Source organism: Periophthalmus magnuspinnatus, chromosome 15, assembly GCF_009829125.3.
Source record: "Periophthalmus magnuspinnatus isolate fPerMag1 chromosome 15, fPerMag1.2.pri, whole genome shotgun sequence".
NCBI classification, from domain to species: domain Eukaryota; kingdom Metazoa; phylum Chordata; class Actinopteri; order Gobiiformes; family Gobiidae; genus Periophthalmus; species Periophthalmus magnuspinnatus.
This window is the reverse complement of record NC_047140.1, coordinates 12,922,153-12,994,241: the sequence shown is the minus strand read 5'-3', so window position 1 is coordinate 12,994,241 and position 72,089 is coordinate 12,922,153. Positions and strand designations below refer to the sequence as shown.

The 72,089-nt window shown below is 42.2% G+C and overlaps 1 protein-coding gene across 3 annotated transcripts; it reads right to left on the bottom strand.

Annotated features, from left to right (window-relative positions):
* Nucleotides 1-32,107: 32,107 nt before the first annotated feature.
* Nucleotides 32,108-70,758, bottom strand: LOC117382515 (B-cell lymphoma/leukemia 11A-like). Of its 3 annotated transcripts, none has more exons than XM_055227071.1 (4): nucleotides 70,484-70,758; nucleotides 61,211-61,765; nucleotides 51,169-51,177; nucleotides 32,108-34,323 (listed from the first exon to the last, which is right to left on the bottom strand). In XM_055227071.1, exons 1-4 carry the CDS (start codon nucleotides 70,536-70,538, stop codon nucleotides 32,108-32,110), a joined length of 2,835 nt encoding a protein of 944 aa, XP_055083046.1. In that variant the 5' UTR covers nucleotides 70,539-70,758. The 3 variants fall into 3 exon arrangements, with proteins under 3 accessions (XP_055083046.1, XP_033835606.1, XP_055083047.1); XM_033979715.2 differs by lacking the exon at nucleotides 51,169-51,177 and having other exon boundaries at nucleotides 61,283-61,600; nucleotides 61,667-61,765; XM_055227072.1 differs by lacking the exon at nucleotides 51,169-51,177 and having other exon boundaries at nucleotides 61,283-61,765.
* Between the last annotated feature and the right edge of the window lie 1,331 nt (nucleotides 70,759-72,089).

The window sequence follows — 72,089 nt, the reverse complement described above, 5'->3', positions numbered from 1 at the left end:
TGTGGGCTACCTGCTGTTCCTCATGGAGATGTTATTGCCTGACAATTTTCCACTGTCTGGCTTTAAACATATGTCTTGTGTTTATTCAATTATATTTTATTAATACAATGAAGGCTCCTAACTGGGAACAGGGTGACCTCTCCACAGATCTGACCACTAACTGAAACTGGTTTCGTCACCTGCTTGTCTGTATGGAGAATAATGCTAAAATGTGAATCTCCATGGAGACAAGAAGATGAAGCCCCTCTACCAAAAAAGTTACCTTTTAAAATATGAGGTAAAATAGGTTAAGTTTAGGTAAGTAGTGACGATGGTTGATCTTAGAATCAGAAGAAATGAATGAAAGTCAATGTAATTTACCCAAAAAGTGTGGAAACAGAATGTGTGTTTCTGTGTGTGCATACGTGTGTGTGTGTGGGGGGTGTGTGTGTGTGTGTGGGGGTGTGTGTGTGTGTGTGTGTGTATTTTCCTTACAGCTAACAGTACGATCCTGTACAATGCTCTCCTCATAACCCTACGTCAGCCATGTTCACGCACAACTAGTTTGCATGAATATTCCAGAGTGTAATACAAAACAATATACTACAACTTCACAAACCTGATACAATGTGCAGTATTTTCATTAGCGGGACGCATGCTAACAGTGTTGTGATAGCGCTCTGAAAGGATTTTAATACATTGTTTTCAGCATTTTCAAAACAATAGCAGGTAACATTGTGATCTAAATATGTTATTTTTGAGCAGGTAATACCCCATAAAAATGTAATACCCCGTCTTGTAAGAATGCTTTATGTTAATTTCTTAAACCAATACAGACACCCTAAAGCACTGAGAAAAAAATAAACATTCACAATTAACATTTACACAAACACCACATGATTCCCTGCCCCCCTCTGTCCCTCACTTGGAGCAATATAGTGGACATCTGTATCTCGGATGTGCCTGTCACTTCCTGTGAGCGCTGCCCCCGGTGGCCGCGTCCTGCTCAAATATTAATATCCCACTGCCCACGACCCCGCTCCCCAGCGCCCCCTGCCTTATTAGAATAACCCTGCATCTGTGGACCCCAGCACGGGCGACTTATTAAAGATGGAGAACGCACAGGACAGACATGCAAATGAGGTCTGCCGCAGCCATGACCTCTGACCCCGCGCTGTCGACACAAACAACAAACTGCTGCAAATATTACAACTCAATAAACCTGATGCCATGGTTCAGGAAGCTGCGTTTAGGAAGAAGCAGGACATGGATAAGGATTAATTAATAAATGTTAATACGTTTTAGGACGTTTAAATGTAAGAAATACTGTATATAATGAATACTTTGCAGCTGACGTCATCAACATTTCTTGGGGGTGTGAAGCTAAAACTAAAACTAATTAAAATGAGCTGGAAAACATGTCAGAATGCTGTGGTGGCGTTGGCTGTTTAACTGTCAGATTGCAGATTTGTTGACCTGGTTTATGGTTAATATCTCTGTAATTACTTTTTTTTTCACAATAGCTTTAGAAAGTAGTGCCATTATTCTACCCCAAAGACTTGATTGTTCTCAGGTAAAAGGACTTTATGCCAATCCTAAATAATGATAATGGATCATAAGTTTGGAGATTTCTTTCAAAAACAGTGAATCTTACATTATATAGGGTGAGTTATATACGCCCCTGCCCTTCATCTGAAATTATAATATCATCAAGATCAAACATGAACATAACCAATACCTCTATGTACTGATCAACTGAACATCTTTTCAGTTGCCTGGATGCTTTACTCAATGATAATGTTTGGGATTTTTTTTCTATGCAGGTCTTTACAGTGAAGGGTTAAAAAGTTAGTTTAAAACAGAGCGCTCGCAGTCTGAATGTAACTGTGCTGTGGCCTTCATAAGTCATTACCCATGTAAAAAAGTGACTCAAAATTCAATATATAATCAAAACAATCTACATTCTCTCCCTTTCTCCTTTACCCACCTCCTTCCTCTTTTCTCCTTTATCATGTGTCCCTCTCTTTCCCTCTCTTTCTATACCTATTCCACTCACCCTCTATCTGTTTCTTCTGTCTTTCTCTTCTCCATCCACTCTCTCCCTCTGTCTTCTCCTCTATCTTCCTTCTACCCCCTCTCTCTCCACCTCCCACCTCTTCTTTCTCCTCCTCTCCTTTGTCCCACCTTCCTCCCTTCCTTTCTCTTACCCTTCTCTATCTCTCCATCTCCCTCCATCTGTCCTCCTCTCCCTCTCCATCTCCCTCCATCTCTGGTCTAGTCTTGTTGAGTTGAAAGTCTTCGTGGCACAGGCTGAGCGCGGTGCCATCTTGTGCCCGGGGACAGATTTTACATCATTCGTATGTTTGGTTTTTGTGGCGTGGGCGTTCGGAGCGCGCTTTGCTTTACTGCTCCCGGAGCCGTGTTTTGGGTTAGCGTGTTTGGGTTAGCGTGTTTTGTGCGTGGTTGGGTCCATTTGTGCGGCGTCCGCTCTGGGCTCTCCGGGGAGTCGTGGTGTGGAGGTGGAGGAGGGGGCAGAGCCAGGCGACGTGCCCCAGCGGGAGGCTCCAGATGTGGGCCATGAGCTGACAGGCCTGGCCCCTGTGGTCATGAGCTCCAGCCCTCTGCACTGTGGGAAAGCAGAGGACTCTCTCATCTGCTCTCTGTTTCTCATAAATATATGTATTTGTATAAAAATGTATTGGTAATTCTCAGAAAATGTTTCGATACTAATTAGAGGGACAAAAAACACTATAACAACAGATTTCAGCACTTGAATTAGATTTGCATATTTGTGGATGTGACCATATTCACCATGCAGAGGTTTTGCCTTCCAATTATAACAGACACAGCATAGTATGAAGGAGCAGCAGCTCTACTCCGAGCTCCTCCCATGTGACGGAGCTCCTCATCCTATCTCTAAGGGAGTGCCCAGCCACCCTGTAGAGGAAACTCATTTAGACCGCTTGTATCTTTCAGTCAATACCCAGTGCTCATAGAGAGATCTAAACCAGGACTAAACCAGGACTAAACCAGCACTAAACCAGTTGCCATGGGTGACAGTAGGAGCATCTAAACCAGGTCCAAGCTAGGACTAAATCAGAACTAAACCAGGGCTAAACAAGGATTAAACCGGGACTAAACCGGGACTAAACCAGGACTAAACCAGGATTAACCAGGACTAAACAAGGACTAAACCAGGACTAAACCAGGCACCATGGGTGGAGTAGGAACATCTAAACCAGGTCTAAGTCAGGCCTAAACCAGAACTAAATCAGGGCTAAACCAGGGCTAAATCAGGACTAAGCCAGGACTAAACCAGGGACCATAGGTGAGAGTAGGAATGCAAATTGAGAGCTTTGCCTTTCAACTCAGCTCCTTTTTCACCACAGTCCAATACAGTGATCATCACATGCTCTCAATCTCACACTCCATCTTTCCCTCACTGAAGCAGGACTAAACCAGGTCTAACCCAGAACTAGACCAAAACTCTCAGTCATGACCAAGAACCCGAGATACTTCCCACCCACCTGGAGAGAAGGGTGGAACATGATCAACATTGTGTTTAATTCTATTCATTTTTGTACAGACCTGCTCTTGTGCACAGGGAGCCCTCACTTCAGGCTACAGATTAAAAAATGAAACTGTCCTATTTAAATGAATGGGAGGGGAAATGGTTCATATCAGTACAGGGCTGTGTGTGCAACTATTCTAAACACATCACTCCCGGATGGGTCTATAGGGCACAAAGCCATAAATACAACGGCGTATGAATACAGCTGTGGTGAGGCTGTGGTCACCAGAGTCCAGCCGGTGGAGTTTGGTCTGAGACAGGAAGTAGAGCAGGTCAGAAGTCCTCAAGGACCAGTGTTCAACCAAGTGTCAAAAGACGTCCCAGAGGAGGGAGGGGGAGAAAGAGGAGAAAAGGAGAGGCAAGAGAAAAAGAGAGAGGGTGAGAGGGGAAGAAAAGAGAGCGATGAAGAAAATAGTGTTCAGTCAAGTGTCAAAGAAAATCCAAGGGGAGGGGTTAGGGAGAGGGAGAGGAGAGAGAGACAAGAGAGGGCAGAGGAGAGAGGGAAGGGAAAGGTAGAAAGAGGAGATAATGAGAAAGAGAGAGAAAGAAAAGAGTGATAGAGGACAGAAGAAGAGAGAAGACAGATGGAAAGAAAGAGAGGGGAGGAGAGAAAATGGACACGGAGGGGAGGAGAGAGGGAAAGGGAACGAGGATGGAAAGCGAGAAGTGACAGAGGAAAGAAGGAGAAACGAGAAAGGGAGAGGGAGAAAGAGGAGGAAAGGATAGATAGAGAGAGGTGCTGCTAGAGGCAAGGAGGAGAGTTGAACAAAAAAGAAAGAGAGAGGGTGGCGGGGTACAGAGAGGAAAGATATAGAAGATAGGAAAATACAGGAAGAGGGAAGTAAAGAGATAGGAGAGAGAAAACAGAGAGAGGAAAAAGAGTAATAAATGACAGAGAGAGAGAAAAAGTTACTGTGTCAGAGTGGTTACCCTGTCTCCTCCTCTTAGTAAGCAGGTTGTGGGTTCGACTCCTGATCTCTCTGAGCGGACTGTCCTCCCTGTGTTGCCATGGCAGAGTGGTTATCCTGTCTCCTCTTCTCAAAAGGAGGTTGTGGTTTAGACTCTTGTCCCTGGTGGTGGTCCTGATTGGGTGGTGATGCGTTGGGGGTGGAGGGGGTCTGTCTGGTTAGAAATTGATTTAGTCTGGGACAGAGGCAGTGGGTGGGGGTCGTGCTCTCCTCTCTGACCCTGAAAACATCCCTTATCAATTATTTCACAAACAAAATCTCACAGTCATGCTTTTCACGACTATGTTTTATGCATGTATCAGTATATTTTGTCACTTTTTTTGCTTTGTAATGTCATATTTTTGGTAGTATTTCCTTGACTTTTCATTAGCACAGAGGGGAGAGGGGTCAGACTGAAGGAAACAGGATCAATACTTGGATCACTCCAAACACTGGCTCTCACCTGCTCCACAAAGAGGCAGAGATGGACTGAGGGACTAGAAGTATATATGTGGGATACAACATATTTCGGACACCACAAAATGAACAATAACAGTTATATGTGTATGCAAGAAAGGTGGGTGCAGTTGCCATGCTCAAATGCAAAGCAACTGAGGTGATTTGAACTGGCAAAGATCTCATTATAGGGCCACTACTCTACTTCATGAGTCACACAGCTAAAATCAGCCAAACCAAATGTGTCCTGGTCACATGTATAATAATGAGGGGAGTGTCTTCACAGCAGGGTCCGACCTCGGGGTAACCCATGGCCTAGAGTTTGCATGTTCTCCCTGTGTCTGGGTGGGTTTCCTCTGAGCGCTCACATTTCTCTCATCAACCCAAAACATGCACCACGGTCAAATTCTCCAGCTAAGGTAGTCCTGACCAAGACTAGCTCAAGATCTCCAAGAACTGCACCATCGTTCTCACTGCTTCCGTGGAGGTAACATGGGGAAACTGAAGCATGTGTCAAATGCAGAGGAGAAATTTCCCTACAAGAAAGTGTACCATACCTTACCTTAATTTCACAAATGACACTCTGTATTTCTGATCAAACAGACAGACGTATGACAGTCGGCGTCCCCATGTTTGTTTTGGTTCATTTGGGTAAATAATTCAAAGTACTGCTAGGAGCTCAGACCACACACTGTGCAGTCCAGTGGTGTCGTCTTTGCGGGATGCCGGAGCCGACCAAAGCCTTTTCCCTTAATAAATGAATAGTTATGGCATGAACAGAACACATGGTCTTGCGCATGCAGCTTCAAAGGGTTACACCACAACTAAATGGCTCTGACACAGGAGTTGCAGCTGGACCAGGGGCAGTCTGATGTTGCGTTCAGATCACGGTGTCAAAATTGTACCACGCACCTTTATTTTTGAGAACAGACACTTGAAACTTGTGCTATGAACATTTCAACAAAAGTTCAGCGGTCTGAATGCAGCAAGAGCGAGGCTTTAGACCAGGTGTTTGTATGGTCAAGTGCTTGTTCGATTCACAAATAAGTTACAGTCCTAATACATGTAAAAGGTCCTCTCTTTCTCTGTCTCTCTCTCTGTGTCCTCCCTGCAGGGGTCCTCGCTCACTCCAGGGCTCAGTAAACACATCGTCCACTTCAGGCCAGTGTCTCTGTCCTTCCCCCTCTCTTCTCTTTTCCTCCCCCTCTCCCTCTCTCTCTCTCTCTCCCCAGGGGTGTTCAGGCCAGTGCCCCCCATTCCCCCCTCCTCCCCCTTCCTCTCCACAGGACATGTCTCCTTTGTATCTCCTCAGCGGGACACTGTGTTGCGTTCAGGTGCAGCTCGGTTAAAGCGCCGCTCTCATAAAGATTCTCTGATTCTCTGACCTTAAGAACAAAAGCTCCACTCCTCCGTCCAATGCTCCATCTGTCCATCTCTCCATCGGATTCTCACCTCATTTGCATCTCTCCTCATACATTTGACTTTTAGATTTTTTGGACTGGCCACAGCAATCCTGTGCAAATCTGTATCCAGGTGGTAGAATGGTCCTCTGTGGTCTGACCAGGGCGTACTGTCATAGTGTCCTTAGGCGAGTTGGATGAAGTGTCGTGTCTAAGATTGATTGTAGCGTGTGAGAGTAAATGTCACTGTTTTTGAAAGAAATATCCAACATTTTGAACCTTATCATTATTTGTTTGGGATTGGCTCCACAAATGTATTAATCGTATGACTTAACCAGGACTATGTGCTTGTGTCCGCTACAAAGTTATAATCTATGACACCCGTGTATCATTATGTTATAATTTACATATTTTAAAACAACTTAATAAAATAAACAAGTTAGCTGACTTTTGTGTTGTGCTTAAAAAAAATGGAATATGTGTGGGAGCATGGGTGATGTAGGCTAGTGGGTGGAGCCTTGTACACACTTGTACATTTAACCAAATTTACCAAGTTCAAATAGGGCCTAGATCACTAGATTACGCAAACATAAGCTTCAGGAATGTTTTTGATGAGGAAACAATATTATAACATGGTAGAAAACCCCAAAAAGCTGATTTTGTGTAATACTCCATCTTTCAGAATTGTATATATTTTTTTATTTTTCAATATTTTCGACTCTGAGATTATGACATTAAATGGTAAAATTGTAGGTGGCTGTGACCTGTTTGGTGTTTACACAATTATACAGACAGAATGTTCCATGTTAAATCAGCATCTGAATGGTGATTGCTGTAACCAGGCAACAGAGGAGAGGAGAGACGTCCTTTAATTGAGTTCTTTAAATAAACTGTATTAACCCATAGAACAGACCCGAGCTGTCACCATCATTTACACTACATTATATCAGAAGTTACATTAAACAGAGGCTTGTGTGAAGTATGCGACAGGAGCAGGCAGGAGCAGGCAGGAGCAGGCAGGACCAAGGACAGCAGCAGATGGGAAAGTAATTAAGCAGGAGGAAATAGAATAATGATGTTTCTGTACAAAGGACACTACACTTAAACTGAGAGGACGTAAAAGGGTCTGAAACAATCTCCAGACCCTCTCCAGTCACCAGTATGTGGAAGCTCTTTTATTTTTAAAGGTCCTATATAATGAAAAATGTATTCCTGTGAGGTTTCAGCCATGTTATAATGTTAACTGTTCAAAAACATACTGTGTGGTCGTGTTTTGTTTCATTCACACACGCATGAGTAACCCTTTATTATTAATCTACGGCTCCCAGGCTGGAAATGCTCTGTTCCACCTTGTGATGTCATGAAGCCGTAGTTTTGAAGTGAACAGCTACCGTTTACATATTGTTTAGTAAAGATAGCAAATTCCATGCCCGAAATCGTCCAGATGATTCTAATGAAGGTGTTTGGAGTTTAAAAACAGTGGAGGACGTCCTGTATTACCACATGACATCACAATGTGGAACAATGTGCAATGTGGAGTGTTTTCTGTTTGAGAGAAGAAAACAGCGTAAATATGCAGGGTCTGTGTGTTAAACATGTGTGAATGCAACGTATTAACCCGCTTGACATGATCCTGGTGTTTTTATTTCACTATTTTATCCCCAAATTAAGGTCACTCCCACTTTGACAGCTATCATGGTTCGTTGTTAAGCACCCAGCCCCTGCCAAACCAGAAATATGAGCGGAAAGGGGCAAGTATCTTCAACAATCTTACTCCCGATTGGGTCTTTGGTTTTGCATTAGCAGAGTGGTGATGCTGCTAGAGACCCTGGTTCAGTAGTGACTATCTCAGAGGCCCTGGTTTAGTGACAGAGTGGTTATCCCTGTGACCCCGGTTAGCATGACAAAGGCTAGCCCGCTCCTGTCTGCTCCACTGTCTCTCTCACACTGGTTTAATGTGTCTGGATCTCAGTTTAATGAATGAATGAAATATGGAGGTGTTTACGGAGGGCGAAGGAGCAGATGGAGAGGACATGGGAACTCTCACCTTTAAGATAACTAAACCGTGATAAGACAAAAAGAACAGAGCAGACTGAGACTATGGTACAGAAGGTGGTTAAAGATCAGGGGGGTAAATTAGAATACATTAAGTTCTCAGGGCTGGGGCAAATAAAGGGGAAACAGAAGAAACAGTAAACAGTAACAGAAACATTCTCCATTCTCTCTTTTTTTTCTGCTGGATCTCCTCTTCTTGTCTACATTTTGCTTTGCCTGAAATGTTCCACTTTGGCATTAAAAGTTGTTATTATAGAGCAGGTATTACACATGACATATTTAGAAGTTACCTTTTGTTGTTTTGAAAATGCTACATTCGCCAAAAACAAAGTGTTAACATGTTTAATAAGTTTCACTTTTGTTTTCCCCCCTACCTTTGCTCTCTACGGTAAGTCACCCCCCCCTTCAGAGCACTCCACAGCATGCATCTCGCTAATGAAACTACTGCACATCACATCAGGTTTGTCAGTTGTTGTGTACAGTTTTGTGTCATGCTGTTTTATGTTTATGGGGAATTTGCGTGTGGGAGCATGGGTGGTGTAGGTTTGAGGGCGGAGCTTTGCGCAGAATCTTACAGCTAGCAACAAGGAGGGTTCGAATAAGGCCTGGGAGAGCTATAATACTCAAACATGCATGGATGACATTTAAAACCTCTTCAGGGATCTTTTTGATGAAGGAACAACGTACATATGGTAGAAAGCTCAAAACACCGGATTTTGCATAATACCTCATCTTTAAATACACTACGTATTAGTGAACTTCGTGGTCCATGCACTTTAAGCCCGTACATTCTCAGTTTTTACAGTCTGTTGTTGTATTTTGAGTATCAGTTGTTTGTTTGTTGTTCCCTGTCCACAAAGCAGCACACAAGGGTCACATTTCACGTGTCAATCACCGCGGCAGGTACACATTTCACCTGTCCATCACGCGGCAGGTGCAAGGTGAGACACGACATCTGTGAAGCGCAAACTCAGCCTGAAACAATGAGCAGAACAAGCAAAACATGTGAGGATAATTAGGTCAATGCATCTTAAACAGAAACATGAGGGAGGGAAGGGACAAAGCATATCTGGACAAGTGTCATATCGCATAACTTTACAGGAGAGGACTTCTTTGTCTTGTATGAATAGGTCGCATTCATTGTCACAACATACTATCCCTATAGTTTAAAGTGAGATGGAGATGGAGTTGTCATATTCAAAATCAGATATCAGAATAAATAGTAAAACTTGCATCAAACTAGTGTCAAAACTAGATTCATTTCAGCAAGTATCAATATTTAAAAAGTCAATTTCACAGGACAGAAATGAACCTTTGAAATGATCTTGAGCTGTAAGTATAAGACCACATAGAGTAGTATGGACCACTATGGAACCTACTTTGACGAGGGATTACACAGACATAAAGTGGGAATGGGAATATAAAAGAAAGTATTATGATTTAATGTTAAAAATCACATTATATTGTCTAAAGGATTATCATCGTGGTGTGGGAATCGGCATTGAGTATTGAGTCTATTCCTTAGTATCGAAAGTGACTGTGAAATGTTCATATCGTGACAAAACTAGCTGGAGTACACGTCAGACTTTATGGAGGATTTAGCTGTTCAACTGTCAGATTGCAGATTTGTTGACCTGGTTTATGGTTAATATCGCTGTAATTACTGGGACTATCCACATGAAATGAAAAGTCTGTCAGTATAATAATAACCAAATAAACAAAAGCAAATTTCTTCTTTTTCACAATAGCTTCAGAAAGCGGTGCCATTATTCATCCCCAAAGATGTGATTGTTGTCAGTTGAAAGGACTTTAAGCCATAAGATTAATGTGACAAGTTTGTGGAGCCAATCCCAAACAAATCATGATAAATTATGACCCAGAACATTTGTGGATCATAAGTTTGGAGATTTCTTTCAAAAACAGTGAATCTCACATAGAGATATATAGGCCCCTGCCGTCCATACTCATAGAATTCCCCTGTATCCCTGATGAATCCCAAAATCAACAGTGACTTCCTGGTTCTGTCTCTTTAATGATAAAACCAGGAATAACAAAGCAAATGAATGTTCTAATTTGAATATTTAAACTATATATTTTAAAATTTGGACCTATATCAGGGTCACACATGTCCAAATGGTCACACAGATCGTAGCTCGTGAGGTTTATCCCATAACTATGAATAAAACATGACCCCATCTCCCCTCTCTCCTCTCCCTTGCTCCTCTCTCTTCCTCTTTCTCTCTCTCTTGTTCTCTCTTCTTCCCCCTTTCTCCCTTTCCTCTCTCCCCTTTCTGTCCCCTCTCTCTCTCCTCTCTCTCCTCTCTCTCCTCTCCTTCTCTCCCCCATGAGATTGGCCCTGGTCCAGGCTCGCCACAGTCTGGGCCTATCCTGCTAAGAGACATGCCATAATAATACAAATCATTGGGGAGACAGGGAGAGGATCAGGGGCCCTCTGACCAGACCGGTTTAAATGGAGATGAGCCAAGTTTGCACTATAATATTTGTGTATACAGCCTTTTATCAAATTGTTCCGTTGTATTTGAGCAAACTGTGTCTTTCCCCAGTGCAGATGTATTGTATAAGCTGCTCTTGAGGTCAAAATAATCCACTGTGTACTGTCGGTATATAATGATAAAGTCCTTTAGTATCAGAGAATCAGAAAGTGCACATTATATTATATTGTAAAAGCAGCTCTCAAGGTCAAAAACAGTGTAGGGAGTAACACTGATGCACTGTTAACATGATAATTGCATTATTGTGACAACACAATTGTGAAATGTGCTTTATAAACTCATCATAGTGAATAATCAGGATGCTAGGATTGCATGAAGTATATGTTTAGATGACTGTAAACTGTTTTAAATACTTTGAGAATAGCACCTTTATATATAATATGCATATTATTTACAATGGACAAAGAAGAGTAGAAGAGAGGCAGGGGGAAGGGAGGAGAAGGATAAAGATATAGAGAGGAGAGAGGGCAGGGAGAGGAGAAGTCTCCGTCAGGTCATGAGACAATAAAGCATGTTGTATGATTTCTGGACATGTTTTAATCACTCTTTAAATGATGTAATCTGCACGCTCCTTTTCTTGCCCAGTCCCCGTTGTACCTCTTACCCTGAGGCCAGACTTGTCTTAGGCTAATGTATGTCTATGGAAGCAGCACAGACGCTAATGCTAATGACCACTACCCCGTCACCTTAAATATTCAGGTCATTTCCTCCTCAGGTTAATATTGATGAAAGGCGGCCATTTTGGGAGCTCATAGTTTACGTGGTCAGGGCAGAGACCAGATTTTTAGAAGTGGTGCTTTTTACTTTCACACTTACTGTACATTGCATAATAAACCAGATCATTTTTCTGATTCGTGATTGTACAAATACCCACATTTAAGACATTTGCAGATGACTGTGGCTTAGTGGGTAGAGCCGTGGTTCCCCAACCAGAAGGTCGGGCGCTTGGTCCAAGTTCTGTCATTATGCCCTTTGGCAAGAGAATTCATTCACATTGCTTAGTATGAATGTGGTGTGTGTGAGTAGTGGTAGTCAGAAGGGCCAATGGTGCAGATTGGCAGCCTCACTTCCATCAGTCTGCCCCAGGGCAGCTGTGGCTCCAGTAGTAGCTTATCATCACCAAGTGTGGAGTGAATGAATAATGACTACAGTGGAGCTTCTAGAGGCTTTGACAAAATTGTAAAGCACATTACAAGTGTTAGACATTATTATTATTATTATTATTATTATTATTATTATTATTATTATTATTATTATTATTATTATTATTATTATTATTATTATTATTATTATTATTATTATTATTATTATTATTATTATTATTATTATTATTATCATTATTAATATTATTATTATTATTATTATGTTTCACAGCAAAAAGGTTTTGGGTTCAATTCCCAGTTGGTGAGGCACATGAGTGTTCCTGCCCTCTATATAAACCTTATCTATTTCTATTATTGTTCAATTACAATTTTGGTAATATTTTTATATTAAATAACAAATATGGATTTAATCTTATTTTTATTAGTGTAACACAAGTTAACAGTCCAATGTTAATCTTACTTTTAAACAGTCCAATTTTTCCTCCAAATCTCATGTTTTTACTGATTGGCTGTAGAAGTCTCTATTGAAAAGACCCGAGCTGATCACTGACCATTAGAAATGACAACACCAACACACTTCCAAATACTTTTGGTTTAGGATTTCAGTAAACTAGGGCCAAAGGGAGAAGAATAATTTCAACAATAAACTTAAACTTAAAGACATTTTTGCCTGGTTCGCGTTTGAGTTAGTATTGACTGACACTTGTTTTGTTACAACAGGTGGTAGATCTAGTTTGATATTTTGTTCCTAAACCTGTTTCTTGTCCCCCGTGCCCCGTGCCCCCTGACCCCTGCGTGACTCCTCATCTTCCTCTTTTGTTCCTGCTCCCTCTCTCCTGTCGACCTTCGGACATTTTTCTTTCTCTGCTCATTTCCTTCACTCAGGTCCAAATCAATTTCTGCCCCGAGGCCTGTCTCTCTTCTCTCTCCTCCTCTCTCTCTCCATCCTCTGTCTAATTTTCCCTTCTCTCTCTCCCCCTCTGTCCCTCATCTCATCACTCTCTCCTCTCTCTCTTTCCCCTCCCTCTCTCCATCATTTCTCTCCTGTCTCCCCTCTCTGTCATTACCCTTCTCTCAAGACACTTTGTCCGTCCTTTGTCGTTTCCCCCTCCTTTCCTCTCCTTCTTGCTTTTCCCCTTTGCCCTCCCCTAATCTTTCACTCCTCTATTCTCCTTTCCGCCCTCCTCCACCTCCATCTGTTTCTCTCTCATCTTTCCTCTCTCTCTCTCTCTTGTTCTCTCTCCCCATCTACTACCTCCCTCCTCCTCACTCCCCTTCCCTTGCTTTTCCCTCTCCCCCTTCCTTCCTCTGCCCTTCTTTTTGTCCCTCCTTTCTCCCCTTTCCCTCCTCCCTCTCTCTTTCACTCTGAAATAAAGCTAGAAAACTGCACATTGATACAACTGGATTAGGCAGATTTCCCACTGTGAGGTCCAGTGAGGAGGGATGACCTTTTCAACATGTCTGCTCCCAGAGACCCTGGCATCCACCCCCTCCTCCCCCTCTTCCTCCCCCAATCTCTCTCTTCTCCCCATTTGTCTGCCCCATCTCCTCATCTTTCCCCTCTCTCTCTCTCCTCTCTCCCTTGCTCCTCTCTTTTCTCTTCTCCCTGTCCTTCTCTATCTTCTCTCTTTTACCCCGTACCACTTCCTCAGTCTTTGTTTTCTCACTCTCCCCTTTCCCTCCTCACCCTCTCCTCCTCTCTGCTCTCATCCATCCTCCCCCTCGTTGCCCCACCTCTTCACCCCTCCCCTCCTTCCTCCTTTGACCCTCATCTCTCTCCTCTCTTCTCCCCCTTCATGTGCCTCGTCTCCCTTTTTTCCTCTCTGTCTTTTCCCCCTTCTCTCTCCCTCTCTCCTCTCTCCCTCACTCTTTTCCTTTCTCCTCCCTCTGTATTCCTCTTTCACTCCTCACCCATCCACACTCCTCCTCCCCTACATTCTCACTCTTCCCTCCCTCTCTGCATTCTCCCTTTCCTCTCACCTCTTCACCCCTCTTCTCCATTCTCGTTCCCCCTTCTCTCTCCCCCTCTCTTCTGTCCCTCACTCTTTTCCTTTCTCTTTCCTCTGTATTCCTCTTCCCCTCCTCACCCCTCCACACTCCTCCTCCCCTACGCTCTTACTCCCCCTCCCTCTCTGGATTCTCCATCTCCTCCACCTCTTCACCTCTTCACCTCTCCTCTCCCTTCTTGCTCCCCCTCTCTTTTCTCCCTCGCTCTTCTCCTTTTTCTTCTGTCCTCCTCTTTCACTCCTCACCCATCCACACTCCTCCTCCCCTACGCTCTCACTCTTCCGTCCCTCTCTGCATTCTCCCTCTCCTCTCACCTCTTCACCCTTCTTCTCCCTTCTCTTTCCCCCTTCCCTCTCCCCCTCTCTTTTGCCCCTTGCTCTTTTCCTTTCTCTTCCCTCTGTATTCCTCTTTCCCTCATCACCCCTCCAAACTCCTCCTCCCCTACACTTTCACTCCCCCCCTACCTCTCTGGATTCTCCCTTTCCTCCCACCTCTTCACCACTTCACCTCTCCTCTCCCTTCTCTCTCCCTCTCTCTTCTGTCCTTCGCTCTTTTCCTTTCTCTTTCCTCTGTATTCCTCTTTCACTCCTCACCCCTCCACACTCCTCCTCCACTATGCTCTTACTCCCCCCTCCCTCTCTGGATTCTCCCTCTCCTCCACCTCTTCACCTCTTCACCCCTCCTCTCCCTTCTCTCTCCCCCTCTCTTCTGTCCTTCGCTCTTTTCCTTTCTCTTCCCTCTGTATTCCTCTTTCCCTCATCACCCCTCCAAACTCCTCCTCCCCTACCTCTCTGGATTCTCCCTCTCCTCCACCTCTTCACCTCTTCACCCCTCCTCTCCCTTCTCTCTCCCCCTCTCTTCTGTCCTTCGCTCTTTTCCTTTCTCTTCCCTCTGTATTCCTCTTTCCCTCATCACCCCTCCAAACTCCTCCTCCCCTACCTCTCTGGATTCTCCCTCTCCTCCACCTCTTCACCTCTTCACCTCTCCTCTCCCTTCTCTCTCCCCTCCCCCTTCTGTACAGAAGCAGACCCCTGGAGACAGTGGCTGATATTAAATCAATCAGACGTGATCATTATTTTATGAACAATGGATGAGAAGAGGTTGCTCTGATCTTTCAGCCATCTTTTTGTATCAATACGCCCATCGCTATCAGAATGTCCTCCCTGTGCTGTGGGGTGTGGCTTATACAGGTGTGTTAAAGACATATTACGCACTTTTCTGATTTATGTTAACTTCATAGACTGTATAAAGCAGTGGTCTAAATGAGCGTGACGTTATCCATAGCATCTGGATTCGTGTATCATAGCAACCAAAGAACCAATCAGGAGTGAGGCTGTTGAAGGTAACACCCCTAACCAATCAAATCTGTAATCAAATGCTACCAGGAGCGACCTCATAGAAAGAAGGCGCCTGATTGGTCTGTTATTAATGTTCATATCTTGATTTATGGACAAAATAGTCAAATAAAATAACAGGATCATGCAGAGCGTGTCAGTACAAACCCGAGACTTTTGGAGAACTGGAGTCAATGGAGCAAAAGCACATCCATGCTCACTTCCTATTTGAAACAAGGCCGCTAAGCAGGTTAGCTATGTCCATTTATATATACAATCCCTAATTTTATAGACATTGCACATTGAGAATTTATTAGAAATAAATAAGCGTTCTGTCCTAAGGAGTCGTAGAGTTGTAAAGAGACGCAGGACACCCTAGATGTCTGAGGCAGCACAAGATTATTTACCATCAGTCTTGGACCCGGTGGCTTGAATACTCAACACTGCACATTAGTATTGGCTATTCGAGCCTGATACGCTTCTACACAAGGAGGTTTAAATAGGAGCTAAGGAGGACAGCCTGGAGACAAGCTGGCTGAGATAAAATGAGCAGTGCAGAGCAGACCGCTTCTGTGAGACGAGGGACCAAACTGATAATGTTAAAGAAGGACAAATTCTGTAATACTTGGATGACGCCAACGCTAACCACAGAGGAATGTTAACAATGGATTGGAGTTGTCCTTGCTAAGACCGGGACTAAGACAGGGAATGAAAAACTCCAAAACAGTTACCATTGGTCACATTTACCAGTTTATTCTGCGTTTTCCACTTTTGTGTTGATAATTTCCTTTTTAAGTCTGTGTGATATGCCAAAAAAATCAATCACCATATTTTTTCCTTGCACTGAGTGACCACAATTTGCTAATTTATTTTCTTCTTGTTATTAAAAAAACAAATAAAAATGTATTTTTCTGAACATAAACAAGATACTTTTAATCATTACCATCCAAGAGTTAGTTTTATCCCTCCATAATCTGAACCGTGCAGCAAAAAACACACTTTTGCTGACAAGAGGATTGGTTGTGGACTTCTAGAAAACACCCAAAGCTAACGGTATTGGCTGAATCTCTTCCCAGTCCTAGTCTTCTGTAGCACTTTTTTGTATTTGCACATTGCTCTTTTTTTACACCACTGTACATAATGTTCTATACTGTGTGACTGAATGTGACTGTTCATTGATAACCAAATCCCTGCCAGTTCAAATACTTTCTGGAAAAGTTTGTTCAAAAATAAACATGTTTTTTACAGCTATGTGTCTGTGCCATTTGTAGCATGTTATCCTTAGATGTTTATGTAATTTATTATTGAACTATTGCTACAATGGACTTGAACTTTAACAACCACATCAAATCAATAACATCTGCAGCTTTTTAGCATCAAAAAACGTAGCAAAAATCAAAGGTATACTGTCGAAATCAGGCTTGCAGAGACTTATCCATGCATTTGTCTCAACTTTTGTAACGTCTGCTCACTGTAAGACAACTGCGGTACATCCAGAAACAATCAAACATGTGTCAATGAAACAAAACACAACAAGAGGTAAGTTTTTGACGATGTAACAACATTCTAACAAGCTCACAAGAGTCAAACCTCCACCATATAGGACCTTTAAAGGTACAGGTTTGCATGTGTCAGTCCAACATTTGTTCAGAGGAGGTAGAGGTGGAGCGGGGTCTCTGAGGTGGAGAAAGAGGAGGGCGGGAGAGAGAGGGGGAGGAGGAGAGAACAGGAGTTAGACACAACACTCGGCCTCTCTCTCCTGTTTGGTCTGGAGCCTGCAGCGATGTACAAAAGGTGTGCAGTCAGCTGTAACACAACCTCCACTTCACAGGTTAAACTTTGACCCCCAGTGAAAACAACACAGGAGGAGAGGGGGAGGAGAGAGGGGAGGGATGAGAGCGTGGGGGTTAGAAGAGAGAGAGAGGAGGAAAGGCTAAGAGAGAGAAATCTGATCTGAACTGCACTTTACGGGTTAAACTTTGACCCTTGTGTGAATGCAACATGCAAGAGAGGAAAAGAGAGAGAGGAAGGAATGGGGGTGAGGGAAGGTGAATGGGGGGAAGGGTGATGAGAGAAAGATATGGGTGAAAGAGTGAAGAAAGGAGAGAGGGAAAGAGAGAAAAGGGGGAAAGTGCGAGAGAGGAGGCAATGGATAGAGGAGAGAGAGAGAATGAGAGAGATAAGAGATGGATGAGAAAGAAGGAATGAAAGAGAGCAGGGAGAGAGAGAGACTGAATAAACAGAGAGAGAGAGGGAGACAGACAGAGAGAGAGGGAGAGAGAGAGAGAGGGGTGGCTGTGACAGAGAGAGGTCAAACTTCAGCACAGGTCCAGACAAAACAAGCTGATAAGAGCCAGGCTTTCCCACAGATACAGAGGAGAGGAAGGGAGAAAGAGGAGAGGAGGAGCAAAGGAAAGGAGGAGGAGGGGGAGGAGGGGGAGGGGAGGAGAAGGAGAGGAGGAGAAGGCAAGGAGAGGAGAAGTAGGAGAGGAGAAGGAGAGGAGCAGAGACAAAAGTGAAACATTCACCAGGTCACATTAAACCTGGTGTGCTGAAGACTTGAGTAGCCACTTTTACTCATTCACAATAATCTGACAGAACTTTGAACTTGAGCCGTTGCTTTTATAATGTGTCAGTACAGTGGCTCCATGTTCTTTCATTTGATGATGTCATCATTTCAGATAGAGGACAGAGACCTGAGGGAGATTTAGTGTTTTTGAAATGGGACCCAGCTCCAGATCTTGAACTAGTCCTGGTCAGTACTACTTTAGCTGGAGGATATGACCTATTGAGCAAGTTTTGGGTTGATGAGGGAAATCGAAGTGCACGGAGGAAACACAGCCAGACACACACAGAGAGAGAGAGACAGACAGACAGAGAGTTAGCTACATAATTCCATATGCCTTCATATGTTTGATACTTTCTGTATAGAGTAATAAACGAACTGACTGGCTGGTAGTGTTCATGTTCATGATCTATATTATAATAGTCCTGTTTAGTCCTGGGTGATCTGGGTCCATTTTGTTTGCCTAAACATCTTCTGAATTGTCTTCCAGACAGTCTTTTATCCATCTCATCTCCAGGGAGGCTCCTTCAAGTTCAACCTAGGGCAGGAGGCCTCGTTTGGGGTCAGGGATCACAGACAGGCCCCTGCTGAGCCTGGAGGATGGAGCTCAGAGAAGAGACAAGGGGGGTTAGTCCAAAAGAGATTGTTTATTGTCCTTAGATTTCAAGGTTTAGAACCGATTCATCTTGGTTTAGTCCTCAGCCCTGGTTTAACTTTAGTCCTGCTTTTGTCCGGTGTCAGGTCAGGTTTGGTCTACATTTAGTACTTTTTCAGTCCTGGTTTAGTTTAGTCCTACTTCAGTCCTGGTTTATTTCTGTTTTAGTCCTGGCTGAGTTTAGGTTCACTCCTACTTCAGTCCTGGTTTAGACCTTCTTTAGTCCCGGTCCAGACCTGGTTTAGACCTGGCTTAGTCCTGCTTTTGCCTTGCTTTAGTCTAGGTTTAATTCTGGTTCAGACCTACCTAGTGGTTTAGTCCTGCTTTAGTCTTGGTTTAGTCCTGGTTTAGTCCTGGTTTAGTCCTGGTTTAGTTCTGGTTTAGTCCTGGTTTAGACCCGGTTAACTCCTTGTTAGTCCTTTAAGTCCTTTAATCTTGCTTCAGACCAGTTCTAGACCTCATTTATCTTTCTAGTTTTCTTACAGCTCTGCTCTGGACATCCTTTCTTCCACCTCCGCCTCAGGGATCCTCCTCTGAGTGCGACCCAGAGCAAGAGGCCTCGTATGGGGTCAGGGATCACAGAGAGGTCCTTGCTGAGCCTGGAGGATGGAGCAGAGCACATAAGTGAAACAGGCTGCTCTTTCTGTGTTGAACCGATGGATTTGAGGTGATGGGGGTTAGAGTCAGTCTGATCTCTGCATTCACATGAAAGCATACAATCACAGAAGATACAAACAACTCTGAAAACTGCACACCGTTTATTCTTATAATAAGCATAAGGTCATATTAAAGAGGAGGTATTTTACTTCTATGGGGTTTTAACAGCATCACATACTTATATCACCATGTTACATTTTATTGTTTTGAAAATGTTATATTTGCCCAAAACAAAAATCAACATGTTTAATAAGTTTTACTTTCGTTTTTGACATTTTTAGTCTCTCTCCTCCTCCTCATCTCTTCTTTTTCCTTTTTCTTCTGTCCCCTCTGTTTGACTCTCGCTCCCCTCTCTTCTCTTGACCCCACTCTCCTCCCCTTCTCTTTTGTACTCTCGCTCTTCTTCCCCATCCCTTCTTTTCTCTATTTTCTCTCCCTCTCCTGTTCTGTCTATCCCTCTCTTTTTACTCTCCCTCTTTTTTACTAACTCCTTATCTTTTCTCCCTCTCTCCTCTCTCTTTTGTACTCTCTCCCTTTTCTTTCCCTCTCTCCTCCCCTCCCCTCTTCCTCTTAGTTTTCACTTCTCTTCTCTCCCTCTCTTCTCTATCCCCTCGTCTTCTCTCTACTTTCTCTCCTCTTTTCCCCCTCTCTTCTCTCTCTCCTCCTCTTCTCTCTCTTTTCTCCCCCCCTTCTCTCTTCCCTCCTCTTGTCTTCTCTCTATTTTCTCTTCTCTCTCCCCTTCTCTTCTCTTTCTTTTCTCTCCTTCCCTCTCTTCTCTATCCCCTCCTCTTCTCTTTCTTTTCTCTCCTCTCCCTCTCTTCTCTATCCCCTCCTCTTCTCTTTCTTTTCTCTCCTCTCCCTCTCTTCTCTATCCCCTCGTCTTCTCTCTACTTTCTCTCCTCTTTTCCCCCTCTCTTCTCTCTCTCCTCCTCTTCTCTCTCTTTTCTCCCCCCTCTTCTCTCTTCCCTCCTCTTGTCTTCTCTCTATTTTCTATTTTTTCTCCCCTTCTCTTCTCTTTCTTTTCTCTCCTCTCCCTCTCTTCTCTATCCCCTCCTCTTCTCTCTACTTTCTCTCCTCTTTTCCCCCTCTCTTCTCTCTCCCCTCCTCTTCTCTATCCCCTCCTCTTCTCTCTTTTCTCCCCCCTCCTCTTGTCTTCTCTCTATTTTCTCTTCTCTCTCCCCTCCTCTCCTTTTCTCTCTGTTTTCTCTTCTCTCCTCCCCTCTATTCTCTATCCCCTCCTCTTTTCCCCCCCTCTTCTCTCTCTCTCTCTCCCCTCCTCTTATCTTCTCTCTGTTTTCTCTTCTCTCTCCCCCTCTCTTCTCTTTCTTTTCTCTCCTACCCCTCTCTTCTCTCTCCCCTCCTCCTCTTATCTTCTCTCTGTTTTCTCTTCTCCGTCTAACAGTGAGTTTGAACTTGAGCCGTAGCTGAATGCTTTTGGGCGGATCCTCTCTTTTCTTCTTAGAGGCCCTCCTCTCTGACCTACTGACCTCTTGACCTCTGACCTGTGGGTGGGACAAACGGCGTCTCTGCGTCCTTTCAGAGCCGGGCCGTGGAGAATGGCCTTAAAATACTCTGGCCCCTGACAAAGATGAGGCCTCTGCAGAAAACGCTTCTTAAATCAGAGAGAACCGGACTTTAGTGAAATAGTTACGATTTTTATTGTTTTAAAAATGTGAAAAATAAAACTAGTTCATTTGAAACAGTTTGCAGTGGTTCAAAGTTATTTCTCATGTACCTTATGCACACTCTTCCCTCAGTATCCACCTGCAGAGTACATTTAATGTTCTTGAAAAACATATGTACGCCGTAGTTACAGGTCAGATCTGTGGAGAGGCGACCCAACTCACAGTAAGATGTATACAGTTTGGATTGAAAGTTACAGTTGTGTTTTTGCCTGACCTCTGTATCAGCTCTCCTCCCCCTCGGCCCTATCTAGTTCCTCCCCCTTGCCCCACCGCCTCTCTCCTCCTCCCCTCACCCTTCCTTCTAACTCCTTCCCCTCACCCCTCTATTTCCCTCTCCCGTATCTCTCTCCTCCTCCTCCCCTCACCCTTCCTTCTCTTTCCTCCCCTCACCCTTCCTTCTCTCTCCTTCCCCTCACCTCTCTATTTCCTTCTCCTTTTTCTCTCTCCTCCCCCTCCTCTCATCCTCCCCTCTCCCTCCCCCTGCCCTCCCCCTCACCTCCCCTCTCTCCCTTCCACCCTCTTTATCTCTGTGTGTCAAAGATAAAGGCTCCTACATGACCCCAGCATGTACAGTACACAAAGTACATAGAGTATTCGCAGTACACACCCCCTGCAGTACTCCTCCCTGTGGCCTATAGACTCTGTAAATATCTCACATTTGTTGGGTTGAGTTCGGACACGCCCAAACGTCCATGTCTTACCAGAAAAAGATAAGAAGTTACACTACAGTACTTCAGAACTCAAAGTGTGTGTGGACGTGGGGCAATCATGGGGTTTCACATGACATCACACGCCGGTTATATAATGCAGATAGAGCAGATAAAATATAGTTATAATACAGATTTGTGCTGTAATGCAGTGAGTTCTTGGATCTACTCACTGATAGAAATGATCAGGTTCAACATTTGTGGATTTACTTTTTAGATATTTCGTGACAAAGTACAAAGTAAACAATAGTGTAGCCTCTGACCCCCATCTGAGAGTACGACATCATCACACTCTACGATCTGAAAACCACCAACAGCAGCAACTTTTACCACTTACACTTAACTGCTTTTTGTGTTTGAAGGTCCACCACCTGCTTGTCTCATGGAATGTTTCAGAGTATGGCATTAAACACATCCTCCATTGATTTAACTGCTAAAACTACCTCGAAAAAACATACATTCACACAGTGTGCAGACTCTACTGATCTAACCTGGAACTTGACTTGGTGTTTGGGGGCATCGCTTGTTTGTCTCCATAAAGATGGGTAAGTCTAATGCCATACTGTGGAACATTCCAGGCAAAATAATAACAGTTCTCTGAGGACACAGGTGGCGGTGCTGAGTAATATTTCTACTCTTGTGTATTGTACGGTACGCACTCCTAAATCTGCAGTAAAGTTTAAAGTGTAAATGGATTTAATAAAAGAGAATGTGAAGTTAGTGTGAGAACAAAGGGGAAGGGCAGAGGACGAGAGGATGAAGAGGAGAGGGTGGAGCAGAGGATGCAGAGGGAAGGGTCAGATGGAGCAGAGGAGAGGTTCAGATGGAGAAGAGGAGAGGGTCAGATGGAGCAGAGGAGAGGGTCAGATGGAGAAGAGGAGAGGGTCAGATGGAGAAGAGGAGAGGGTCAGATGGAGAAGAGGAGAGGGTCAGATGGAGAAGAGGAGAGGGCCAGATGGAGAAGAGGAGAGGGTCAGATGGAGAAGAGGAGAGGGTCAGATGGAGAAGAGGAGAGGGTCAGATGGAGAAGAGGAGAGGGTCAGATGGAGAAGAGGAGAGGGTCAGATGGAGAAGAGGAGAGGGTCAGATGGAGAAGAGGAGAGGGCCAGATGGAGAAGAGGAGAGGGCCAGATGGAGAAGAGGAGAGGGTCAGATGGAGAAGAGGAGAGGGTCAGATGGAGCAGAGAAGGTCAGATGGAGCAGAAGATGCAGAGGAGAGGGTCAGATGGAGCAGAGGATGCAGAGGAGATGGTCAGATGGAGCAGAGGAGAGCATTCATCTTGGGTAGCAAAAGAAACAGCCCAAAATGTATACTGTATTTTCCTTGATGTAATACAGTACAAGTCCCCACTCTCAGTGCAGTCCTCTCTGTCCTCTCTGTCCTCTCTGTCCTCTCTGTCCTCTCTGTGGCCTTGACCAAGAGAACTGCCCCGGTTCAACGCTCTGTTTGCCTCACATTGGACCCACATATTCAGACTCAGGAGGTAAGTCTGAGTTAAACCAGGCCAAGTTCACACCACTGATCTGAAAACACAGAACTCAACACCTTTGTTAATACACTGCGACTGTGTACTTGGGCAAGACACTTGACACCTGATTTAGACAGGGAGGGCATCAGCATAAAACACCTGGCATTTTATGGAATATACCACAGTAGCCAAGTTTGTAGTCCTAGACATTCAATAGACCAATTACGGTAGACGGTATTACTCCATACATCAGTGTTACTGGGTTAAAACTGTCAAGAAACACTCGCACCAGGGTCTTTCTGTGTGTATTTTGCATGTTCCTCCTGTGTCTCGGTGGGGTTCCTCTGAGCACTCTGACTTCCCCCGTTAACCCAAAACATGGGCAAAACATTAGGTCAAATCCTCCAGCTAAGGTAGTCCTGACCAAGACTAGCTGATGATCTGGAGATGGGTCACCAGGTCTTACTTGAGTGAAACTAGTGGTTACTCTATAATAACATATGTCTACAATAATAAAAGCTTTATGTTGACAATATGAAATGACTTTAACATTTGTATTTCTTGCACCGCTCCTTCAGATATGATTTAGTTTGTCTCACTGTTGTGTATGTACTTTGAAATTATAAGATTTTCTGCATTATTTAATGTTTTGTCCTTCAAATTACATTCACTTCTTATTATAAATCAGATGTTACGTCCCAACACTTAATCTTAGTTGAGCAGCAGTTTCATCATTTCTTCTCTTAAGGCCACTTAGAACTTGTACTTGAGTAATATAATTTTGATGTCACTGTAGCAGAGATTTATAGTGAAGATGAGCGGTTAGAATACTTTTTACTTTTTTTAGTTAACATCATTATATTTAAGATTTTACAAACAAAAATGACCTATGTTTTTTTTAGTTTTGTTTTTTTTATAGTTTTACTTCCTGGTTGGACATGTGCAGCAGATGTCACATATGTAGAGGTATTACCAGTTCAGTTCCAGTTAACTAGCAACCAGAAGGTAAATACAGGTGAAAACTTGTCTTAATTACACAATAGTTATGATTAGACTGATAAAAATAAATGTGAACACCTTTATTTTGTTAAATTAACGTTTAAACTGAAAAATGTCGTGTTTTTGTATAAATTGTCTCTGTCTCCATGTTGAAGACATAGAGACATTCTGTTTTAGAACTCAATGCTACTTCCTGTATTTTTGTTCTTTTCGTCTCATCTGTTTTGTTTTTTTTGTTGTTGTTTTTTTTCCACAAATTGCTACTTAACTGATAAACATTGACCACAGGTTCTACCCCATTAAACCATGGAATACAAAGGAAAACATTTAAATCAGCCATATGCACTTTGACATAACATATAAAACACCACAAAGAGATCCGATGTGAGCTTTAAACTTTCTTTTTTTATTAATTGTTTTGATAAAGGGACAATGGTGTGGACAGGAGTATGCACAGACAGTGTTCCCCTCAAACACAAGACCCATCTGAACAGCTGCATGGTCTGTTCTTCACAAACAAATATCGTTTAACAAAAATAAAACTCCAAAAACGTCCCGCAGCTCTGTTCTCAACAGAGCCCAACAGACCATAATATTAATAATAATAATAATAATAATAATAATAATAATAATATAATTAATAAATAGCGACTCCCATAGTAAAAGTTCAAGTTACAACAGACAGGAGGAATACAAAATGTTGATAGTAAAATATGATGCATCGCCATTTACAAAAGTCCACGCCCCCTTCAGTTCTGAACCAATCAGCATCGGCGCATTTGGCAAAAAAAAATAAAAAAATAAAAAAAAATTTTTAAAATGCATTAATGATTTAAGTTTTGTGAGTGCTTTTATTTTGAAATTACTGCATATTTTTAGGATCATTTTGTCTCCTTGTGAAGTTGGAACTTGGTCAGTGAGTTAGGGGCGAGAGACATAAGCGCTGCATACATAAAAAGAGAGAAAGAGTGAGAGAGAGAGAGAGAGAGGGTGAATGCAAAATTATCTTGAATTTTTCTGTCACTTCTTGTAGTTTTTGCTTTGTCTGGAATATTCCACAGTATAGCATTAAATATATCTGTGTCTGTGATGCTACCAGGGAAAGTTATATGCCAGATCTGTGGAGAGGCACCTTCGCTCATGGCAATAGTGCATGTTTTTCAAGGTATTTGTTAGCAATAAATAAACATATAACTGAATGGATAAAAAATAGACATGTTTAATGCCATATTGTGGAACATTCCAGGCAAACCAATAACAATAAATGCCGGGCGCTCCATCAGAAAAGTTACATCATGCACTTTTAATATTTTCAACTGGATGTGAGCACTAAAGTTACCTCGGTTAAAGGATGTTACCTGATTTTGTCCTCATGTATTTGAGCTAAATGTGTCTTGGTCCAGTACAGATACATTGTATAAGCTGCTCTTAAGGTCAAAATAAGTTTGCTGTGTACTGTCTGCATCTAATTATAAATCGCTTTATGGTCTGAGAATCAGGAAGAGCACTGTTAGCATGCTAGTTGTAGGCAAAACTCAGCTCTGGTCTCTGGGATTTGTGAAAAGCATTTATAAACTCATTGCGGTGAATAATTAGGATGTTCTGAATGCATAAGGTAAATGAGGCACAAATTTGGACCACTGAAAACCATTTAAAATTAACTAGTTCTGTTTGTTCTCATACAAAATCTATTCTTTTAAGTACTAAATTCACAGATTTTTTCCCCAACATGGCGCCTGACTCTCTCTCTCTCCCCGTGCACAGAGATAAGGGGAGGTCCAGCCGGATAAACAAAAATAGATATGTACATAAGCGAATGGGACCGAGCGGCGTCCATCTTATGACAAGATGGCCAAGGCCGCGGTGCTTCAAACTTAAGCTGCTCTATGCTTTTTTCACTTTTATTTAAACATACAAATAATCAGAATTTTATTATCCTGCCAAATTAACAAAATAGAGTGTGGCAGCTGGGTTTTATCACTCCAGTTTGGTGAGGAGACAATCGACAGCTGAAAATACGTCTCTAAAGTCAAAAAACATTGATTCAAATACAGAACTGTGTCCGAGCCCAGTGCTATATATTCTATCATAAATACTCTTATATCTTTCCCCAATGCAAATGGAACTTGGAAAACTGAAATGGCCTCTGACAGGTTCGAATACCCACTTTACTAAAACACAGTTAAGATCATTATATTTAAGATTTTACTAAACATTTTACATTTTGTTTACCCCAGTTTAACCATTTTTAGGGTGAAAATTTAACTTCCTGATTGGAAATGATGACATCACGCTGGGGAATTCTATAACTGTTACCGGGCAACCATGTCAAACACTGGGTCAAAACTGTAAAGTACACAAAAAATATACTTTGATAAATAAAATATATAAGAAAAAAGCCTTTAGTTTTTAAATTCATGCTTACAAAATCTGAAAAAAAAAAAAAAAAAAAGTTTCTGTGCTGAACTGATTGAATTCTCTCTAGCGTGATGACATCAGTGTGTTGAGAACTCTCTACTTCCTGTAATTTTCAACATATTTGTCTTGACTTTATTAGTGTAAAACTATAATTTATATTTACAACAGGTGCTATCCCACCAAATTCAAAATTAACCTTTATGTCAAAATTAGAGAACGTTAAAAACCTGTCATACACGCTTTAAATGGCCTATATCACGCTACTTTATGACCTAATTTATAATGTTATTTCCTCATCACAAACAGACCTGGAGTTGTGTTTTGTTTCATTCACACATGTTTAACGCACAAACCCCGCATATTTAGGCTGAGTTCTCCTCTCAAACAGAAAACACTTGTGATGTCATGTGGTAATACAGGAAGTGCTGCATTGTGTTTTTAAATTCCATACAGCTTCATTAGAATCATTGGATAATTTCAGCTCTGGAATTGCCAATCTCTACTGAACTAAAGGTAAAAGGATCTGTTAACTTGAACACTACCACTACATGACATCACAAGGTGGAACAGAGCATTTTGAGATGTAGACAGCCTAATAATAAAGTGTTACTGAAACATGTGAATGAAACAAAACACAACTCCAGGTATGTTTTTGATGAGGTAACAACATTCTAACATGCCTTAACAAGAATCCATTTTGCGCAATATAGGACCTTTAAAAAATGAATAACAAAAAACATCACAGAATGTTCATGTTTTTGTACATTTCATTTAGTCTTTTTCATGATTTTTCTGTGAATGGGATGACGTAAAACAGTTTGATGCAGATGATAAAATATAATACTTTCTTTAATACAAAAAGGTTTGTACAAAACAGATTTGGACATGAGATCAGGGAGTCCTCCATACTCTTGTTTTGAAATGAAATATGGGCTAAGTGCTGGAGTTTTACTTTAGACAATTTGCAACCCAGTTTGTTTTATGTTTCTGAGTAAAACAAATAATTAAAAGAGTAAAAATATAGCATTCTATGTGGATTTAGCTTGACTGAGCGGTGAAGGAGGCAGTTGGCATAAAATGGCAGCCTCTGACAGATCGGACAACTCATGTTACTAAAACACAGTTAAGATCAGATTTGACTGAATAATAATAATAATAATAATAATAATAATAATAATAATAATAATAATAATAATAATAATAATAATAATAATAATAATAATAATAATAATAATTTAGGTTTCAAATTTTACTTCCTGGTTGGAAATCATGACATCGTACCAGGGAATTCCATAACAGTTTTCTAGTTACCATGTAGTACACTGGGGCAAAACTGCTATAATGTCCACAAAGACTGATATTTGACAAATACAAATATAAGAAACACTTTTTGGGGGGGATATAATGTTTAAAATATCAGAAAAAAATGTGTAGATTGTGCCGAACTTTAGGATAGAATTCTCCCAAATGTGATGTGATCAGTTTTCTCGACTTCCTGTCATTTTCAACTCTCCTTCATCCAATCCAAACCTTTACTATTGTTGTTTAAATGTGCACTATGCAGCTTTTCTGATGAAGGGTTCACCATGCTTCTTGTCTCCATGGAGATGCTTTGCCTGAATGTTCCAACTTAAACATTCTAATGGACGTTGGGCCCCTGTCACATTAGAATGCACAAAAACATCATGGACATAACTGGGTTGCAAACTGCTCTTGGCATTTATAACACTGGCAAAACATTTTTAACACAATTTAACCTTTACAAATCAGTATCTCAAAACATTTCATTTTCAGCATTTCCATCATTGTAAACCTGGTTGTTTTAGAGACCTCGTGTCTGAAATGTAGCAAAGCGCAAGCCGATGCTAAAGATGCTAAGTGCTATCCTCCACAGAGCTGAAGTAGAAAAAGAATTGTGAAACGTGGTAAACAAAATGACGCCCTGTGTTTGTACTGCATCCGGCTCAGAATCCTGACCTTTGACCTTTGACCCTTCACAAGAGTCACCAGGACAGAGCTCAGACCCCTGACCTTTGACCCTTCACAAGAGCCACGAGGACAGATTTTTGCATTTTATTTTGTTTAAACCGACCCTGTTTTTAGAGATTGCCTGATCCCAAAACCTCTCATGCTGATCGGACACAGTGTGCTCCATTTATACTGACATCAAAGACGGGTAAAGTTAAATTAGCAACTGTGACTGTCCAATTAGTTGCCAAAATATCTACACGAGTCATTGAAAAGTCCCTGGATTAGTCCTGGTTTAGTCCTGTTCAGTCCTGATTTAGTCTCTCATTAGTCCTGCCTTAGTCTTATTTTACTCTTGGTTTAGTCCTGGTCCTGATTTGGTTTAGTCTTTGTATAGCCCTGGTTTAGTCCTTGTACATTGCAAGTTTAGTCCTGGTTTAGTTCTAGTTTTGTCCTGGATTAGTTCACCTTTGCTCTTGTGTATACGTTTGGTCTGTTTCTGGTTTAGTCCTTTGTTTAGACTTGGTTTAGTCTTTAATCCCGGTTTAGCTCAATAATGACAGCTGTATAACCTGATATCTTAGCTGAATTTTCAAAAAGTCTAACCCAACCCAAAGCTACCCACATTTTACCAGACATGCCAATATAAACGGAACGCGCTGTATCTCACTTTTAAACATTTCATTTTTTTTCCCGTAAGAAGCAGCTTTGTCGTTTGTGCTAACGCTAACACACTGACACTTCAGGAGTCATCGTTCAGGTTTAAGATTGTACATTTCAGATTCACTCTTTAAACATTCCCTCTTTAGGAAAAACAAAACAGGAACATGAGATATGCACATGACATTCCGCACCATGTGTTTGAGCCTTGTTTACACCAAGCGTCATGGTAAATGTTGTTTAGTTTGGTCAAGGATTATGACGCCTCCCCTATAATTTATCTCCAAAGTGTACTAAAAGAGTGGACTGAAACATTAATCAAACATTTATACATAGTTTGTGGTTGTTTAGATTGCCAGTGCCACTTAAGTCTTATTAGAGGACTGGGTTTGGCTCATGTTTCCAATGTAATAAGCTGGACTATGCATTAAAGATACACTATGTAACTTTACTTGTGCAGTTCTGCCATGGAAGTATAATAAGATTTGGAAAATGGCATTGTGTTGTTTTCAATGGCCTGTGCTCATTGGCAGGAAAGGCCAAAAATGTGTGAGGAGCTAACACTTATTAAGGAAATGCATTATTTCCTTAATAAGTGTTAGCTCCTCCCACCGTGTGATGACAAATGTACCTCATGTGATCAGTTCTGACCAATCAGAACGAGAGCAGCTAGAGCGAAGATAGTGCGGGCGCAGAGCTGGGCAAGGAAAAATCTTAAGTGTTAGGTGCTTAGAGGATTTGGGTTTTTTTTAAGTTTATGTTGTGAAAATATAGAAGAATCCCTACCAAACTCGGGCAGTTTGAATTCCACAGTATGGCATTAAACAGTCTTGCATGTATTCAGTTGTTGTTTTGATGTTTTTGTTGCTTATAAATGCCTTGGAAAACATGTATTCTTGCTGTGAGTGGGGTCACGTCTTCACAGATCTGACCTGTAACCTGTAACCCACGATATCTTTTTGAAGATACACAAGATAAACCATTAGTTACTTTATCATCCCTGCAGGAAAATGTGTTTCAGAGTTCTACATTTAAATGGTTTAGTGTCATACTGTGGAACAATTTAAGCAAAGCAGGTGGCAGACCCTTCACTAGAAAGTTACATACTGCAGCTTTAAGTCTTTGTTATATGAAAGTGAATAGATTTGACTGGCCGTACTAAAAGAAAATTAAAAAAAATAATCATGCCAATTCCATGTATTCTAAGGTCTAAGGAGGCCATAAAAAGTAATTATAGCGTTTCATTGTTATTCATCAACTGTCCAAGGAAGAATTTGTAAACAAGGACACTAAGAATATTGAAAATGTCTTTCCTTGGACAAGATGCAGTTTTTACATTTTTCTCATTGGAAACACAGATCCTTGACTGAGTGTAAACAAATCATTTTCCCATTGTGGCTTTAAACTGATAAGATTCGGTTTAATCTGCAATAGTCAAGGCACTCTCACGTCACCCAATGATAGTACAAATTTAAGCACTTCCTCGTTTCAAGAAGGAAAACTCCACACACATAGAACTTTAAAGTGCATATGACAGGTTAGCATTTCACTAAAACAGTTAACATCATTATATCTTGGGTGAAGTTTATCATTTCACTTCACACGGGCAGTAGATATGACACAGATGTAATTTCATAACTCTTACCTAGAAACATTAGTGTAAACAAGGGCCAAAACTTGTCTATATTACACAATAGTCATGATTAGACAGATACAAATAAATGACAACATCTTTATTTTGTCAAATGAATGTTTAAACTGTTAGAAAAATGAATTCCTTGTGTGTAAATTGGGTCATTTTGGATGGAATTTTCCGTGTTGATGACAAAGGTAGAGGTATCCCATTTTGGAACCAACCACTACTTCCTGTATTTTTGTACTTTTCGTTTCAACTTTTCTTCACAAACTGCCACTTAACTGATGTAAAACTATGATAAATATTTAGCACTCTTATCCGGCCAAACTGAGTCATAATTAGAAAAACATGAAAACTTGTCATATGCACTTTAATCCTTCCATAGACTTTGAGCCAGTAGGACATTTGAGTTTGACCCTGTTCAATTTTTAATCTTTCACAAAGACGTTCTTAAGTGCATTTTCAGGGTTTAAATGATATGTGACACAGGCGTTTGCAGCATGGACGTTCTATCTCCTCTCGTCTTTTACCAATAAATCCGAGAAAATAAAAAACTCAACAAGCATTTAACACATTTACTCAACATCGAACCCAACAGGGACGGTACTCTTTTTTCGATTAGCAAAAACATACTATGCATGCGGACTAAGTCTTAAAATGGAGAAGGAACTCAATAAGAAAGAATCGTACACGTGTAAATTATTATTGCACAAGAAAAGGCTCGTAGTTTTGCGTTGATGCAGGAGTATTGCCCCAATACGGATCATGCATCATGGGATGGAGTCGGGCTGAGCTCCGCCGGATCTGACCCAGGAGGAGAGAGGGGGCGGGGCAAATCTACAGGGGACCAATGAGCTGCAAAGGGGAAACTGCAAAAGAGTGTGCACGAGTTTGGAAGGAAATGAATTCACAATGTTTATCTTGTTTTGACTAGTTTAAATCAATTGACATATTAGACTTTGTTTCTTTTTTTTAAATCTAGTATTGAGGTTGCAATTAGATTGGCAATATTGTAAACAACTCCAAGAGCATTCACAGGCATTTCAGAACATGTTTATAGAGATATAATTTAAAGCAGCCAATGAGAGTATGAATGTGCAGGTACACACTGCAAGATTTGAGCCTGCTGCCTTTTGGTTGGAAGGTGAACGCTCATCTACTGTGCCATTGCTGCAGCTAACAGATAATTGATCTTAAATTAAAGAGGGGGTATTAACTGATCGAAACTACTCAATCCACGATTCTGAATTCACTCCCTTTAAACTCTTGAGACATCTCTTTGTGCAGTGTTCAGTCTGGTCAGTTTTTAAATAGTTCGGGTTTTATTCCGACTTAATCTCGGTACTGAGCGGCCGATCGCTGTGCCACTTTTTCATGTGTTTCTCCAAGGTGCTGTAGACGCTGAAGGGCATCTGGCATATTTCGCACTTGTACACGTCCTTGCCCACCTGTCCATGCGTCTTCATGTGTCGCGTCAGTTTGGAGCTCTGGGCGCAGGCATAGTTACACAGCTCACATTTGTACGGCCGCTCACCCGTGTGGCTGCGGCGGTGTACTGTCAGATTACTGCAGTTCTTGAATACTTTGCCACAGTACTCACAAGTATCGCTCCGTCGCCCATCCTTGGAGCTGGGCCTGCCGGGACCCCCTAAATGCGGCGTGCTCCCGCCGCTTCCGGTTCCACTTCGGCCGGACAAGCCTCCGTCCAGCTCGCCCGGGGGTGTGGAGAAACGCAGGCTGCCATTTTCAGATGAATGCTCTGACGAAGAAGCGAATGGCGATTGTCTAGAGTCCCCGAAGTTTAGAAAAGGGTCCTTGAGTTGTCGTGAAGCAGCATATCCAGCCAGCCACTGTGAGTACACGTTTTCAGTGTTTGGAATTGTAGGAGTGGGAATGTCGAACTCTTTCTCCAGTTTGATGCGCTTGGAAAAGGGGCTGAGCGGGCTAGGACTTCCCAAAAGCAGCTTCTTGGAGATTCCAACTGAAGCAGACTCATTTGGGGATGCTCCTCGCCCATTGACCGTTGTCATCTCATCTCCACGCTCATTTTCCAAAATAGATTCGGCCTCGCACAAGTCTCTCTGTAGGAGGTGGTGATGGTCACGGTTCAGATGATGGTGGTTTAAGTGGTTTTCTTGGGCGAGCGCATTCCGTTTGTGTGCACTCAAAGCTTCGCTGAAGTGCTGCATGCTAGCAGCTAACCCCATCCCTTGCATCACTTCCGGCAATGACCGTGGAATAGCGGACTCTTCCAAACGATTTCCAACGCTCCCGTTATTCTCGTGAGGCCTCCCGTCGAGGTTCAAGCTAAAGTGGAAGCTGTTGTTGCGTCTCTCCAAGCGGTCACCATTTTGCGTCACCTCCATTTCCTCCTCCTCTTCTTCCTCCTCCTCCTCTTCCTCCTCCTCCTCTTCTTCCTCCTCCTCTTCATCCTCCTCCTCCTCTCCATTTTCCCGAAGCAGCCGTCCGTTTTCGCTTTTCAGTTTTGCCACCACGGACTTTAGGGCGTTGCTGGCCATGTGTTCGCTGGTCCCCGGTTCTGGTGAGGATGCGGTGGACAACCCATCTTCAGATTTGGCGGTGTTGGGAGATGACAAGGACTTGTGCAGGTGCGTCTTCATGTGGCGTTTCAGTTTGCTCGCTTGTGTACAGGCGTGGTCACACAGGTGGCACTTGTACGGCTTCTCTCCCGTATGGCTTCGACGATGCACAATGAGATTGCTTTGGAATTTGAACGACTTTCCACAGAATTCACAACATTTCGTTTTCATGTTTGTGCCAGTAGAGTTACTAGCTCCAGAGGATGGTACGGGCGTGGTTGGAGTGGTTTGCGATCCCACCGGAGACTGCATGGAGTTTGGGATAGGTGGTGGTGTTGCGAGATAGGGTGGTTTGCTAGCTCCGGTTACGTTTCCACCGTTACCTCCTGTTTGGAAAGGCTGGAGTAGACGCTGCATTGGACTGGGGCGGCTTGGGGACAGCGGAGGAGAGGGCCCGGAGCTGTTGCCTGCTAGCTCGCGTAGCCGTCTGGAAAAGTCCATGGAGGGGGGAGGGTCTAGGGACATAGGAGGATTGAGACGCAGCACCCGATCGAAGGCACTCGGATGGTGGGCAGCCAAAGCTAGCTCCTCTGGGCTCAGGTGGTGCGGCTCCAGGTGGTTTCTGGGAGGCGGGCTGAAGAGCGGAGGAGTGGGAGGGAATCGCTGATGATGCCCTCCTGTCGCTGCGCCAACGCTACCGCCTCCAACTGTCCCGACACTGTCCCTACCCCCGGAGCCTGAGCCTGGGATCCGGAGCAGGTTGAAGGGGCTAGCGTCTGGAGGCAGGTGGAGGCCATGGAGGGGTGGTTGGGAGGGACAGTCTGCTCCTCCGCCCAGAGAAGAGGGACCCCCCATGCGCGGTGTGAGAGGGCTGCCCAATTCCGAGTCCAGGTAGATCCGGAATCCGTGGCTGTGCTGGGCGTGCTGCAGGAGAAACCATGCACTCCCATATGCCTCTTTACAGGTGGTGCAGGTGTAGGTGGTCGGCTCCTCCTTCCCTGAAACACACAGAGACAGAGAGAGAGAAGTGGTGAGTCTGGGCTTTTTAACATATTATAAACAGGAAGTACATTGGGATGAGTGTTCCAAGCATAGTATAAATGTAGTCACTGCATTTATATTTCCAAACATGCATGTCAAGTCTGTGTTCTGTTAAATAACCACCAGAGGGCGTCAAAAGCGAGTTAGAGAATTGACCAATGGAAGAAATAGAGCAACAACAACAACAACAAAAAACATGGAGGCACACATAACAGTTTTTATTTGCAAATGTTGGAAAAGAGTCTGGAAAACAAGGTCAGAGTAGCATTTATTGGTTTGTAGTTTGTTCTAGTCACTTTAAAAGTTCTGCTGGTACATGTTCCACTTTGGTGCTAAGATTTCACATGTTCTGAAGAGACGTACCAAATGATGGACAGATGCCTCCATGCACATAACATATTTAGATCATCAGGTTACCTTTTATTGTTTTGAATGCTAAATTTGCCAAAAACAACATATTAACTTAAATACGTTGTTTTCTCTGTGCTAAGTCACTCCCCCTTCAGAGCATTATCACAACGCAATCAGTGTGCATCCCACTAATGAAACTCAGGTTTGTGAAGTTGCTGTGCACAGTTTTGTGTCATGCTTTTGTGTATTTATGGAGAATTGTCCTGCAGGAGCATGGGTGATATGGGCTTGTGGGCGGAGCATTGTACAGAATCTTACAGCTAACTGTTAGGAGGGTTTGAATAGGGTCCAGGAGAGACCGCGAACACACTCAAATGTGCATAGTTGGCGTCTAAAACCCTTTCAGGGATGTTTTTGATGAGGGAACAACATTATAATATGGTAGAAGGCTCTAACAAATCAATGTTGCATAATATCCCTCTCGTTGAAAAAGTGCAGACAATTAGAGGAGATTTGTCCTTATTCTAATGATCCTTATGCACAAAGGAGTGGACATTTAGTCAACAGAGACAGGGTTTTAGAAGAGAAAGCACAAAACATATATATTATATTTCCTTTTTTCATGAAGATTCAGTTCAAAGGTCACATTTTAAACTCATCCAGGAGCATTCGCATCTGAGAGAAGACTTAAATCTTTAAATTAATAAAAAAAAAAACAAATCCAATAATTCCATGCATTCCATGCAGTTAGCAGCTTTTCAGAATACGACCTCATAGAGACATAGGGAGGGCATCTGACACAAAGTGAGGGCATCTGACACAAAGTGAGGGCATCTGACGCCTTGCTCAGACTGCACCCAGTCTACTGCGAATGTTGAACTGGTGTAGTTGTCGTGTGACACTCACACTGTGGTTGGCTCAGGCAAAAATAGACTCCCAAAGGAATTAATCCGGTGCACTATGGCACCTCCGTCGGCACTACCGAACTGTATGCCGTGAAGTATGAGCTCCTCTTGTAACTTTTAATTATACAGAATACACGAAGCCACTGGACCAGAGCTGCACCACATGCAGTCTAAGCCAGAGGTGACAGACAGGGACGTTTCTGAAGATGTTTGTAGCGGGATGGCTGCTTAACTCAGAAGATACCACACATTGAGTTAATCATGATTGTCACCATTCAACTTGCAACTTAAATTCAAATACAGCTCACTTTACATCACCAACAGAGAAAGAAGAGAGAGAAATGAAGAATCCTCACAAAGTCTCCATTAGAGATATCACACTTACCGTAAATTCCGGACTACAGAGCGCATCTCATTAAAAGCTGCACACTCTAATTTTAGAAAGAAAATCAGTTTTGTATTTGTACAAGCCGCACCGGATTTTAAACCGCAGGTATCCCACATAGTAATATGAAAAATTAGCTAAAAATGTTCATTATATCTTCTTATTACTGTAAGAAATGAGTCACTGACAGCGAGTGACAATCAGGAACAACATCCACTATTTTCACTATTATGTCTATACAGAGAACCAAAAACCAATTTATTATATGAGATATTTACACAGAAAGATATTACATGTGAGGATTTTTTTTTTACTTTTTAAAATTTAATCCGCGTAACATAAACAAATATATTACATACGTATTGCTAACCCTTTTTTCTAACGATGCCTGTAACGCGGCTACCTTGAAATATACGTTTGTATCGGTTACTCACAAATTATGTTGCTTATGCTTTGTTACTCAACAGTGCATGAACAGCATTCCAGTATCTCCTAATAACTGGTAAAAACATATACCAATATTGCATTCTGCCAGAAAAGTCACTGATCACCTTCTTCATCTTCCTCCTGCGCAATAAAACCATCAAAGTCCTCTAATTCAGTGTCCGAATTAAACAGCCTCAGGATCTCATCACTTACTACAGTCTCCTCGTTTTCGATGTCACTTGAGCGCACGTCGTCTTCTTCATCACGCAGCAGTCCAGCCTTTCGGAACCCGTTGGTGATGGTTGATGTTTTCACACGGCTCCACGCATTTAGGATCCACTGGCAGACTTGATTTAAAGACGCTCTTCGCATGTGGCCTGTTTTGGTAAAAGATTTTTCACCACTTGTCATCCAAGCCTCCCACTCTTCGCGCAGTGCCACTTTAAATGTCCGGTTCACGCTGATGTCCAGTGGCTGGAGATACTCAGTGGTACCCCAAGGAATCACAGCTGGAATTGAGTTTGTGCTCTTGATGGCTGCTTTCACTGAATCTGTTACATGGGCCCTCATGCTGTCCATAACGAGCAATGCTTTTTTTCTGCGAAAAAAGCTGCCTGGTCGCTTTGAGTAGCACTCTCTGAGCCAATCCTTCATTAGGCTCTCCATCATCCAACCTTTCTTATTGACTTTCACCACGATTTCTTTTGGGAATTTTTCCTTTGGCATTGTCAGCCGCTTAAAAATCACCATCGGAGGAAGCTTTAGTCTGGATGCTGTGCAGCTCAGAACACAGGTAAAATGCGTTCTCTCATGGCCGCTTGTTTTCAGTGTGATGGACGAGTCACCTTTTTTATTTACGGTCCGAGTGAGAGGCAGGTCAAATGTCAGAGGTACTTCATCCATATTTATGATATCATCTGGCCTGATGTAATTCTCCGTTATCTTTGTTTGAGTGAATGTGTGGAAGTTAGCAAGTTTCTCCTCGTAGTCAGGAGGGAGCTGCTGACACAAAGTTGTGCGTGCCCTAACGGACAGGCCTTTCCGTTTCATAAATCTAAAACACTACGATGGCCCACCTCTAAAATCTTCTGTTTTCATTTCGGTAGCGATAGCTTTAGCTTTCAGTCTGATTTGTACAGTGGAAACACCGCGGCCGCCTGCTCTCTGTGTGTTAACCCAGTCTTCCAGATAGTTTTCAAGCTCGGGCCATCTGCTATGATTACCTCTGAAAGCTTTTCTCGTCTTTTTGCATTGGCTCAGTTCTTCATGCTGACGTCTCCACCTTCTCACCATTGATTCATTTATGCCAAGATTACGTGTGGCAGCTCGATTTCCTTCTTCAACCGCCAGAGTGATCGCTTTTAACTTAAAAGCCGCATCATATGCTTTTCTTCTAGTATTTTCCATGTTGATTAGGGTTAGTACAAATGACTGATTTACAGTAGTTCTTATAGTGCGCTTGACTGATCATACAATTTCATTGTGAACTACTCATCAATTTTATTGGTCAACTGTTGCTAGGCAAAATGTTTTTGGCGCCACGAAAAAAACATGAATAAGCCGCACCGCCGTATAAACCGTAGTGTTTAAAGTGTAGAAAAAAAGTAGCGGCTTATAGTCCGGAATTTACGGTATTTGGATTCAAAGTCCTGAGTTTGTTATAGTGAGATAGACTTTTACAGAGAGAGAAAGGAGAGAAAGAGAGAGTGACTGAGAGAGGGGGAAGTGTCTCAGCAGGACGACTGTGTGCTGCACAGGTTGCATCAATAATGACCCCTTCCCTCCTTTATGAACTGTGGATTTAAAAATATCCTTATAGATATCTGCAAATACATATCTGTGCGGCCACAACAACAAGCCAAAAATCTGATCTCTATAAAGTCCATATCACATGAAGTGGATTAAAAAAGTATTTGATCATAATGGCACTAAGACTATTTGGACATAATTTATCAATTAATGCATTTCATTATTGTAGCATAAAACCTTCACAAATTATAACTGAAAGTCCAGTGCCAACCCTAGACTGTATAAAGAAGAGAACTAAGTGACTGTGACGTCACCCACAGCGTTCGGCTTCAGTCAGATAAAACTCATAGAGGCCAGCAGTTATAGGGCCAAATTTGGGCTCCATATTTGAAAATCTGAGCATGAAACCAAACAGCCAATCAGGAGAGAGGGTGTTGAAATGGCCCCTACCGCTTGCGCAGTTGGTTTGGCAGAGGGCGGGCACTTAGTAACACATTTCTAATGCTAGCTGGAGTGACCTCGGGGGAAAGGGGACACCTGATTGGTCTGTTATTAATGTTCATCTTGATTTAGAGACAATATAGTGAAATATAAAACACCAGGATCATGTAGCGTGGGTTAATAGGAACATTTAAAGACCAAAATGACGAGCCTGACAGCAGCAGGTCTTATTTTGAATGTGGTGGGTAGCGCGTTAGCTGCAGTATGTCCGTCTCTATATTCAATCTATGGCCAAATCACAGATTGTCAATATACTGTCATCTTTACGTAAAGTTTTAGACTTATTCACAAAGAGATGAGTAACCAAACATTTATAATTACAAAAAGTAATATTTCTTAAGCACTTAAAATATTTATACTGTTACTACTCTGACTCCCACAAGGCTATAAGTAAACATGCACACAATACACATGTACAAACAGGGACAGTGCATGTTGACTCTCTCTCACTCTTCTCTCTCTCTCTTTGTTATCCGCAGGTAAATTGAGATGCTCATAGAGATGCTTTATCAAAACAATATAAAAAGTAAACAAAAGAGCCATGAAACAACCTAATAAAAGGGTGGGCCATTGGTACTGGGACTACACTACAATAAATACATGTATCTATACAGTCAGAACGCTTTGGAATGAACACTAAAGACATTTTACAGTACATGCGTGTAAATACATGTCTACACAGGCGACTGTATGTGTGTGAGTGTGCACACGAGAGTGTACACATGTGACAGTGCATGTGTTGGTTCTCATAGAGCAGTAACTCAGTCCTGTAATCTGCCTGTGGTTAGGTTAAGTGTAGCCTCATGTTTTTAAAAGTATACGCACTTTTTTTACTCTCTTTTCTCTACTCTCTTTACTCCTTCTCTGTCTCTTACTTCTCTCTCTTTCTCTGTAATATCTTCTCTTTTCTCCTCTCATTCTCTCCCTCCTCTTTCTCCGTTTCTTTTTCCCTCTTTCTTTTATCTCTTTCCCTTTTTCCTTCGCTTTCCAGCTTTATCCTGTCTCTCTCTTTCTGTCTATTTTCCTCTCTCCTCCTCTCTCTCTCTCTCTCTCTCTCTCTCTCTCACCACTACTTCTCTCTCTTTCCCTCCTCCCCCTCTCCCTCCATCAGTCCAGTCCGGAGCTTTGGACTCGATTGCGGGCTCTAGTCCCGGACACTCACCCAAACTCCACAAACGCCGCTGGCTGTAATTATGATGATAATAAGAGACTTGGGTGGGTCTCTGGAGCTTTAGGGACACTTTATGAGTCGTGTACCCACAGAGAGGTGCAGCGTGTGGGGCAGCGGTGACCAGAGTACAGGCTGGATCACACCCTCCAATTGCGTTATACAACACTTTAAACACACAGACGTAGACTACACTAGACTACACTAGATTACACTAGATAAATAATATCATGATTATTATTATTTTTAAATGTATTTGTTGACATTTCGACATAAACATCACTGGTTGAGGAGTCAGATCCACAGATGAATGCTGTTGTGTCTTTGGGCAATACACTTAACCCACCTCACCCCCAGTGTCTGTGTGCACTGGTGTATGAACATGTGTGTAAATGGGTGAGTGGTTCCTTGATTTAAAGCGCTGTACAAAAATTTGACCATTTCTGTTGCACATTCCTCATATTCTCTCCATCACTGCGTCAGTCACTGAAAGCATTCACAACATATTTACTCAGAGTGAAAAACATGGAACGACAAAGGCAGAGGAGACAAAGGGCTCAGGCCACAACCAACAGGAGGGAAAGCCAATGGAAGATTATTTACACTGGAGTTTAAGAATGAAAGAGAGGGGACAGGAGCCAGAGCAGCAGAGCAGTGGATGCAGAGGAACAGATCCATAGAAGCAGAGGATGCAAGCAGAGGAGAAGAGCCAGAGGAGCAGAGGATGCAGAGGAGGGATACATAATGGAAAATAGGACACATAGAGACTTGCGAACATTATGACTCTAAGCTGTCACAGTTTACAAATTTCAGCTGCTCAAAATCCTTCTAAATAACTGAACACAGAGACATACTCTGACCAATGGTCTTTTCTTTCTATAGTTATTCTACAGAACAATCACAAAGTGGACCTAACTTTGTCCCTATGCCTCCTCTGTCCATCCACACATCTAAAACTGTGTCCTCTCTTTCTCTCTTTTCAAATCCTCTTGTAGAAGCCATAATCTTTGTTTCATGGGTTGCTATGGCAGTGCTTAAGGGGCGGGGGTCATGTGGGCAAAGGTGAAGTGCCGGGAGTATTCAAAGTCACTGGCTTCCTGCTGTCTGAGAGGCGAGACGCCGGGTAGCTGTATTTTTTGTTGACTGCTTTGCTTTTTTGTAACCGTGCTATTTTATAGGCCATCAGTGTGTATAACACGCTGTTTTTATTAAATCACCAAAAATGCATTACTCGACTCAGTGTGTTTTTACAAACGGCAGTGCGTCAAACAGAGGTACTGGTACTCCTTTCTACGAGACAAAGGCTCAGGGTCACTACATTTTGCCAATAAAAAAGGCATTAAACTAAATGAAAGCCATCTTCACAGTACTAAACACAAGTGCCAGGACGACGCCAAGTGAGTCAAACTGTGCCAAGTGGCAACACTGGACAAAGAGATACATCTGAATGCCATTCTGTGGAGAGCAGGAATAAATGCTTTGATTAGGGGGTCTATGTGCTTTGATGGTTTTGCGGCATACTCTGTAATTGCTGTTGGTATATTAGGTATTAAATAATGCAATAATTTGGCATGTCAGTGAAATGATGATGGTGCTGATTTGTTGAAAGAAAAAGCTCTATTAATCACACATTTATTTAAATGAGTTTATTGGAATGTTTCACCGAAAAAGTATAGAATAGTTCAAAATGGACTCTGGAAAGTGTTAACACAAACAGTGAAAAGGCCTTCAGGTAGGAGGAGGAAAAAATATGAAATGAACGCAAAGGTCATGTCAACAAAATAAAAGTTTATACCTGAAATGAAAGCACTCATGAAACAAAAGGAAGATGTGCCTCAAGTAAAGTATTCTCTGAGAAAGTTGAACAAATTGTTTGATTATGCCAATGCTGCTCAAAACGAAGTGTTGCCTTTAATGCCACAAGACATTATCAAAGAAAACACAGAAATGATTCTGATCATTTGTACTTCCAGGAGGCAGTGGAGAGATAGACAGTAAACAGCCGCACATAACTCTTAATCGTGTTTTTTTTTTTTTTTAATTCATTGGATGAGCTATGGCTGCAGCAGTTTACAAATGACTTCCCTGAGACCAGTCTGGATGAGCAGACCGCCTTGTCAAGAGAAGATCTAAAATTCATGGCTTCAGCCACCAGCTCTGTAAAACACCTGAATGGCCATCATCAGATCAGTTATCTCACATGCTAAATAACAGAAAAAACTGTTGAGCAACATTTAAAACACCTACAAATAGCTGCAGAAGGACTCAACATTTCTCAGTACAAAATCTTTATTAATGAGCTGCTAGTCAAAGGTCATGGTGAGAAGGTGCCTGAAGAGGAGCTGGACCACAGAGATGGAAAAGTGTAGTACATGCCACATCATGGCGTTTACCATCCCACCAAAAAAAGAGTCAAGCTTGATTGTGGAGCTACTTACCAAGGAAAACTTACAAGGAAGAGGAAATGAAAATGCACAAGAGGTCAAAGGTGGCCAGCAGTCTCGCTGTAGAGGATTTGCAAAAGGCTTGGACCTGCTTCAGGAGGCCGAGACTGGCTAAGGATGTGCTGGCCTCAGTAGTTTTTTGGAACTTCTTTTTTTGGACCTTTATGCATGTGACTGGCTGCTATGGCAATACACAAGGTCACGTGGGCAAAGGTGAAGTGCCGGTAGTATTCACAGTCTCTGGCTTCCTGCCAAGGAAGAGGGGACATGCTTGGTAGCAGTATTTTTTGTTGACTGCTTCATTGCTTGTTACCATGCTGTTTTGTAGGCCTACATCATACCATCAGTGTGTTTAACCTGCATGCACAAGCTGCTGTTTTTATTATAAAACTGCATCATGCAGTGTGCTTTTTACAAACAGCAGCGCATCAGACAGAGGTACTGGACCGATCTCTCTAAGAGACAAAGGATCTGGGTTACTACACCTCTCTTTCTGATGCACATTTCTCATATTCTCTCCATCACCGCATCTGTCACTGAAAGCATTCACGGCATATTTACTCAGAGTGAAAAACATGGGCTCAAAGGGCTCAAGCTATAACTAGCAAGGAGGGCCAATGGTAGATTATTTACACTGGAGTTTAAGAATGAAAGAGCGTACAAGACAGGAGCAGAGGATGTAGAAGAGCAGAGCCAGAGGAAAAGAGCCAGAGAAGCAGAGCTAGAGGAGCAGAGCCACAGGAGCAGAGCCACAGGAGCAGAGCCACAGGAGCAGAGCCACAGGAGCAGAGCCACAGGAGCAGAGCCACAGGAGCAGAGGAGAGGGTCCAAGGAGCAGTTAATGCAGAGGAGAGGGTCCAGTATTCAAATTTTAATAAAAGTATTCCTAAAACAAATTACAACTATATGAACCCAGCACATTTTAACTGCCCATATCTCCTCTCCTTTTTGTCCTCTGTCTCTCGCCGTCCCTCCTGTCCCTCCCAGGTGGACGCACTCAGCCCGTTAATCGCTCGATCGATAACGGACATTTTTAATTTGGATTTATGGAGCTCCATCAGCTAAAAGGCTTTCTCCCGAACCAGAGGCTGTGGTGGATCTGAGCTTTTATGGTCCCGCCATGTCTCCTCTGGACACTCTGTACTCGGACAGAAGTTTGGACTATTGGACAAACAAAACATGCACATTACACATTATAATTTTAAAGGACAAATACACATGCCCTTGAGTACTTTTCCTTTGTTTCTCATGTTTCAGAACTTATGTGTATTGACAGTACACATTACTTTCATCTGTCTGTGCTCCTTCAACTGAATTTGCTCTTAATATGTTATCTTCAGCCAGTAGTGTGAATATCCATGGCATAAAACAACAAAAAACATTAAACAACGTAGCCTATAAGCATGCAGTTTTAATGATGGGATTTGCAAAAGAAATACTCAAAACAAGGCTGGAGATGATTTATACTTAAATACAAGACTCCTCAGGATTTCTACCTGTGACGCAACAATCTGGGGAAATTGAAATGGAGTGATTTCTGAGGTTCAGAGGGAGAGGACCTGCGTGAATGAAGCTGAATATACCTCCAAGTATGTTTTTAGATTAGCCTTCACACCTGTAAAATGCATGGATATTTTTAAGTACTTTCAAACAGTTAAAGTTTGACTCCTCTTTTACAGTGGCTAACCTCACCAACCGCACATTTAAGCAGGACAGTGTTTCACTCAAAAACACAACATCAGTAAGCCAGAAGCAAGGATTGGACCAGTGTCTTGTACATCCAGATCAAACTTAATCAAATCTGAGTTAGGGCTGGGCAATATGGGGATAAAAATCAAATTGCGATCTCATTTGCAATTATTATTATTTTTATTTATTTTTATTTTTTTCAGTTTAAAGCAGCTCTATGGTCAAGAACATTTTGACCATTTCCACCACCCTATCCTTATGTTGGTTGCCGCTCTCAGGCTCTGAGTGAGTGACAGGTGGATTTAACCAATCACAGTGAAGCGTAAACTCTCAGAAACAGCAGACAGCTTTAGTTATCTCTTAAAGACTATATAAAAGATACTAAGAAAACATGAAGAAAATATAAATCTTGATAAGGCTCTAGATAAATTGTGACTTATTTTTGTTTTTAATATCGCCCCCTTCCCCCCAATCAGAGTTCACAATCCATTTATCTGAAATCATAAACGTTACGACCATCATCAGCAAATCAGAAGTTACACAGACAAACTTTGTGGTACTTTCATATTTTATCTGATGGATTTAACCCCTCCCCTGCTTGCTCTGGTCCCTGGAGGCGGGGCTTGGCCTGTCAATTACCTCCTCCTCCTCTCCTCCTCCTTCTGTGGCTGTATTTACGCGAATGCCCATTTCATCCGAGCTCCTAATGGCACATAAAACCTCCCATCACTGTGCCCATCAGAGAGGCCCAAGGGTGGGGCGAGGGGCTGTGGCGTCCTGGAGGGGGAGCAGGACAGGAGGAGGGGGAGAGGAAAAGGGGGAGGACAGAGGAAGAGGAAAGAAGAGGAGGAGAGAGGAGGAGGATGCCCATCAGAGGGGCCCAAGGGTGAGGCAAGGGGCTGTGGTGTCCTGAGGTTGAGGACAAGGAGAGAAGGGAGAGGAAGGGGTCAGGGCTACAGGAGGAATGTGGGATAGGAGAGAGGACAGGTGAGGATGCCCATCAGAGAGGCCTGAGGATGGGGTGAGGGCCTGTGGTATCCTGCTTTGTGGCAGGATACCACAGGCCATCTATAGTAAATGTGGTGAACCTGTTGATACATTCATCCCAGTCAGTGTCAGTGCAGAGACAAACTGTCAGAGTCTTGTACACGTGCACGCTTGTATCTTGTGAATGCAATCTATGAATAAATGTGACTCACATAATTATTTAAAATAACTGTGCACCAGCCACATGTGCACGCTCCTGCTTCATGCACACTTCTCATTTCATACCCAGACCCCTCACATGCCCGATCACGCTGTAACACTCCTGTCACATTCACACACAAAAAGTATAAGCAGTTTTTCATATGCTACAAAGATATATTTGAACTTGTAAAACATACTTGTCTATCTCTCCTTCCACGTTAAATCATGTCAATTTTCAGTCAAAACTCCTCGTGAGATTAATAACAAGATATTCTGAATATAATATTTTATCATCATGCTTTTTTTTTGCAGTGTGCACGTCCATTACACATGCACTCTTATACCAGCCATGCATGCACGCCCATCTCACATGCACTCCCATCTCACGTGCACGCCTCTCTCACGTACATGCCCTCTGCCCCTCTCACTTCACCACTCGCCCTTCACCCGTGCCAAGTCCAGAGGCAGCGTGCCAGCCTCGACGGCCCACTACAGAAGTCTGTTCTGGGCAGGAGGAGCGCACACGACCCCTGGACCTTTAAATGAAAAGAGTTAATGAGGGTCCTCACCCAGGGGCCCACAGAGCAGGGTCATGTGATCTACAGCCCCGCTCACAGTTAGCATCGCACAAGCTAATGTATGTTAGCAGCAGGGGTTAAGCACTGGACGGCAGGTGCTAATGAGCTAGTACATGCTGTACAACTCCATCACGGGCTAGCACTACACAGGCTCGCAGAAAGTTAAAGAAGTCTACAGGCTATGGATGTTTTACTATGAATAACCATGTGAAAAATAAAAAATAAAAAATCTAATTATGTTAAATATGTTTTAGTGGAATGAGCAGTCTAACCTGCCACATGTACAGGATACTGAGCTTATAGGCACATGTGAAAAGTCATGACAACACAACCTCACACACTTTGTCAGTACTGGCTTCATTCTGTGGTCAGTGTGAAACATCAGCTCTGGTCCCTCTGCATCTACACTGATAAGTAAGATCCAACTGTCGATCAAGTTCTTTTTGCTCAATATTGAACATTTAAATAAACTAAATATCAAAAGGTAATATGCCATAAATTATGTTTAGTATGTGTGTCATTTAAAAACAAATGTAAGAGCTTTAAACTATTTGACATGATCTATCAAATGTCCAAGCAGCATGTTTTTCTTATCTTAAAAAAAAAAAAAAACGACAACAACTGTACGCTACTGTTTTTAGGTCACTCTGCCGCTCCAGCTTCTCTTGCTCCCTTTTTCCTCTCCTCCTCACTCCTCTTCTCTGTCTTTGTCCGCTTCTTCTTTTTTTTTTTTTGCCCCTCTCCTTCTCCTCTCCATCATCTTTTTCTTTCTCTCTTTCCCTACTTACTTTTGTCTTTTGGTTCTATATCACTCTCCCTCCCCTCCTCTTTCTCTCTTTCTTTCCCTCTCTCTCTCTCTATCCTCGGGGGACTCTGGTGTTCACCTGCTCTCACTCTCGTTGGACGTGCGGACAGGGATTAAACTGTTTCAACTCAGTCTGACCGCTTTAGACAAGAGGTCAAGGGAAATATGCCCACAGCAGCAGAGAGAGGAGAGATGGAAGGGGGGATAGAGGAGAGAGAGAGGAGCGTGAGGAGAGAAGAGGTCACGGAAAATATACCCACAGCAGCAGAGCGAAAGAGGGGAAAGAGAGGAGAGGAACAGGAGAGAGAGGAGAGAGAGTAGGCAAAGGAGAGAAGAGTTTATGGAAAATATACCCACAGCGGCAGAGAGATGGGGATGGAGGAGAGACAAAGGGAAGAAGAGGAGAGAGGAGAAAAAGATGGAAAGAGTGAAGAAGAAACACATGAGAGGAGAGAGAGTGGGGGATGGGTGCAGGTTTGTGCTGATAAGACAGTATCAAAAACTAAAAATAAAATCTAGGACATCTGATATACAGGGATACAGGGGGATGGGAGGGCATCTGGCAGACAGGGATATAGGAGAACGGATGAATGTTGTTTTTGTTTTTTGTTTGTTTGGGGTTTTGTTTTTGTTTTTTAATAAAACACTTGTAATTAATTCTAGATGGACAGCATTTATTTCATACTGTGGAACATTCCAGGCAGAGAAATGACATCTCCATAAACACAAACACAGATGGTGCCTCCTCATCTGAAGTTACTTAGTGCACCTTTAAAGGTCCTGTATTACAAAAAAAAATACTCTTGTGTGTGTTTTAGCTATGATGTAATGTCCTTACATCCTCAAAGACATGCCTGGTGTTGTGTTTTGTTTAATCTGTCTACATCTCCACGGCTCAGAATCCTCTGTTCCACCTTGTGATGTCATGACGCAGTACTTTTCAAGTTAAACCAACCAAAAATCTAGTGAAAGTCTGTGGAGTTTAAAAACACAGTGGAGCACTTCCTGTATTACCACATGACATCACAAGGTGGAACAGAGGGTTTTCTGTTAAAGAGAAGAACACAGTGTAAATATGCAGGGCTTGTGTGTTAAACATGTGTAAATGAAACAAAACTCCAGCTGTGTAACGTGGGCCCTTTAAAGGTCTTGTCCTGCATTTGAGCAAAATATGTCATCTCAGTTTATACATAATGCATAAGCAGCTCTTGAGGTAAAAAAAATAAAAATAAAATAAGTCAGCTGTGTTCTGTCTGCATCTAAGTATAAAGGGGTTTATTGTTGGAGAAATAGGAAGTGATGTTATCATTACCATCAAGGGGAAACTCCACTGTGATCTCTGAGAGTTGTGAAGTGCTCATTGAGAAATACTTTTGTACAAACTTTGCAAACCATTTAAAATTAACTCATTCTGTTTACACATTTTTAAGACAGTACAAACCAGGTACAGCGCCTTTAAGTCTTAAGTCACACGACAAATGGAACAAATCCGGTCAGGTCCATTTTCCCAACAAATCTCCCTCCAGGGGCCTCACGTCTCTACCTCTCTCCTGTTTATTCTCCCTCGGATCAGGACATTTTTCACACCTTTTTCCACACGTTTTCCTTCTCTGCTCCGTGTCCCACTGCGTCCGGGGAGCGAGGGACCAGCAGAGCACAGGTGAACCCCACGGACAGGTGTAATTCATCATTCATACCCCACTGACGCTGAGCGAGAGAAAAGCTCAAAAGGAAAGAATACAAGGAGGTAAAGGGGAGCGACGGAGCGGTTATGAAAGACAGGAGCATAAACATGAGCAAGAAAGACATATTAATCTGAGAATATTTGAGAAGGAGGAGGGGCACATTAGGGGACAAAAGGGGGATATAGGTCAGGAGATAGGAGCCAGAATAAATCAGCCTCTCTGCATGTGCACGGGTGGGATAAATGACCAAAACTACATCCTTTTTTTCTTGTACTGAATATAATAGTATCAAATCAGACTGGATCGCACTCGCTACCTCTGTTCTAATATAGAATATGGTTTTAAAAGTACTAGGATTCAAGATGCTTTCTGTAGGGGTGTCAAATTTTAGTGTTGCAATTTATGGGAAATAGCAAACAAAAAGTAAAATTCTGTCAACTGGTGGAGTTGAAGTGAAGATGTTTCCGCGTTTGCTTTACTATGGAACATAACTGGACAACTGAGGGATTACACAGAGATTTATGGAAGAAAAAACACCATGGTTTTACAATTATTTATGATGTAGAGAAGGTTTCATAAAATAGTTGGTATTGGTATTAAGTGACGGTAAAAAATAAAAAATAAATAAATAAAAAGTACTCAAGAGTGGGAGACAATGCTTTAGGGGTGTATAAGCCAAAAAGGTTGGAAACCACTGGTCTAATTTGAGCAGCTTTATCAAATCACACTATATGTCAAGTTAATGTGACAGTGATAAAAAAAAAAAAAGAAAAAAAAAGAAAAACACTTTACATAGGTTCAGACTATGGATTGAATTTAAATGACTTTATTTTGCTTCTAAAACTGTCACAATTATCATTTTTACTTTTACAACTATATTTTGACCTACAGTAATCTCAATTAACCGGTTAAAGAAGACATAGTGTGCTTGTGTCTGCTATATAGTTATAATCTATGGCACCTTCATCATTAACTTATAATTTCCATATTTTAAATCAGAGTATTCATCTAAAACGTCTTAATAAAAGAAACAAATCCAATGACTTCCTGATCAGAAAACCGCGGTGGCCAATGGCAGCAGACGTCAAGCGCACACTGTCTCGCACCTCTGATGGATAGCTGCACGTCACACTAGCTCCGCTTCACTCCACCTTTCCTTCCTCCCCCGTTTCTCCCCCTTCCCACTGTCCCTCTTCTTTCCTCCCTACTCCCTCTCCCTGTGACCTGTACATTTGCTCTTACTTAACAAAAATTCTCTGTCCTTGTCTTGTTTTAGCGGTGCCATTTTAGGACAGGGTCATTCGAGAGTCCGATGCCCAGCTCGCCTCACACCAAGAAGGTCACAGGTTCAATTAACTGTTCGAGTGCGTTCTGGGTATTACGTAGAGTTTACATGTTCTCCCTGTGTCTTGGTGGGTCCTAATTTTTCGTCATTCTGAAACTCCATCTGAAATTATGTCATTATCAAACTCTAAAACGTGAACAAAACCTATTTATTAATCCTAATTTACACTGTTTCTCTTCGCTGCGGATCAGAGTCTGCAGGGTATTATCTCCCAGAGGTCTCTAAACTGCTTTGGATCCTAAATTCTTCAACTAAGGCGTGTTTGAAACCACCAAACAAGATCAAGGTCTTTTTGAGCAATAAAAAAAAAAATTGAATAATTGAATAAAGATGGATAAATTTACTGCTGTGGAATATTCCTGCCAAAGCAATAACTCTGCAGTGTGCTGTACTCTAAATGTCCTGTATCAGGGAGGTAATGAAGTATGTTTGAGTTGTGTGTTTGTGGACGTGCGACTGGTGTGAACATGTTATCTGTCTGCCCCCTCCTCCCCCGTCCTTTGGCCCTCCTTTTACAGATCAGAGTAAGCGGATGTTCCCTGCCCCCTTTCCCTCCTTCCCTCACCCCTCCTCGGCCACAGTAGGTACACTTTCCCTAGTCCACACATGCCCCTTCTCCCCCCTCCTGCCCCTCTCCCTCCCTCAGCCTTTGACCCTCCCCCCTCCCCCCTGCAGTACATGTTCCCTGGTTCGCACATGCATGAGGACACAGGGTCCGTTTACAGTAAGGACATGAACTGTAATCTACACCACAGTGAGCTACAGTAAAGGCCAAAGTACAACGTAAAGCGCTCACGGACTGCTTAAAGGTGCACCGTGGAACTTTTCTGGCTCGTTTCATGGATATGTTATCGCTTTGCCCGGAAAGTTACATAGTACGACATTAAACTTCAACTTGTATTTTCATCAAAACAAAAAGGTGACACCATCAGGCCCAGTTAATTGAACATCTGTATTTGAATAAATGCAAGAAATAGATGTTAAATACCATATTAAACAGACACAAATCTAATGAAACTACACCTATAAGCATCAGGACTATCTCACCTGGACTGTATTTTTAGAAGCAAGAAATTACAGATCATTTCTTAAAGGCACCAGAAGGCCAAGTTACAGGTCTGATCTATGGAAAGGTAAGCCGTCTCACAGTAAGAAGCCATGTTCCTCAAAGTACCCCTGTGATTGAAGACATGACAAACAGAAGAGTTCATTTCCATTCTGTCGGACACTTCATGGGCAAAGCAATAACATCACCATGGAGCACCAGGTGGTAGACCCCCCACCAGGGTTCTATGGGTTATATGCAAAGGTTTAGTGCTAAGGCTAAATTACTAGAGGCCCCTGAACACCTCATAGCCACCCCCCCGTTCGCATCTATTGGGTTCTTTGGCCTACTGCAGACTGGGATAAGAGTGGTCTGAGTGATTTTTGAGCGATTTGGATGTTTGGTGTACTGTAGATTTCCCTCTGCATGTAAATGTTGTGAGAGTGACATTTACCATCTAAAAACAACCATTACAGCAGCTGCCAGAGAATACACACCAAAACCTCGAGCTGAGCCAAGTCCCTCTGCCCTGCCCCACCCGTCTTCCCTTCCCCTCTTACACACCATTTCTCTCTTTCTCCATCCCTCCCTCTCTCTCACTCTGTCCTCTGTCTGTCCATCATGTTTCTATCCTCCCGTTCTCAGAGTCTCATTCAGTATAAATCTATAATGTGATGTACAGGCTTGTTTGGGGTCAAGAGTTGACATAGACATTGGCATCAGCAGTTACTTTTAACACAAATGATTATCACTAAAAATCACAATGATAGATAGATAGATAGATAGATAGATAGATAGATAGATAGATAGATAGATAGATAGATAGATAGATAGATAGATAGATAGACAGATAGACAGATAGACAGATAGATAGATAGATAGATAGATAGATAGATAGATAGATAGATAGATAGATAGATAGATAGATAGATAGATAGATAGATAGATAGATAGATAGATAGATAGATAGATAGATAGATAGATGGATGGATCGGCCAGTCGACTGATAGATCGATTGATAGTTCTGAAGAAATATATTAGCGTTAATAATTAGTTCTATCATTTTATTAGTTATTTGTTTTGATTATTGAAAAAACATGCTTTAGTTTCAGTCCTAGTTTGGTTTAGTCCTGTCTTAGTCCTGGTTCAGTCCTGGTTTAGCCCAAATTCAGACCCAGTTCAGTCCTGGTTCAGTCCTTGTTTAGCCCTTGTTCAGTCCTGGTTTAGTCCTAGTTCAGTCCTGGTTTAGTCCTTGTTTAGCCCTGGTTCAGTCCTGGTTTAGTCCTAGTTCAGTCCTGGTTTAGTCCTAGTTCAGTCCTAGTTTAGTCCTTGTTTAGCCCTGGTTCAGTCCTGGTTTAGTCCTAGTTCAGTCCTGGTTTAGTCCTAGTTCAGTCCTAGTTTACTCCTTGTTTAGCCCTGGTTCAGTCCTGGTTTAGTCCTGGTTCAGTCCTGGTTCAGTCCTTGTTTAGCCCTTGTTCAGTCCTGGTTTAGTCCTAGTTCAGTCCTAGTTTAGTCCTTGTTTAGCCCTGGTTCAGTCCTGGTTTAGCCCTGGTTTAGTCCTAGTTTACTACAACAGATATTCTGACATAATCATGGGGTGAAGGACTGAGTTGTAGTCCGGTTTGGAGCGAGGGTTTGGGAGAGCGGAGCCAGTACAATCTAACTCAATGTTCACTACTGTGGTCAGTGGATTGGAAGTCACGTATGTCTTATAGCTTTTGTTTCCAGAAACAAAGAGACAATTCTGTATTAATAAAAACAAAACAAAATGATGATTGAGTTCACTTTTTGCCTTCCTCCTCCTCTCTTCTTCCTCTTCCTCCCTGTATCCGCCCTCTCTCCCAGACCACACTCTAAACTCAAACTCGGCTCTGGGGAAAGTCCATCTCCCAAACTCTGCGTCCGATTGGGGCCAGATAAATGATCCATTAGATTTCATCAGATCGGAGCTGGGCAATTACACCACGAAAATGATATGTCCATGAATTATGCATGTGTTTGGCCGAAGCGCAGGCGAGGGGCGAAGGCAGGGGGCGCCGTGGAGCAGGGGGAGCAACAGTTCACTGCATCAATGATTCAGGAGCAGATAGAGTTTCATGGAGGAATATCAACCAGAGGAAGAGAGGGAGGGAGAGAGGGAGCTAGAGAGGAGGAGAGGAGAGAGGCCCTTGGAGATGTACTTATGACGGGTTTGGACAATTTAATCCTGGTTTAGCCCTAGTTTGAACCTGGTTTGAATCCTGGTTTAGTCCTGGTTTAGTCCCGGTTTAGTCCTGGTTTACTGATGCAAAGTGGAAGAGGAAAAGATGGAGTTATGACTGGTTTGAATTGGGCATATTAATCCTGATTTAACCGTGGTTCAGTCCTTGTTTAGTCCTGGTTCAGTTCTGGTTTAGTGCTGGTTTAGTGCTGGTTTAATCCTGGTTCCATCCTGGTTAAGTCCTTGTTCAGTCCTGGTTCATTACTGGTTTGGTCCTGGTTTTTGTTTTTATTTAGTCCTGGTTTAGCCCTGATTTTATCCTAGTTCAGTCCTGATTCATTCCTTGTTTAGTCCGAAATTTAGTCTTGGTTTAGCCCTGGTTTAGTCCTGATTTAGTCTTGATTTAGTCCTGGTTTAGTCTTGGTTTAGTCCTGGTTTAGTCTTGGTTTAGTCCTGGTTTAGTCTTGATTTATTCCTTGTTTAGTCCTGGTTTAGTCTTGGTTTAACCTTCGTTTAGTCCAACTTTAGTCCTGGATTAGTCATGTTTAATACTGGTTCAGAATTCAGACCTGGTTCAGATGTGGTTTAGTCCAACTTTAGATGTGGGTTAGTCCTTTAACCAGAGGGGAGAAAGCCCAAGGTATAGCCCAGTTTGATGTGAGGGTTTTGGGGAGAGGAGCAGAGGAAATACCCTTAGGAACCAGGAGGCGGTGGAGGTCCCAGAAGATGCCTGTGTAAACGCTTTGGGTCAAAAAGAGTGGAATATTCAGATCTATTTTACATGAGTTAGAAGGATTTACACTGATTAAAAATTCTCTTTAACTGTAGAAAGTCCCTGCAGCAAAAACAGAAGCGCCATGGTGCCAAAGAGAGAGATTGGGAATGGTGCAGAGGTGAACCCATTTAAATGACAGAGTTTTCAGAAACATATTTTCAAATTTGATTTCTATTTACTTTGCATCGTATTGGCAATGTATTTCCTCACCTAAAATAATGATAAAGGAACTGTACATATCCTGTACTCTTACAGTTTTATAAAGGTCCCAACTGAGCCTGTGCTGCCAATGTCTTCACCTGCAGATAAATGACACGTACAAGTTTTTTTTCAATATCAGTGTATGGACAGGCCTTATGTGTCTGCCATATGGTTATAATCTATGACACCCGTGGATCATTATGCTGTAATTTGCACATTTTAAATCGCAATATTCATCTAAAATGACCTAATAAAAGAAACAAGTCAGCTGGCTTTCATGTTAGAAAACTGTCGTGCCCAATGGGAGCTGACATCGGCGTAAATATCATCCCAACACAGAGCCGCACGCTGTGAGCATCTCCCTTGGATATAGCTGCATATCACAGTGGTGAGCAGTGGATTGTTCCACGTGGCTCTGCTGAATCCTACACGTATCACCAATAGAAAAGATAAAATTGGAGACGATGTCACTGTGGCCATGTTCCGGTGGCAATAAAAACGGGGGTAAATTAGAGCAATGACGTCTTGAATATAGGACAATAGGTAAATTAGAAGGGAAACAACCATAATATGATTAAACGCTCTGAAAAGTGGATTTAGCAGAATCTGTCTGTTTTAAGAATAAATCAACATTACAATTGTATCAGTAAAAGCTGTTTTTGATTTTAACTTTTTTTGTTTGTCTCATATCTGGGCACACAGGTAAGTCACGTTTATAAAATTTTGCCTATTTCATGATCAAATATTGAAATGTATTCCTTTGATTTTAAGTAATATCACTATCATGAAAGTGTAACTGTGCTGCTATTGGTGGTTTTCAGATCCTAAAATGTGTTGATGTCATACTCCCAGATGGGGGCAAGAGACAGTTTTCCCTATTGTATTTGATTACATTGTACTTTGCCATGAAATACCCAAAAGGTAAATTCACAAATGTGGAACCTGATCATTTCTATCAGTGACTAGACCCAAGAACTCACTGTATTAGAACACAACTCTGCATTTGAACAATATTTATTTGAGCTGTCCTCATCTGTATTAAATAGAAGACTGATGGAGGCAGCTAGAATCCTATAGAGTCAACATTCTATAAAATACCATGATGTAATCTGAAACAGCAATACTGTAACTCAAAATTAAGTCAAAAGTATCAAAAAACAGATGCTAGCCTATATTAAAACTAGAATCAAAAGTAGATACTCATTTGAGCAGGTATCAGTACTAAAAAGTCCCATTTACAGGACAAAAATTAACCTTTTCTGAATATCTTTAGAATGATCTTGAGCTGCATCGGAACAAGTATAAGACACATAGACTAGTATACGACCATGTACTACTATGAAACCTACCTGGACGACTGAGGGATTACATAAATCTAAGGCTACATAGTAATATAAAAGAAAGTACTACGGTTAAATGTTAAAAATCACATTCTATTGTCTACATAAAGAATCTGCATTGCGTCGAGTTTGAAATTTTAGTATCGTGACAACACTAGTCTGAATACATATTTTCATTTTTTATGTATTTAGTTACTTCCCAACAATGTACACAGAAAAGCAGAAGTATTTGAAACCCCCTGGCCCCGCCCCCTTCACTGTCCTGTTCCTCTAATATCCTGATAAATGACCTCATGTCTCCGGTGCATCCCCCGCGTCGCCCCCACACAGCTCCAGATGGCGCTAAATGAGGACAACATCGTTTCAATTACACCAGGCGCTATGCTAATGCTAATCGGCCAATCAAAAATGCAAAACAAGCGCGATGCTGCTCGGGCCCCGCGGTCATTAGAAGATACAGGGTGAGGGGGGGAAGGAGGGGGGGAGGGGTCGTGAATATGCATGAGGGCCGAAGATGAAAGGAATATGCAAATGAGGGGGGGAAAGGGGAGTGGCCCGACACATTTACAGTCGTTTAAAACATGAGGGGAAAATGAGAGTACATTTAGAGGGAGGAGATTTCAAAATGTCCACGAGAAATAAGTTAAGAGTCGAACTAAATACAGAAGCAATGAAACCAAAAACCCCACGCCGCAAAAACGTGCGAAAGTTAAAGTGAAATTCGTAGATGAGTTAGTGAAGTGTTTGTCCATGGATCTCAAGGTTGGCGGTTCGAATCCCGCTCTCGACCTAAACGTCACTGGTTGAGCGGTTAGATTCGGTGGTGTGATTGAAGCTTTTGCAGATGAACGCTGTTGTTGTGTACTTGGGCAAGACATTTATGTCTGCGTACCCTGGTGTGTGAGTGTGTGTGTGAACGGGTGAGTGTTTTGTTCCTGAAAAGTGCTACATAAACAAATAAATGTGACAATTTACATTTTTATAAGTCAAACATCTACAGAACTACTTCTATTGCTACATGTTTATTTTTTCTTTTTGAGATTCTAGCCCAGAGTAATCCAGTGAGAAAAGTACTACTACTACTACTACTACTACTACTACTACTACTACTGCTGCTGCTGCTGCTGCTGCTACCATCCACAGAACTACTTCTATTACTACCTTTTTTTTCTTTTTAAGATCCTAACCCAGAGTAATCCAGTGACAAATCTACTATAGTACTACTACGATTACTATTACTGCTGCTGCTGCTACACACTGGATTGTACTGGGTTTGTGGTAATGTATTTGCCAGGCCATCCAAAACTCTACCCTTTCCATACACTTTACAAAGAAACATAGTCTGGCTTCTGGTCATCAAGATGTGCATGATTGACAGGTGGATTGGCCAATCAGAGAAACATCTGTATTTAAACAAACACAGTGGTTTACATGAAAAAAGAAGTGAAAAAATATATATTACCAAGGACTGAAGAATACCACAAATGTCAGCAGAATTAATGAGTGAAGCGAAAGTTCATTTGAGTTGAGGAAAGTTTGATTTTGTTCTAAATGATAACAGACCAATGAGCTCATCTTTTTTCCCATGTGTCGTTGAAATAAACAAACTTGATACGACGGTTCTGTGTGAGTTTGGCCGGGGACACAGAAGAGGAGGAGGTGACCACATTTTGAAAACTGAGGAAAAGATCTATAGTCTCTTTTGCTTACATTCTGAAATTACAACTACTACTACAACTACTACTACTACTACTACTACAGCTGCTACTATCACTTGGCTCATGTGTCTGATGTGAGGCGAGGACACTGCACCACAGGCTTAGAGGCAGAGAGAGAGGAAGCCGCTATTTGTTTGTTTCTGTTTAAATGAACCTCTGCATCAGACGAGTCAGCTTAATGATAGAACTCTAAAGACCACAACGAGCACTCTGTTATGAGAAAAGCTACGACAAATCTGTGAAAATACAACACCACAAAAACATCAGTGTGTTCACAGAGTATGTTGTTTGAAATTCTGGAGATTGGTGAGTTTAAACAGAATGGAGAAACATTATAATAGAGCATTTCAAAATTGTTAAATTACTGTTTTTGTGTATCGCTCACTTTCTTCCTTTCCTATGTCCCTAATCCAACTCGTCTCTCTCTCTTTCTCTCTGTCTCTCTTTCTCTCTCTCTCTGTTTTTGCTCCATTTCTTTCATTCAGTCACAAACGCATCAATTCCTCTGGTCCATTTCACTCACAAACTCATCTGCAAATGTGAACACAGAACAGCACAGGACAGCGGACAGGTTTGTGACACACACACAAAACGCACCCCATCTCCCGTCTCCCCCTTCTCTCTCTCTCTCTCTCCGTCTCTCTATCCCTCTCCCTCTTGTCCTTCCCCTTCTCTCTCTCCCTCTATCTCCCCCTCGCTCTCATTGATCCATTATTGAGTGTGTGTCCTGGATTCACATTGGTTGATAATGGCTCAGACAGAAGCTCACAGGCTAAATACTAAAAACCTCATGTGTGATCTGTACTACAGGCCGCACACGTAATTATTCTGGACTATTGGAGGTTTAAGGACTGCACATATTATGAAAAACTACTCGTACGATCATGTATGCTTGAGTAATCCTGTAGTGTCCTGCATTTGAGGCTTGAATGCTCTCAAAATGTCAATCAATATCAGGTTATTTGTCCCGGAGGGGTAATTTAAACACAAAGAGGAGTAAAATACAATAATAGTAGAAAAGCTCAAACAGGTAAGGTCATCAGATCCAGTGTGAGTGTCTGTTTTCAACTACGCCCTATCTCCGTTCACTGCTCTGTACTAATGTCTGAGTTTTAGGGATGTAGGGGCACCAACCTTCAGATCAGTGGACACACCCTTTACCAACTGAGCTACTGTCGCCCTCATAGCAGTATTTTCAACAATAAAAGCACATATATGAAAGTCTGCTACTTGTTATAGTGAAATGAACTTCTATACACGTCAAGTTTCATAATGACTGGTCTGTTTAAAGCACTGTTGCGGTTTACAATGAACAAAATGCTAAACTACGAGGTGCAAAATGCGGTAAACAGATAAACTGGATTTGCACAAAGCTACAACTTGAACTCTGACCAGCATATCCTGCCATTGGGTCACTAAGCAAGACATCTTTCCAATGCACCTTCCCCTTTACTTAACTAAATTGTGAACTACAACTGTAAAAGTGCTAAGAATACTGCATTATGAGTCTGGGTCAGCTAAACAATGTAAAAAAAAATAAATGCCCTCGGTGATTTTTGAGTCGATTCACAGAGAAATACAAATGTAAAACTAATAAAAATCATCATCTTCCATCAGACACTGGACACACAGACTCTATGTGTGTGTGTGTGTGTGTGTGTGTCTGTGTGTGTGTTTGGATCTAAAATGTCTTCATTAAAAACCTCTCTCCTGCAGTATCAGAGCAGCCTGCTGTTTAAACCTCTCCGGATTAGATCTGACTGTAACTGCAGGCACAGGATTAATATGAGAAATGGAGAGAGGAGAGAAAGAGGGGGGTGGGGGGGTGGAGGGAGGATGAGAAGGAGGGAGGGAGGGAGGGAGAGAGAGAGAGAGTGGTGAGAGGGGAGAGGGAGGGTGGAAAGAGAAAGAGAGAGGGGGGGTGAGAGGGAAAACGGTCAAGAAAAAGAGAAGAGGGGGCTAAGGATAGAGAAGAGAGAAAAGGGGGAGAAGAGAGGGGGAGAGAGAAGATAGGAGGACAGAGTGATAACGAGAGAGAAAGAAAGAAAGAAAGAAAGCAGAGAATTTTCAACAACTCACTAAATATCAATTTTTTTTTTCAACCAACCAAAACAAGTTTATTAAATCCTGTTCTCTTTTGAAACAACGTCTTTGTCTTTTTTGTTTTTTGTTTGTTTTTTCACTCTGCAATATGGAATTAAATGCTGTGCTCATCCACGTACACACACACTACATCAAAATCTGAACTAACCCTGGACTGACCCTGAAATAAACCTGGACTAAACCTGGACCAGGATGAAATGAAGTGCACACCAGTACTAAACCAGGAACAAACCCAAACAAGTTCAGCCATAGTAAACATCTATCTCCATCTCTCCACCCGTCTCTTTCTCCTCTCACTCTCTCTCTCTCTCTCCTCCTTCCTCCTTTTCCTCCCTCCCTCCCTCCCACTCTCTCTCTCTCCCTCTCTCTTTCTCTCTCTCTCTCTCTCTCTCTCTCTCTCTCTCTCTCTCCTCCTTCCTCCTTTTCCTCCCTCCCACTCTCTCTCTCTCCCTCTCTCTTTCTCTCTCTCTGGCCTTCTCTCCCTCTTCCTCTGTCTTTACAGTATAAATGAAAGGCCAGTGCTGGAAAAAGTCATTTATTTCCCTCCCTAATTATTTGTTTCTTTGGTGTATGTTTTAATTAAAGTGTTCTAAATGAGCCTCTCCAGAGGAGGAGAGAGAGCAGAAAATGGAGCTGTGGACAGAGTTTGGCCCAAAATGAAAAAGTGTAAAACATGAAACAGGAGTTAGCGAACATTTTAACTGACCCAAATTTAAACGTGTCACCGATGTTACATAACACAGAGGCATCTAGAGGAGTGGGGTTCATTCATTTTGGGTTGGTTTTTAAATATAGTCAAATCAGTTCTGTAAGATTAACATCTTAATTAACATCAAATCAAAGCTGATATTTGAATTCTCACAATTAGCAAATAACAATAGTGACAGTCAAGAATTAAATGTCAGAACTAAATGTCTGTGTGTCAGATGCCCTCCCTGTGTCTCCATGGGGTCTTATTTGTCTTATTCTGATGTGTAAAACCTGCTCACCCTGTAGTTTAGACCTCTACAAACATGTTCTGAAATACATGGGTTTCTTGGATTAGTTTAAAATTCATTACAAGATTACAGTCTTGTCTCAAAAGTAAAAGACACTGGATGAGTTTAAAATGTGCACATTGAACTGAAAGGTGCGGGAAAGGGATAGACCAATACATCAATTGACCAATACATCGGGCCACTATTTGCACTTTTTAGCCTATCAGCTATCAGTTTCAAATCTCCGGCAGAGGCTGATATTTTGTTTTGGTCAACCAGCTGCCAACCAGTTTTTTATTTGTTTTTTTTTTCATTTTTGACTTTAATTTCTTTTTGCAAAGACAGGGTGGTAGATGAGTTTGTAATCTATTAAAATTTTATATTTGGGGAAATAATATCAATATCTGCACTACATATCAGCCAAAAAAATATTGGCAGACATCATAAACCATTGGTCAATCTCTAGTGCAGGAGAGTGTAAAGGAAATTTAGACAGGATGCAAGAAAATAAGAAAAGCAAAAAATTAATAAATACATCAAATAAATACAATAAAAGCAATCTTAGACCGTGTAACTTTCTGGAGGTGGCACATCACATGAATGATTTCATGTAAATAGAAAGTTAAAACTATACTTCAAAACATTCAATAGAACAACATTTCCATGGAAACAAGTAGCAGGAGGGCCAAACAATAGTCAGGTTTGTGGAGATGCAAGCCCACATGCATGTTTTTCAGTGCAATAAAAACATTCAAAATGAAAAGGTTTATTTTGGTAATTTTTTTAGGTAAAAAGTTACACAGTGTGGCTTTAAGAAAATTAGTTGAAATGTGGGTGTAATCATTTTAACATTAATTAAAAGCAAACAAAATAATGATAAACTACATTAACCCCAACCTCAAAGCAAATTAAGTTTCAAAATGTATTTGCTTTTTTTTTTTTTTTTTTAACTATGTGACCTGCTGATACTTTGTCAGGTTTTACACTTCTCAAGGTTGTGTTTCAGTCTCCATTTAAACACCAAGCGTCTCAAAACAGAAATCAGCATTTACCAAATGAGACTACATTCCCCCACAATGCACCAGGAGACCTAGCATTACAAACATGTCCAGCATATATGTCATATGTCAGCACATATACGACAGAGAGGTGTTAACAGACGAGACAACATCCCCACAATGCACCAGGAGGCTCTGCACGACAAACATGTGCTGTGTCATATATCAGCACACACAGAACAGAGTACAAGGTGTTACCAGACAAAACTACATCCCCCACAATGCACCAGGAGTTTTATGTTATACACCAGCACATACAGGACAGAATGAGAGGAGTTACCTGGAATCGGCTCCAGTTTGGGGCAGATTCCCCTGGGAGACACCATCTTGTCTTCGTGTCCTTCGGCGAGAGAGGCTTGGACCCCCACCTCCACAGGCCGCCGCCCCCTCAGCACCGCGGGCGAGGGGGTGAGCGCCAGGGCAGGGGACGGCGACGGCGGTTTGTCCAGGCCCCGCCCACCCATGGTTAGGCAGGAAGGACCACGGCATCGCTTCCTTTTATGGTCGATGAAGAGGATTATGTCGGCCAATGGGAATGTAGCCTGGCACTGTCCACAGGTGAGCAGGTCCTGTTCAGGTGAGGGGACGTCGAGACGGGTCGGCAGGTCGGGGCGGGTCGGCAGGTCGGGGCGGCTCAGCAGGTCGGGGCGGGTCGGTGGTGGCTCCAGGCGGGACAGGACAGAGCCTAGAGGAGGGTGACCACTCAACCCAGAGTCCAGCAGCTCTTCAGCGGGAACCACAGCTCCGGACACTGGCTCTGCGGCTGGAGGAGGGAGAGAGTGAGGGAGAGAGGAGAGAGAGGAGGGAGAGAGGAGGGAGAGAGGAGGGAGAGGAGTGAGGAGAGACAGGAGAGAAGAGAAGAGGGTTAATCTGGGGTTGTATTCACTCAGAACAACAGTCACTAAGGCCAGAAACACATTACACACATGTAAAAACTGCACTTTCCAGACACATTTTTGGCCTGCGTTAAAAGTGAATGGGCAGAGGTGTGTGTATGGAGCAGAGTGTCACATGTAGATTCCCAACCTATTTTTGACGTAAGTGTTTATTCCATGCAAAATCCATAGAATGCATGCATCTGTTATTGTATTTTTGCAATTACCAACAGCACAACACACTCACGGGGCAGTTAAAGGGGGGTTATTATGCAAAATTTTTCTACTATGTTATAAAATTATTCCTTGATTTAAAAAAAAAAGCTTTAGTAGTTTCAGATGTCTTCCATGCATGTTTGAGTAATTTAATAATCTCCCCTGGGCCGTATTTGAACCCTTCTTATGGTTTGCAGTACGATCCTGTCCAAAGCTCCGCCCACAAGTCTACATCACCCATGCACACATGACAATTATACATAAATATACAAAAGCATGATACAAAACTGTACACAGCAACTTGCAAATGCGATGTGAAGTAGTAGCGAAAAGCACATCCATTGTAAGGGGGGGTGACTTAGTACAGAGAGCAAAGGGAGGGTAGACTCAGACTGTCAAAAAAACAAAAGTGAAACTTATAAAACATGCTAATACGTTGTTTTCGGCCAATATGGCATTTTCAAAACACCATATATCATGTGTAAGCAGTTAATACCCCGCTGAAGTGTAATACCCTTTTTTAAGAATCATTTAAAGGGGCTCAGGTTCAGAAACACTGTCAGTTTGTGCTTTGAAATGTTTGGGTTTTTTTTTAAATCCTGGCGTTTTTTGTGGTCAGCCTGCACAGATGGTAAATACAAACCTACTCAGCTAGTTATTTTTACTGCGGACCTGTTACAAGAGGCTCTACACACACGGTGCAGTCTGATCGTCTTTTCTCAGTGACAAAACACACAGAGCCGAGGACATCCTGAGCTACGGCCGTCCTCATTCTGGTGCAGGCCCGTCCACTGAAATGTCCAAACCCGGGGCAAGAACACAACCTGTGGGTCAGTGGATTTGATCGCTCAACCGATGATGTTTATGTCGAGAGCAGGATTCGAACCTTCAAACCTTCAGACACTCTACAAACTGAGCTACTGTCGTCCCTTAATAGGATGAACCTCCCTAAAACCCTGTGGCCCGGGACAACACACCTCTTTGTCCCCTCCTCCCCGTCTACTCCCCTGCTCTGATGCACAGCTGTGATTTCACAAACTCACACACTTAATCACTGTCTGTTTGGGGCCTTAGTGCTCGCCCTCCAACCAGAGAGTCCCCAGTTAAATTCTCATCACAGTATTTTGCATCAGTAAAAAGTGATTTCCTGAATTCCTCTCATCTCTAGTTGGACACCGCTTTCATTTATGGCCTTGACTGTTTGAGAACTGCTGCTCTCAGAATGTATGGATTCATCAAAGACGACAATACTGCATTTTTCTGTCGGGTCCTTTCAAAATTACAACTAAAAACACAACGTTCACTTCAAATCCAGAGAAACAGCGTGTTAGCATGTTTAGCGTGTATTTCTTCTCTCCTCTCTCTTCTTCCCTCTATCCCTCTCTCTAATTTATTCTATTATTGATAACCGCTCTTCTAACATGAAAACCTATACTTGTCCCATAATGCGGAATTCCAGTGTTGCAACGTAAAGTACAAAACAGCAGGAGAACTGTAGGAAAATACGCACAAAAACAATTTATAAATACAAAAAGGGCTGCAGTATTTCAGTAGTGGACTAGTTAGCGATAATTTCTTCACCATCATGTTTTTTTCACAGGTAGCACAGGCAGCAGTACGATGTGATGACGAGAGGAGGAGAGGCGCAGAAAAAACGTGTGCGATGGAGAGAATGGATGAGATGAAGCAATGAATCCAAATCTGCGTTTTTAGATTTTAAAAAGCTGTTTTTAGACAATGCAGCGGGGAGGGGAGGGGGCTCATTGTTCAGGAGACATGTTTGTTTTTTTTAAGGCCTTTCTGCACCGAGGAGGGAGACATGTCCATATTGTGCGATATTTGAGCCTTAACCAATATATTTCCAGGCACATTTTAGCACATGTATGATGAAATGGTTTAATATTGTCCACATATTGTTGTCAGAAGATTTTTTTATTTTTTTTTTAGCCGGCTGAGACTCGGAAGAGCACAGAGAAAGAGAGAAAGAGAGAAAAGAGGTGAAAAGAGGAGGACAAGACTGACAAGACTGGAACTTTAGATAAAATATAGCCATGGATGAATAAGGAGTTACACCAAACACCGATCCTTTTACTATAGGCACACACACGTCTGTCTCAACGTAGGTGTGTGTGTTTGTGTGTGTGTGTGGGCAGAACTCAGCCGGGCACACGTTCTGTTCTGTCTGCAGACACAAACTTACAGGCCACATCGAGAATTGCCCTCACCTTTAAGAAAACCAGGGCCGTGCTGTGCTCAGATGAACAAATATCTCAAGTGAAATTTATACATATGTTGTGTTTCTACGGTGTTACGTTACTCAAATTTCAAACTCAGTTTTGATTATGAAAAGGCTTACAACTCAGAACTAGGGTTGAATTGAGAAAAAAATGTGTAATTGCTATTTTTTCTGACAAAGTTCACATTTTAAAAGCTAAAAGACTGAAATCTGAACTGACGAACTACTGTAAGAATCAAATTTCAGAGCATGTTTGTACAGATCTAAACTACAGGGTTAGTAGTTTCTGTTTTGTTTGTTTTTGTTTGTTTTTTTGCATGACATTTTGTTGTTTCTGAAGGAAATTATGGTACTTAAAAAATTGCAGCCTTTGCCATTTGCTAATTGCTAATTGCGTCCATTTAAACTGCAACTTTAATTCACTTGGGTTTAATCTTCAGCCGTACTCAGGACTAAACATGGAGGATCAGTTTTATGCAGCTAAAATCTGGAGCAGTCTTCCTGAAGATGTGGGACAAGTCTCAGCCTCAAAACGTTTCTGTCATGACTGAAACATTTGAGATCTGACTTTGGGAGGTTTTTTGATGAAAATATCAGAGAATAAAAACAGAAGACTGACTTCATCTCCACATTTGTCTGTCTAAAACTGAAAAATGGGTCAGATTTGAGAAAGTATAAAAAAATCCAATTAAAAACCTTTATTTCCCTTTATGAACACAAATATGAACCAGTCTAAATATAGTGTTTACGACTTTATAATCTTATGAACGGGGTGAGCAATATATCTAAAAATATAATATCATAATAGTTGTCCTGGAGATATACAAAATGAGAACATCAAGCTGAAGAAAAATAACACAAGCAGAAATCTATAGTGCAATCTCCCAATAACAGTATAAAGCAAATCTCTGCACTTTTGTGGTTCATTCGTGTTTCGTGCAGCACTTGATCCCCAGCCAAGACATTTACAGACACATTTTAGCACATTCCTGATGAAATGTTAAAGAAATTGAGATATTTGTTTTGATGAAACTGCTCTTAAACAACACTATCAACTGCCTGATACTGGTCCAATGGTGGAATGTAACATAGTAAAAGTACTGTTCTTAAGTATAGGTATCTGTACTTTACTTAAGTCAGTTTCACAGTAGGCACTTTTTACTTTTTCTTCACTACATTTGAGAGAATGTATCTGTACTGCCTACTCCACTATATTTTTTAACTGAAAACTACTATTTTATTATTGTTTGAGACCTGTTAAAAAGGCTGAGGAGTTACTTTTAACACATTCATAATTTGAGTAAACAAGAATATACAAATAAAACAGTTAGGAAAATTGATTCAGTTTTTTTTTTTTTTTTTTCTGTTGAACAAAATTCACAAATCTTTATCAAAATCGATATATTTGAAGCTTTATAAGATCTCAGAATCTGTGCGAAATACTTTTTACTCTTTAGGTGAATTTTTAACATGCACTTTAATACTTTTACATAGATTCTTTTCATATGATACTTTTATTTGAGTATTTTTTGCTCCGGTATGTACTTTTACCTAAGTAACAAAATTGAATACTTCTTCCACCAGTGTGCTGGCCTATGGAAGTACATGACTACTGTACAACGCAGGGACCACCCACTCATCAGAGACAACACTCCTCTCTCAGCGCGGAGGCCATTTTGAGAACCTACGAATCCGTTCTTCAAATGTAAGATCAGGTCAATTTTGGATTTAGCCAGAAATAAATACGTTTGCCCAATAATGACAATTTGAATCGTCCTTAAAAATACAAGGCTGAAACGCAAGCTTTGGCAGAAGTAACTTGGCTGTGAACTACAACATTTTACACCCGATCAGGATCATTCACTTTTGAGAGAAGAGTGAAATCTGAACTTTAAACTGATCCAAGAATTTCATGGATTTTCGGACATGTTTGTAGAGGTCTTAAGATTTTACACAGAATAAAACCGCATGGAGACACAGGGAGGGCATCTGACACACAGGGACATTTCAGAACATGTTTGTAGAGCTCTAAACTACAGAGTCAGCAGCTTTTACACGTCAGAATAAGACACTATGGAGACACGGGAAGGGCATCTGACACACAGGGACATAAAATCACCTTAATAATTACAGCGTTAGTCGTTCCATATTTGCACTCATTCAAACCGCACTTTGGCTTAGATCGTGGACTACATGACTGAAAGTTCAAATCTTCCACGACCACATGCACACATGCCGTACAGTCGAGATGAAACACACACTCCAGGGCATCTGAGAGAAAACAGCTCTGAATGAAGTCTCAAAATGGCTCCACCAAACACACACCATTCCTCAAGTGTGTGACAGCTCATGTGGTTATTCCATGTTGTCATTGTAAATATAGTTTGATGTTAAGATTCTAATTGTGTGTAATCGTTTTTGCCATTTCACACATGTTATCAGGTCTTTAAATGTATTTGTTGGGGTTTAAGTACCAGACAAATGTGAAAATGCTATGAGATTACCTGCTAAAACTTTTTTTCTATTTTTAAATATTGCACTTTTTGCAGCATTTTTACAGATGGGACAAGGCACAATTCCCACAAAACAAAAAGAGGTACAAAACTGGTTCCACAAGAATGAGAAAACATGAGATTTTAAAATAATTCCTCATATTTAAACTGCGGCATTCAGTTGTTACATATGGCCTCACATTTTGTAGTTATTTTATTTCATATTTTTCTTCCTGAATAGTTTAGAAACTAGAAGAAATCTAAGTCACCAACACAGAGCTTGTTTTTGTCCAATCTAAACAAAACACTTCACAAAATCTCACAAGATCTCGTGCCACAAGGTCTCGCGAGATCTTGTCCCATCCCTAGCATTTTGTGTAATAAACAATATACTCGATATTCAAATTTTGCACATCTTGAAAACAATATTCACCGTGTCAAATGTTTACAATCTGCTCATGCACCTTTAGATCACATAACGAACATGAATCAATAATGAGAGATCAGTGGAGCTGCTTTTCGCTCGTTCTAGAGGCCAATCGGAGACAGACTGAAGGAAGTGTCTGAAGATTTGGTTGTTTTTTCACATTTATGAATAAACACAATAAAAATGATTCCCTTTTCTCAAGAATACAGTCAAAATATTTACTCAGAATGAACCGAGTTTGTGCTGAACCGTGTGAGTTTAGGTCATATAAGTCTGGGCCATTCTTCCACTAGATCCACGCTTGAAATGTACAAAAATGCTTTCAATAGATTCGACTTAGGACGATAGGTTATGTTAATTTAAAATTCATAGTTCGTGCAACAGCAAGACACCAAAATCAGGTTTCATTTTCTGTCAGTTTGTAAGGTGACAAATTTTCCAACAATTTCCAACTTAAAGAAACACTCACATCACAAAAGCTGCGGTTTGCGAAATATAAAACGGCAAAGGACGGTTTTGGTTTTCAAGCAACTCTTTGTTTTAGGAAGACACACACACATGTAACATATGCGCCCGAATTAGGACAGTAATGCCACCTCTTTTCTCTCCTCTTTCTCTCCCCCTCTCTCTCTTTCTTTTTCCTTCTCTCTCCTCTTCTTTCTCTCCTCCTCTACTGTCTCTTGTCTCAAATCCTAAAGAATCCCCCCGAAATCTTTCCGAAAATAACCGAATTTCACATCTGCATAAGTCCCTCACCTTTTAAGACCGGCTCAAATCGGACACGCGAAAAGAAGACGGAAAGAAAAGCGAATTAAGAAGGATTTGGAGAGAGGGAGAGAGATGGAGGGATGGAGGAAGAGACGTAGAGAGAGAGAGAGAAGAGGAGAGGGGCAGGTTGCGATTTGGCACGGCTCACGGATGCTATTTTAAGACAATGCAGAGAGAAGAGGCGTTGACAAAATATGAAGAATTATTTACCAAAGACGAAGGAAAAGAAATGTAAGATTTGTTTTTAAAAAAGGCCTCGGAATTTGAGCAAAAGCCAAACGTGAAATACAGTAACAGTTTGTGGTTATTTCGCAAAAGGAAGAAACATTTTGATTTGAATTATAAGCCAAATTGCAAAAGAAAAGGGTCAGAAATGGCTTTGCTACGTTGGACAAATTGGGTTTATGAAAGAATTTGATCTATGGCAGTTTGTCGCGTTTCATAATTTAAAGAAAGCATTTTAATTAAACCCATAAAAAATAGGTTATGCTCATGCAAAAAACTCACGATGTCTTTGCTGTTGCACAAAATTGCTGTATGTTTCAGAGTCTACAGTCGTGATACTCAAAGTGCAATTAGAAATAAAAATTCAAATCCTCAAATTGTAAAGCAAATGTGAACAATGACTGAGAAAATAGAGCATTATTAGATTTGAGTTTCGTTAGAATTTTAAATAAGGGCCTATAGTGTAAGTGAATATCAGAGAGATACATCCAAACTCAGAGGGAGGAAGAGGAGGAGGAGGAAGAGGAGGGACAGTGATCGTGAAGTGAGAAGAAATCATTAGTAAAAGAATCCAAATAAGTCTGCGTGAAGGGTTTAGTGGGTCGTGTTTCGTTCACTAAGAGAGGAGGGAAAGGGGAAAGTGGGTGGCCTTGCGGAGATATTCTACACTGATCTAATTCTGTATAAGTCGAGAAACTGGAAAGCTGTTCGGAAATCTTGATCGAAATATTCACTTCTGCGTTTTGTATCTGACTCACTTTAGCTGCTATACATCTGTTTGAAAGGTGTAATTAGAAACAGGAGCAAAAACAGAACAACTATGCACAGAATTATGATCTATTGATTCAACATCTTAAAACTATAAGGTAAATACAGATTACTGCACTTAGAATATTAAAACTGAGGAGTGGAATTAGATATGGGTCTTTTCTTTTAAGATTAGAGGATCATAATTATGGTCAAATTAAAATTAAATTTGATCCACGTTTGTTGATTTTTGCAAGTCATTGTCCTACAGTCTGTAAACTGTTCTTAGCTTCACTAATCAATTACTGTTTTTACACTTTTACAACTGAATGTTATGATGTATTTTGTAATAAGAGAAAATAAGTGCAGGGGTGGTCCAGGAAATATGGGTAAAGATCTAAAATCTGCCGTGAAAAATATCGGAGCAAATCTGATTTTTTTTTTAAAAGCGCTTATGGGACAATTCTGTGTTTCCAAATTGCGCAGCTCTCGCCTCGTGTTTGGGGGTTTGGGGATGGGGGGGTGTTCTCGTCCCCCTCCCCCTCCTCCCCCTCCCGTCCCACAGTCCCGCGCGCGCCGTATATTTTGAGGAGGTGAGTGTCTAAATGGGGAGTCCGCGGAGATGTCACGAGCAGCGTGTGTGGCGAGTCCACGTTACGCACGGACCCTGTTTCTGGTCGCACTCTGCCTCCTAGCGGTCACTGTGGGAGCTGTCCACTGCTCTGCTTCAGTCTTGTCACCTACACCGGACCGTGCGTCGCGCTCGACTCGCGCACAAACCGCCATAGAAACGAGGAACGAGCGAATTTGGCGACTATCACAATTTCATTTTGGACGCTTTCAGTTTTAATTTCACAATTGGGCAAATGTTTGGCTTTTGTTTTTAGATAAACGTTTTTGTTGCTGTTGTTGTTGTTCTTGCTATAAATCTATTAAATTTTGTTTCAGATGGAAATTTCAATTTATAAGAAAGAATTTGGCATGTCATTAGACATTGTATTAACCTTGGTTTTGGAACAGAATCCGTGCGTAAAAGCGAGCGTGTAGTCCATTGGTCAAACGCGCTGTGAGGGAATGTGAACTTATACAAGACTCAAAATGAGCCGTCCTGTTGCTGACTTAAGCCTGAAACACTCAACTGTAGTTAAAAAGTAAATTATATTCGTGTATTGCTGAGTGTTTGCGTAAAAGTGCGCTTTAAATCCATTTAAGGGAAAATCCGGGGTGAGATTATTCCAAAGTGACAAAAACAAGAGAGGTGGGTGCTCCACGCAGAGGCACGTAAACGAGGAGAGAAGGCGAAGAAGAGCCGAAGAAGAGCCGATGAGGAGCCGAAGGGGAGCCGAGAAGAAGCCGAGGAGGAGCGGACAGTAGCGGAGAGACGTGACAGCAGCCCGGGGAAAACTTCTGCATTGCCCCGTGTCCGGAGTAAAGTCCACCGCGAGTCCGCGCTTCCACCTGCGGGCAGAGAGTTGAGAGAGCGGGTTGTACTTACGGGAGAAGTCCCTCTTGCTCAAGTGCTGCGGTTTGCCTTGTTTTCTGCGCGACATGGCGAGCGGTGGCAGCGGCGGCGATCAGCGGCAGACTGCGCGGAGGTGGAGGTTCACATCGGGGGGACGAGACGAGCCAGGGTCCGCGTCAGGAGCGGCAGAAGCGGCGACAGGAGCGGCGACAGCGGCAGCATCAACCGGCCACTGAGGGACAGGGTATCCGCTACGGCCAGACTTTGACATCCACGTGCCCGCCCCGGTAATCAATTACAAATATGACAAAGATGGCGCAAAGGAGGCGAGGATGGATCTCGGGATGGAAGGCGTCATGGCTTTTTTGAGAGGAGCCGTGTGTGCGCTCGGACCAACGGATGGATAGAGAGAGAGGGAGAGAGAGAAATGGCCCACCACGCCACCGACCCGACCCCCCTCTCCTCTCCTGCCTCCCCCCCTCTTCCTCCCCCGCGGCCCCCCCGTGTTTGGTTGAGCCGCAAGTTCAAGTGCATGGACGTGACGAACTCACGGAGAGAGAGAGATAGGAGAGAGAGAGCGAGGCAGCCACGGGACGGACACACGACAGTACAACATGGGCAGGGCAAGGCGAAACGGTAGCCCCCCCAATGTCCCCTCCCGCCTGCCAAGCACCGAGCAGCGGCGAGGAGAGGAGAGCCAGCCCCCCGGAGCGCGGAGAGGCGAGGGGAGGGGGTAGAACAACACCAATGGACGGTCATTAGGAAAAGAGGGTTGGACATTGACAGTGGAAGCCAATGGACTCAGAGATCAACGGGGGGGAGGGTGTGTGTGGGGGGGTGGCGGACGAGAGGCACTTAGAGCGGGGAGAGGGAGGCGAGAGGGGCCGGTGAACGCGGAGGAGGTGGTTCTAATGAAAGCAATATGCACAGAGTGTGTGTGAGAGAGAGCGAGAGAGAGAGAGAGGGAGAGGAGAGGTGGTGGACGCCGAGACAGAGGCGCAGGGCATGGGCTGAGAGAGCGGTCAGAGCGCGGAGAGTCAGCGCGGGGAAGCAGCGAATACAACCACCATCGGGCATGGGAAAGACGTGTTGTAACGTGTGAATAATAGAGAGATAGCACAAAAGACAGATTAATTTGGTCAGTGGGACAGGCCAGGGATATTTTTAGATGATTTTACGCATTGGTTGTGTTGAGAATTGAGTGGGCATTGAGCGAACCACGGTGCAGCCTGTCCGTGTTATCAGACATAATATTGTTTTAGTGTGTAAACAAAATAGAAAGAGGCGAATAAAGAGTTAAAGATTAAAACACGAGGTTACGGTCATTGGAGACGGTTTTACGCGCTGATTATGGATCGGGGGGAAGGGGACACTACGTTACCGAAGCGCACGACTTTTTCAAATGGAGGCCGAACGGAAAATCACTTAATGAAGTCACAAGCCACCACTACCAGATCAATAATACCTATATGTTCTTTATAAAGCGTCCACTCAAGTATTAGTAAGTAGAGAAACAGCTAAAATGATTACGCACCTACATCAAAATTCCGTCATTAATTCGAGACAGTAGAACGTGGTGTGTCCCTCTCTCAGACTGAGCAGGAGCTTTCATAAGCACAATTTAGAAAAGAAAATAAAC

Coding starts and splice junctions, on each gene's coding strand:
- LOC117382515 (XM_055227071.1), bottom strand. CDS start 70,538: ATGTCGCGCAGAAAACAAGGCAAACCGCAGCACTTGAGCAAGAGGGAC. Junction 61,766..70,483: donor GAGCAAGAGGGACTTCTCCC/GTAAGTACAACC, acceptor TCCCTCCTCCAG/CCGCAGAGCCAGTGTCCGGA.